At 34.8% G+C, this 72,089-nt stretch overlaps 3 protein-coding genes and 1 long non-coding RNA gene across 8 annotated transcripts; 3 read left to right on the forward strand and 1 right to left on the reverse strand.

The window, feature by feature from the left end:
* Positions 1-1,873: 1,873 nt before the first annotated feature.
* On the reverse strand, positions 1,874-13,364 carry LOC127840032 (phosphatidylinositol N-acetylglucosaminyltransferase subunit A-like). Its single transcript, XM_052368420.1, has 7 exons — positions 13,186-13,364; positions 9,767-9,873; positions 8,351-8,507; positions 7,665-7,787; positions 7,077-7,252; positions 5,655-5,770; positions 1,874-2,022 (listed from the first exon to the last, which is right to left on the reverse strand). The coding sequence occupies exons 2-7, from the start codon at positions 9,781-9,783 to the stop codon at positions 1,874-1,876; spliced, it is 738 nt and encodes a 245-aa protein (XP_052224380.1). The 5' UTR covers positions 9,784-9,873; positions 13,186-13,364.
* Positions 13,365-17,874: 4,510 nt separating this feature from the next.
* LOC127838798 (interferon alpha-inducible protein 6-like) lies at positions 17,875-27,392 on the forward strand. Of its 2 annotated transcripts, none has more exons than XM_052366796.1 (3): positions 17,875-17,995; positions 25,004-25,081; positions 26,909-27,392. In XM_052366796.1, the coding sequence occupies exons 1-3, from the start codon at positions 17,992-17,994 to the stop codon at positions 27,178-27,180; spliced, it is 354 nt and encodes a 117-aa protein (XP_052222756.1). In that variant the 5' UTR covers positions 17,875-17,991; the 3' UTR covers positions 27,181-27,392. The 2 variants fall into 2 exon arrangements, with proteins under 2 accessions (XP_052222756.1, XP_052222757.1); XM_052366797.1 differs by lacking the exon at positions 17,875-17,995 and adding an exon at positions 24,017-24,172.
* A 4,293-nt stretch (positions 27,393-31,685) lies between these two features.
* On the forward strand, positions 31,686-44,017 carry LOC127839435 (uncharacterized). Of its 3 annotated transcripts, none has more exons than XM_052367803.1 (7): positions 31,686-31,824; positions 37,347-37,506; positions 38,673-38,911; positions 40,505-40,530; positions 41,000-41,149; positions 42,624-42,728; positions 43,072-44,017. In XM_052367803.1, exons 1-7 carry the CDS (start codon positions 31,791-31,793, stop codon positions 43,213-43,215), a joined length of 858 nt encoding a protein of 285 aa, XP_052223763.1. In that variant the 5' UTR covers positions 31,686-31,790; the 3' UTR covers positions 43,216-44,017. The 3 variants fall into 3 exon arrangements, with proteins under 3 accessions (XP_052223763.1, XP_052223765.1, XP_052223764.1); XM_052367805.1 differs by having other exon boundaries at positions 31,737-31,824; positions 37,393-37,506; XM_052367804.1 differs by lacking the exon at positions 31,686-31,824 and adding an exon at positions 31,850-32,153.
* An 11,892-nt stretch (positions 44,018-55,909) lies between these two features.
* Positions 55,910-58,645, forward strand: LOC127838939 (uncharacterized). 2 transcript variants are annotated; one of them, XR_008030049.1, is made up of 5 exons: positions 55,910-56,283; positions 57,350-57,548; positions 57,827-57,909; positions 58,123-58,143; positions 58,333-58,645. It is a non-coding gene; the product is annotated as an uncharacterized LOC127838939 (long non-coding RNA). The 2 variants fall into 2 exon arrangements; XR_008030048.1 differs by lacking the exon at positions 55,910-56,283 and adding an exon at positions 56,522-56,678.
* The last annotated feature ends 13,444 nt before the right edge of the window (positions 58,646-72,089 follow it).

Genomic DNA, 72,089 nt, shown 5'->3' on the forward strand with positions numbered 1-72,089 from the left:
TATCTTCAATATTAAAAAGTTATGGCCAATGTTAAAGTTTTCGGACGGACACACGTCATATATTTGACATTTGACCTTGAAGGATGACCTTGACCTTCACCTTTCACCACCAGATTTATTCAACTTGTCCTTTACTGTCCCCTTATGATAGTTTGCGAGTGTTCCAAGTATGAAAGCAATATCTATGATACTTAGGGGTAAAGCGGACCCAAACACCAAATCTTAGCCAAATTTTCAAGTATAAAGGGCCCATAATTCCGTCAAAATGCCAGTCAGAGTTATATAACTTTTCCTGCACAGTCCCCTTATGATAGTAAGTAAGTATTGCAAGTATGAAAGCAATAGCTTTGATACTAAAGGAAAAAAGTGGACCTAAACACAAAACTTAACCAACATTTTCATTTTCTAAGTATAAAAAAGGGCACATCATTCTGTTAAAATGCAAGCCAGAGTTATCTAACTTTGCCTGCCCAGTCCCCTCATGATAGTAAGTAAGTGTACCAAGTTTGAATGCAATAGCATTGATACTTTATGAGAAAAGTGGACCTAAACGCAAAACTTAACTGGACGCCGACGCCAACACCAAGGTGATGACAATAGCTTATAATTTATTTTATTTTTTTAAATGAGCTAAAAAATGGACAACACTTTACACATGCATAAAACCCATCTTCCCAGAGTGACACTCATATCAATCAATCCATCCATCCATCTATATGATCTAACTTCCTGCCAACAGAAATATAGCTCACTTAAAGCGGAGTTATAGAGACAGTTATTTATATTTTGAAAGCTCCACATTAACCACACTAATGTAAAAAAAAAATACAATTTTTTTAAAATTAATTTTAACAATAAAGTGCTTCTATTATGAGATTTGTCATCAATGTTTAAACTTGAATTCGATCAAATAACATGGTTCTTGCATGGTGCACAAGCCATCTCCGATAAGTGAATATTTGGACCATACAAAATTGAATCATGCATCTTCTAGTATCAAAGAGCATCTGCAACAATACCTGACAATTAGGACTGAATGTTTATCTCTTTATTGACCTTGACCTTGAAGGTAACCACATGCACCATCACATTGTACATTTGTTCTAAATTACGGGTGCCACGCTCGGCTGCGAAAGCTTGTCAGATTTTTTTTAGAGGTCACAGTGACCTTGACCTTTGACCTAGTGACCCGAAAATGGGTGTGGCGTGTAGAACTCATCAAGGTGCATCTACATATGAAGTTTCAAAGTTGTAGGTGGAAGAAACTTTGATTTAGAGCCAATGTTAAAAACCTTTACAAACCTTTAACACGGACGGCGGACACGACGAGCTGGCTATGACAAGACCTCGTGTTTTCTCCGAAAACAGCCGAGCTAAAAATGCATTCATGTCATGTGGAAGAAACAGTCAGAACAAGTATCAGGAAAGATGGACAGACTAATAGACTGAGGGAAAACACTAATGCCAATAATGCAGCTTCAAGGTGGTGGGGGTGTTCTTATCTGTTTTTAATGTCATATTTACATATCTATAAATGGTAATACCATCAATTACTATATAAGAAACAAGAGCACCGCATAACAGGTGCCAACGCTCGGCTGCAGGTGCAGTTTTGAATAAATGAAGCTTGTCAGAATTTTTTTATTGTTTTATTTTTAAAGGTCACAGTGACCTTGACCTTCAACCTAATGACCCAAAAATAGGTGTGGCGTGTAGAACTCGTCAAGGTGCAGCTACATATGAAGTTTCAAAGTTGTAGGTGGAAGCACTTTGATTTTAGAGCCAATTGTTAAGGTTTAGCACAACGCGGTTGGCGGACGAGCTGGCTATGATAACACCAGGGGTTTTCCTCCGAAAACAGCCGAGCTAAAAATCAACTTGGTTCATTGTTGAAACTGAATAATGAATCCTTACCAATAATGAACTGTACATCGGGATGCCTCCTGCAGATCTCAGGTATGATCCCTGCAAGGAGATCCATGCCCTTCCTGTAGACCAGCCGACTCACCACCACCACCGTGACTGAAGTCACAACAGTCACAAGACAGTAAATGTAGATAATACATGTTCAAGCTGTCCTTTGAATAATATTGGAAATAGTGAACTGTAAAATCTGGTTCTACAGATCATTGGAAAAAAATCCATAGGACAAAAGTATTATATTTTCCCTATTATTTTCCCTATTATAGATTAAAGGGACATTTTTACAGATTTTGTCATGTATTGAAGTTTGTCATTGAATGCTTTATATTGATAAATGTAAACAGTGGATGTAAAAAGCTCCAGTAAAACATTTAGACCACTCGGCCAGTGATGCTCATACAATTACCGATGTATTTCATACTTTATACAAGCAATCTTTGTAGTGTCACAAAATTAAATTACAACAACAAAACTCTCACAATTATCGATCATTTCCTGTTGCAACGCTTTATAATTTTCAGGTTTTTAAATCGTCAAAAGATGCATATAATTGATATTTTAGAGCATGTAAAATGTCCAGTATTACTGTTTCCTTTAAATATCATAACTACAAGAAAATTTGCGAATTTGAAACATTTTCATTTTCTTTGTCAATTTACCAAAACATGGAAAGGTCCCTTTAATATATGTAATAAAAGTTAAGTGACCCCTGGGGTCTGGTAGATTTAGACCCTTAAGGTATGATTTGAACAAACATGGCAAAAGACCATCGTTTTCAAAAATTACATAAAGGGGGAAATAATCAAGAAATACAAAACCTCAGTGAGGGCCCTATGGCAGAATAGTGACCAGCCAGGCAGCCCCTTTGGCTTCGGTCAATACTTTTTGGGGCTGCCTGGCTGGTCACTATTCTACCATTGGCCTGAAGTGAGGGTTTTCTATTTCTTATATTATACGGAACATTTTGGTGCAGATAAATGTCAATAAATAACAAGAGCACCGCCTTGGCGGGTGCAGACCGCTCATCTATTTTCTTTTTAAGGTGAAGGGACTCTCAGTTTCAATCACAAAGGAGGGAGGAGTGGAGTGAAGAGGGGTGTATAGTGTGGGGTTGTGGACATTTATTACATTATCTTTCAAAAAAGCGAAAAAAAAAAACAAAAAAAAAAAAAATCGGGGGGGGGGGGGGGGGGGGGGTATAGTGTGAGGGTGTGGGTGATAATTTGGTGAGATGATCTTAAAAAAAAAAAAAAAAAAAAAAAAAAATCAAAAAAAAAAATTTTTGGGGGGGGGGGGGGGTGGGGTGGGGGGGTGGGGTGGGGGTATAGTGTGAGGTGTGTGGTGGTCATTTGTGAGACAATCTTAAAAAAAAAAAAAATTAGGGGGGGGGGGGGAGGGGGGGAGGGGGGGGAGGGCACGGGGGATGGTTTGGGTGAAGTCTATTGTGGTATGTCAGGTAAGAGTAGTTTCATCAAAGTATCAATCAAATCTAATCATAAATAAAGAAGTTATGGCAATTTAGCAAACTTTAATAATTTGACCTTGAGAGTCAAGGTCATTCAAAGGTCAAAGTAAAATTCAAGTTGCCAGGTACAGTAACCTCATGATAGCATGTAAGTATTTGAAGTTTGAAAGCAATAGCCTTGATACTTCGAGTGGATCGAAACACAAAATTTAACCATATATTAAAAGTTACTAAGTCAAAAAAGGGCCATAATTCCGTAACAATGACAACCAGAGTAATGCAACTTGTCCTTTTACTGTACCCTTATGATAGTTTGTGAGTGTTCCAAGTATGAAAGCAATATCTATTATACTTTAGGGGTAAAGTGACCAAAACATAAATCTTAACCAAATTTTCAATTTTCTATGTATAAAGGGCCCATAATTCCGTCCAAATGCCAGTCAGAGTTACATAACTTTGCCTGCACCGTCCCCTTATGATAGTTCATAAATCTTGCAAGTATGAAAGCAATAGCTTTGATACTGTAGGAATAAAGTGGACCTAAACAGAAAACTTAATCAAATTTTCAATTTTCTAAGTATAAAAAGGGCACATAATTCTGTCAAAATGCCAGTCAGAGTTACATTTCTTTGCCTGCACAGTCCCCTTATGATAGTTAGTAAGTGTTGCAAGTATGAAAGCAATAGCTTTGATGCTTAAGGAATAAAATGGACCTTAACACAAAACTTAACCAAAATTGTCAATTTTCTAAGTATAAAAAGGGCACATAATTCTGTCAAAATGCATGCCAGAGTTATCTAACTTTGCCTGCCCAGTCCCCTCATGATAGTAAGTAAGTGTACCAAGTTTGAATGCAATAGCATTGATACTTACTGAGAAAAGTGGAACTAAACGCAAAACTTAACCAAAATTTTCAAATTTTTAAGTATAAAAAGGGCACATAATTCTGTCAAAATGCACGCCAGAGTTATCTAACTTTGCCTGCCTAGTCCCCTTATGATAGTAAGTAAGTGTACCAAGTTTGAATGCAATAGCATTGATACTTTCTGAGAAAAGTGGACCTAAACGCAAAACTTAACCGGACGCCGACGCCAACGCCAACGCCAACGCCGACGCCGACGCCAAGGTGATGACAATAGCTCATAATTTTTTTTCAAAAAATAGATGAGCTAAAAATAAATAACACAATATAATTCTATAAATATTTATCAGTTACTTTTAATAATATGTACCGTATTATTGTTGTGCGCGAGTTGGACACGGAAAAATTTGCTTCTTTATTAATAAGTTCATTTTTATTGTAAAACATTTCACATATTGAGATACATTTTATATAAAGATAACTACTTATATCAAAGACAACATGTTGCAAAACATTGATCCCAAATATAGCATTTAATTTTTGTATTTTTAAGATGTGATTAATAATAAAAATCACACACTCGTGGCCTGCCGAACGAATCGTTACTATTAATTATATGTACGGTATTAGTGTTGTGCGCGAGTTGTCTCTCTGCGATAGTTGGACACGGAAAAAAATCTCTTCTTTATACAAAATTCAATTTGTTTGTAAAATATTTCACATATTGAGATACATTTTATTTAATAATATCTGCTTTAATTACAGACAACATGTTGCAAAACATTGATTCCAAATATAGTATCTTATTTTTGAAAGTTTTAAGATGTGATTAATAAAAAAAACACACTTGTGGCCTGCCAAACAAATCGTGCGTTTACCCTAAGTATATAAAACACAAATCTCATCGTTGTAAAACTTGCACAAATGTTACAAATAACTATTCTAGAGGGCACTATTAGATGCGAGCACATCTTGTCAGCAGGCGCTATTATGAATATCGCCCGCTGACTAGATGTGGGCGCGTCTTTACCGGTCACTATTCAAAATAACGGACCTGTGTAGTTTATGTACGCAAAGAAGAAACACATTAATGTGAGGTATAATATATGACAATTAGAGGGGCCCAGTTTTGAGCCAAGTGACATATGAGGTGCAAACACTTTATAAAGACCATAAAATGATATTACATGCCAAATATCAAACACATTGGCCCTTATGTTTCAGAGCATTTATTGTTTTTACTAAATACATATAAGGGAAACAAGTTAGCCCAACAGTGGGAACACTTTTGACTGAATGAACATGATTGGAACACACATTTTAAAAAAAAACATCATATGACATAACATGTAAAATACAACTGTGTTTTCTACAAACGTAAAATACTACTACATAGATACCTACTTTTATCAGGGTCCCTCTGAGATGGGTCTGGTATAAACATGGAGGCCTCTACTGCATTCGGTATCACAGACACTGTCTCCGGCTTGATGGCCGCACGTAACACAGTGTTCTCCTTGCTGAAGAATCAGTCATATCAGTTTAACTTAATGTTAAATTGAGAGTTGACAGCAAAACTAGTATTTGTTAATCCTTTCCCACTCAAAAGCAAAGTTAAAATGCTATCTGCAATCTGCGAGTCTGTTCAAGTTTCATTCAATCAAAATCGGATCTGGTAATCGGTCCCATTCCCAATGCAAAAAAGATTTTTTTTTATAGATCACAAAAGCTCTAAATCTCAACTTCCATCTATATAAGTAGTTCAAGTAGGTAAATATAAAACTGCAAACACTTGTATTCTCAATTTTGAAGATTTCTTTAGCAAAACAACAACACTTATTTCCCAATTTTAGTCAAAACGCCGCAAATTTTCCAAATCAAAATGGGGAAAAAGCACACCAGGTTTTATGCTGTTTGCTCTTATCAGTATCTAAGGGTTGGAATGAAACCTTAAAAACTTGAATACAGTGATTAAGACCTTTATTAAGTTTAACTTTCTAAGGGAATACAAATGCGTCAAAATACAAAGTGGTAAAGGGTTAAATGTTTGTATATTAGTAGTGTCATGCTCAACCCTCCATGTGTCAGTGATAGGGGAAATACAATAGCCTTGCAACAACCAATATTTTAACTGTTATATTAATTTTCAATGTTTGATATTTAATCCATGGAAGTTTCAGCTTAAATGTTACAAGAATTCCAGATAAAATTATAGTGGAAACTTTTCCTCATGTTAGTACTGCCTTAATATTTGGTGAACACATGGTCTGAATGTGCACTCATATATATGCACTTGTTGCATATAAGAAGCACAAAGAACAATCATGTAACGCTATACAAAAGGCATAAGTTTGGATATTTTTTTAGATGTATTTGTTTCTTATATGTCACCTGAACAATATACATTATTTTCGTTAAGATTACGTGTAGGTTCTTTAAAGCTGATTCATGATAAGTATGAATCAAATGACATATGTGAAAAACAACACTTTTATTACAAATAAAATCACCTAAACACTAACCCACGTGTAAGGAAATAGGCCGGGTTATCACAAACAAACATTTTTTTAAGAATGGTCCAAGTAAGGGTTTTGTTTATTCTGTTTAGTATAAAATCAAACAAGGCTTGTAAAACAATGTGAATTTGAATAGAATCATATGAGGTAAATAAAGTATTATTTTATTCAAAATGTCCTCCTAGACCAAATTTTCACACAGTTCAGCATTTGATTCTTTAAAGTGAATTATTACCGGTAAGTAACAACCCTTACACTAATCATGAGGGAAATGAAATCTCTAATGAACTATAAAGAACTATGAGTATACCTTGTATGGGACACACAGATTGCATGATGGCAGTCGGCAAGGGAGAACTTGAGGAGTTTATTAGTGAGAATGGAGCTTGCATCAGCGAAGCCGAACAGTGAGTGATCTGTGAACACGGTCTTCAGGCCCATGTTACGTGCATGGAACATTGCTTCATGGGCCATAGTGGAAAATGCCTGGAAGAGAATAGATTGATTGTCATACTCAAGACAACAAGCTGGGAAATTATACGGTAAACTCTAGTGTGTATTTTTAACCTGTCTACATGTATTTTGAATATTATTTCAAAAAGTCTTTAAGCCTATGAGGTGAGTTCTGGGAAAACTTGGCTTAATGCATGTGGGGAAATTGTCTTCCCAAATTTACTTGCGCTTTTAGCACCAGCTTATTAGGGTAGACACTTTACGCCAAGAATCGAGTTTTGTTTAGAAGAAATTTCCTTAAATAAAAAATTCCATTAAAGCTGAAAATGCTGTCCCTGATTAGCCTGTTGAGGCTGAACAGTCTAAATTGGGACTATGCTATAGGCACATGCATTAAGTCCTATAAAAAAGGGCACATAAATCTTGAGATCACTGAATGTCCTACCGAATGTCCATGCACAATGTGGATGTCCTCTCGTATGAAGATGTTTCTCAGCAGGGGCAGGGTGGTAAGAATGGTGGGCAGAACACACTGGTTATACATGGTCGGGAAGGGTAGATAGTACACCTGAACAACAGTGAGCCGTGTTCTGAGAAAACTTGGCATAATGCATGTGCGTAAAGTGTTTTCAGATTAGCCTGTGCAGTCCGCACATGCTAAACAGGGACGACACTTTCCGCTATTATGGTATTTTTAGTTTGAAGGAAGTCCCTCCTTACCAAAAATCAAGTTTAGACGGAAAGTGTTGTCCCTGATTAGCCTGTGCAGACTGCACAGGCTAATTTGGGATGACAATTAACACACATGCATTATTGATTAAGCCCAGTTTTCTCAGAACAAGGCTTAGTGTGATATTGCTATGAGAGCTAGCTACATTTATTGCATTTAACCTGCAATTTTGATTTTATATCCCGCATTTTTTTTATTCTGATAAGTATATTAATTTTAATCTCAGCAACCAAGCTATAGTCATTTTCAAGATTTGAAATTTTAAGCACATTAGTTTAGTGATTTAACGTTAAGTATTTTCTTCATTGGCTTCTTCATCTGATGAGAGAACTAAGCGTTTCAATATGCCTTAGGCTTTTGATGTCATCAACCTAAAATAAATATGCTTAAACTAAACAGACCTTGAGCCCATTCTTGAGGTACCTGACCCCCCTCCGGTTGCCATAGAAGTGTGTGACAATTATGACCTTGTGACCCCTGTTGATGAGGCACTGGGACACGTGGTATATGTGACTCTCCACGCCACCTTGGTTCGGGAAGAAGAAGTCTGATACCATACTGAAGAAAATGATGCAGATTGCACAAATAAGTTTCAGGACTGGTAAGTGTATTGTCATTATAACATGGGTTTAGGAGGGGCATATTTCTTGCAAAAATTTACAATTTCTTTAATAAAATGAGGGTGTGGCATGACACAAGATATACCTTGAAGGCTGAGAGATGAACAACATTTGGAAGAGATAAGATGTTATCCAATAACATTTTAAATGCAATGGCTTTTAATAACTTAAACAATAATAAAACAAGGCTATTGTCAAGCAATATGGTCCCCTACCGGCTCCACCATTGTCAGAAATTCCACCATTTTCAGGATTTTTTTTTGTTGTTGCCATAGCAACCACAATTTTTTACGTAGGAACAAAATGAAAATGAAATTACGTGCTTTATGTCCATATTGCCATCTATCCATGTTGCAAGTTTCATGAAAAAATATTAAGAACTTTTACAGTTATCGCAGGATCCAGAAAAGTGTGACTGACTGACTGACAGACTGACAGACAGAGCGCAAACCATTAGTCCCCTCTGGTGAAACCGGTAGGGGACAATAACTCAAGCTAAAACAATACTAAGTAAATGGAAGTACATTCAGCGATTTTTTACCCTTCTTTATAAAGTACCTGTAAAATATACTTTCCCAATTGAAGAAAAACTACAAAATTCCCAATTGCCATCTGAAAAATTCCCAAAGTAAAGAAAAATTTCGACCATTTTTTTCCAAAAGTGCATTATCTGTAAGTTAATAAACAAGAGCATCCCATAACAGGTGCAACGCTCGGCTGCGGGTGCAGTTGTGAATATTGACCCAAAAATGGGTGTGGCATGTAGAACTGATCAAGGTGCAGCTACATACCAAGTTTCAAAAATGTAGGTTGAAGCACTTTGATTTAAGAGCCAATGTTCAAAACCTTGACAAAATATAAAGGTTTTAGCACGATGTGGACGACACGACACAACAAGCTAGCTATGACAATTATACCTCGGGTTTTCTCCGAAAACAGCCGAGCTAATAAAATGAGCACTGACACTGAACATTTCAAGCCAAAATGAATGGAAATCAGTATTTGAGTTAATCTGTTCTATTGATACCAAGCAATTAAAAAAACACATAATTCCCAATTTGAAGATTTCATGACGCGAATTTTCCCAATTTCAGGGGTTATTGCGCTAATTTTTCCCAATTGGTATCATGGTACCGGTACTTTTCCCAATTGGGTAAGAAAAATCGCTGACGTTAATTTACTTTTTGCATTTCTTACCATACATTATATTTCATGGTTGTTTGCTGCAATGTAGCAGTTAACTCTGATGTTTCAGTTTTACTGTCAGGAGGAGTGAGTACATCTGCTTAACTGAAAGTGTTCAACTGGAAAAGTGAACATGTATGTTTGTGTACAACAAAAAGCAATTTCAACATTCAAATAGTATTGAATTTTTAGTACTTTCACAAACATGTTATTGTTGTTTTTTAAATTTAAATCCTGCACTAAAGCTAAAATATCCATTATATGCATCTTTTGACGAAAAAACCCTGAAAATTAGAAAGCACTGCCACGGGAAACAATGAAATAATTTGGATAGTTTTGTTGTTGTTGTTTTTATATTTTGTGACAATACGAGGATCGCTTACATAAAATACATCACTCATTGTATCAGCGCATACATGTAGATAACCAAGTGATAGAAGTGTCAGACTTTTACTCCAGAGGCCAGTGGTTCGAGCTGAGTTGAGGGTTCCTTTTTTTTTCTTTCTTTAATTTTATTCTAGTTTTCCACTAGAGCCTTTTAGATCCAACGTTTACATTTACCAATATCATGCATTTAATGGCAAACTTAAATATCTGCCAAAGTCTGTGAAAAAGGCCCCTTTAATGGTGATGATTCTATATCTGTCTCTAACCAAAAGCAACTATGGCATTTATTATATCATTGTACATGTACAAAGATCAGATGTGCGCATTTTCTCTAACTTAAAAACAAGTCATGAACGCTGTTTTAAGTTTCTATGATATGTACCCAGAACAAAATGAGTGTGTTGGATACCAGACACACAGCAAAATTGATCACTGTATGATGAAGTGATTTCACTGTATTTCCAAGGATAACATATCACTTTGAACACATTTATTTTTTTTGTATTATTTGATAAAAGCATTTTATTTATTGTGTTAATATTCTTGTGCTTGCATATAAATGTTATTTAATATTTGTATTGCCATAAATTACAATGTACTTAATTATGTCTGTACTGAAAACACTAGCATCATTAAATTTAAATGCTTACAAAAGCGGAAAAGAAATATAATATGATGATATAATGTTGTGTTTGTTTGCATGAATTATATATATATATAATACAGTACAGTCCACGCGTTTTCCCTAAAAAACGCTCTCCCTCCGCGGGGGATTTATCTGCTAGAGAGTGATTCCGCGGCGGGGAAGGCGAGGTGTACTCGCTAAAACGCTTGGCATGCCGCCAAGTTAGCTAATACCCGCGACGTTTATTACTTAAGCCTAGTCGGTAAATGCAGACAATTTCCGTTCTTATCAGGACACCGCCGCACGACACCGCGGTAGCAGTGTGCTACTGTGCATGCCAAAAAATAAAAACATTGTAATTAAAAATTGTTTAAATACTGTGGGTTATAAAAATAAAGATAATTGTTTGAAAAATAAATATATGTTTTTATTCACAGGTACGTCTATTATTGAATATGAATGAATATTTGACACGTTAAGCATTTTGACAAATTAATATTTAATTCATAACACGTATAACACAAGAATAAATGTTCCGTAAATATCCAAATGAGAATAATAGTTTGTAATCCGAAACGCGCTTCTGATTTTTAATGCTTACACGACGTTTACAAATGCTTCCATTATACAGTCATCATGTATATTTGAAATTTTCTCGACATAAGCGCGCGAAAATTATGTTGCAATGTACAAGTTCAAGGTGTATGCGTGGAAAGAGTGCATGTATTGATTTTTTTATACAAACTTTGTAGCACAGAGAACACTGAATTCTGTTGATTTTGGTTAAAAGTTTCTTTGGTATTTTTTAACACAATTATATCGCGAATAATTTGATAATTCATCCAAATTAATTTCAATTCAAAAACGCTGTATCTTTATCGTTACGGTATTTTAGTAGAGTAATTATTGAAACAGTAATTGTACTGTATACTGATTAAAGAGAACATCTGGACGGAACTGGATTAAGTGTTTGGCGTTTTGAAAACATGCAAAGCTTGTCTACTGACCTATTGTGTAGACTGCTGTCTGTGGTGTTTTGACAAAAGGGATTATCATGTGTGAATGTCACTCTGCCGATTTGGTTCATAATTGACCACTCGCCAGGTGTCAATCATACTCACAAAATAATCAATAAGATTTCGTTTATTGCGGCCACATGGTCCGACAAACAAAAACACAACTTAGTGGGCGGAGCGATCTGATATTTGGCGACTGGTCAATGATAATTACTGGTAATACATTGTTTGGAATGTAATTATTTTATATACATAAGTACTTGTAATGAATGTAATTTTATTTGAAAATCAGGAAGTCAAACAAAGTTAAATTGATCGTGTTAAACACGGAGTTTCCTCCGCTTGCACAACGCAGAAGGCCGCAGCGTCAGCTTATCAATTTGCTGATCATTAACCTCAGCAGCACCAATCATGCAAACTCCGCGCATCGCAGGACGTTCTTAATCTCCCTCCGTGGGCGTGTCCGCGGAAGTAGCGAGGGAAATAGGGGAAAACGCGTGGACTGTACCGTATATATATAACCTTACAGCAACAAAGCTTAATGTATGCAGTGAAGAGTGATAAGTGATAATTTAAAATGGCTTTAAAATAGCTCAGTTTTTAGTTGCTAAAGATTATTAAACTAGAGACAAATACTGAAATAGGGCAAATGAAAATTTATCACAGCGAGATACCTGACAGACCTACAGTTAAGGTGCGTATTTGCGTAAATACCCAATGTACAATTGCCAATTACGCATAGAAAAATAAAACCATGCGTACCGAAACCCAATTGAAATTGCCGATTACGCATATCATATTTTCCTGTGCGTAACAAGTAAATCTGTCCCGGAAATACCCGGGTCCAAAATATGGGGTTCATTCCGCTTTGTCCAAGCACTTTCAGTATAACCTTCAGCACAATAATATGTACAGAAGAAAGCGTCTATGTAACTATGTGTTATTGTTGTAAAAATGTCAAAACCGCGAGGCTGTAAAAAGGGAAACAACGTATCCCAGGCACAAAAAACACACTCAATTTTAAGTTATTTAACCGCGAGCAACACAAAATCAGAAGCGGAAACAATTGTAAACTAATTCTTGACGATATTGTGTCGGAGGCAAGCGTTGACAGTGTTTACATTGCAAGAAAACTGGTTGAAAAATTTGTCGAACTTTTTTTATGGATACATAATAACACTAGATCTCTGAAACTAATCAATTAAGAGTGGAACTTCAACCAGCTCATTTTGGTAAGCATTTGAGAATTTAAGACAATGAAAATACCAAATTTTAATACAAAAATACCCAATTGCCAATTAAATAACTGGGTTCCGACTTTTTTGTACCCAATTGAAAATACCCAATTGGACTCAAAAGTAGTGGGTATTTATGTACTCAGAAAAGTTATTTGGAGCTCTGACCTGATCTGACACATCATGTTGTTTTATTACGATATTCAGTTTATTATATAATCAACAGCATTAAAGCAAAATTAATTATTCATATTATCATAATAGGACTTGCAATGTTGAAAAAAAACTTATGCAAAATACACAATTGTTTGTTGAGGTTGTTGTTGTTGTTCTGATATTTTTAGGTCCAAACGGTTCATGGCAAAACAAAACGGATTTCAACAAACTGTTTAACTTAAATGTTGTCACTACATTCCCTGGTAAAATCATGCTTGTTATTTGAATTTGTGACGAACATATGTGTTATTTGTTCAATTATATACAGTGAATAAAGTATCAAGTGTTTCATCCTGTGTTTTGTTTTTACATAAGTGAACTTTTTATAGTAGGAAAAACATCGACCATCTTATTTACACTCCGCAATGCCACAACTAATAAAGGTTCTTACGTCTCCCTTTTTTTTAATTTGCTAACTCATAGGGAGACGTAAGAACCTTTATTAGTTGTGGCATTGCGGAGTGTAAATAAGATGATCGATGTTTTTCCTGTTGACGAGCACATTTCAATTAAAATAAGTCGCAGATTACATCAAACGATTGCTTTCAATGTATTGAAAATGCTGAATAAAACAAAAGCATTGGCCCGTTTTATATTGATGTATATAATAAACAATATATTTCTAACAAAACTAGTAATAATATATAAGTTAATGCATGTACAACCATTGCGTTTACATGTACTTATTTTATGGATATTTCTACTTAGACTTAACAATCTAATTAATGCATAAATGCACATGTAAAAAGGTGTCTTACTTGCCAGATATCAAACACTCAAATTTGAAACCAAGCGAGTTGAAATATGAAATATCATAAACGTACACCATCCGTGTTGGCTGAGATGATACATATATGTTCTTTGATATGTTATCGTGGTCTCAATCTCGACTTAGCATAGGTTTATAACGATGGATGGCTTTATTACCTTCACAATTTCGCTTTCCTTTTGCATATGCGTATAAATGTCATTTCATCGCTGTATTGACCTTTTATAAAATGTATAGTTTTATGACCCACTGACTAAGTGAATCAATTGATGTTGAAGATACCACAATCATAATGTGGGGATATGTGTGTAAGGTGATAACGTTAGTTAAATTGCGACTGTATATTACATTTAAGGCTTAAGGTCAGCTTTTGAGACACCCTTTAATGAAAAACAAAACAATTTATTTGCAGCACGCATAACAAATATTGAAAAATATAGAGTAAATGATTTTTTTATAGTAATACATGTATTCTGTGCTAATTGGGACTTAGCCAAAATATTTGAATAAAAAATAATCAATATACAATCGATGTTATATTGTAATGAAAACGTATAAAAATGCTCCTATTAAAGTGTGAACAAGAAGAAGCGGCAATGTTATCAGTTTGCTTGAGGAAGAGTTTGGAGAAAAAAAGTAGTCAAGATAAATTTCTGAAATAGACCAATCGAGATCAAAAACAGTTTCTCGCGAACCAAGTGTTGCTCCCTCCAACAACTAAGGCTTCATACGCTGACCTTTGCAAATAAAGTAAGGTGGGATCTATGTCCTTATCAAGTTGTGCCTGTAGATCTACTTGATGTTACTTCAGGCATCCTTGATGAGCAGTCTTAATAAATGGAGACTCGTTCTTAGTTTGAATCTCTTTATTTTACCAACAAAGATTAGTAGTTCAGTAGATCAGTTTTAACATATTAAATAAACCGTGAATGTATAGTACGATATCAATGTATTATAAATGCTTTGTGATTGCCAGTTCATTTGACTCTACAAGCCTCTCTAAATCTTTCTGAAGCCATCAACCCATGTATAATTCAACGGATTGTCATGAGGTCGCGTTCCAAGGTTTACTTCGTATTAAAATGCTTTGCCAATAGTTTTCTTCACCATGTATTGATACCCTAGATAGGCCGTGAGTGTCAATGGTTAATGAGTTGTTCCTCTTCCTCCAAATCTTACTGAGGCGCTAGTTCTTACTTTAATAACTCTGGATCGATTTTGTGTCGACTCTACCTTTTATCCTATCTCTTAACATATTTTTGGTCTTGCTTTTAAACTATCTGATTGGCATCAGTAGAAGCTGAGGATTGTTTGTTTTCCTGAAATTGCACAAAAAAATCATTTAGAAAATTCTGCGAAAACAATACACCCATCCTCTGCTAAAACTAGTTTGACGGGAATATTAGTTTTAAAATGAACTGTAACAGTGATAAGCAATATCCTGCACATGTCAGTCACTTCTAAACCACAATGGGCCAAAAGGGATTACCATGTAGAAAAATATCGATTATAAAACATACTCGTATAAATGTTTTCCTGTAAACAGCAGATGCAATTGTTTGCATATAGTGTTCGATCATTATCAGTTTCCAATAAAAGGGATGCTTGTTATTAATGGGGTTGGATCAACTTGATTACTTGCTGAATTTATTAGTATTTTTCTGCATCTTCGGTTCATGTTTTGTAAGAGAAAAATAACGCCTATAATTTGGGTATGTGATAAATAAATGTATAATGACATATTGTTCAATCAATCGTGTCTTTTAATTTCCATTTGTTTACCAGCATACGAGCTATGACAGACAAATACAACGTCTTAAATATAACATAAATCGTATTAATGATTACTGTATATGAATGATCAAACATAGTTTACTTGCAGTTCAGTCGAGACGAAGGAAAACGTCCTACATGACGACATCTTTTTTTTAATTATCCAAAATAAAACTAGTTTTGTACAGACGATTTTGCCGCTTCGATAGAAAAACTATCATTATTGTATACTTCTGACATCGGTTTAAGGTGCTCTAACAATTTCCAAACTATGATATATAGTGACAAAAAGAGAACAAACATTTATTGTTCTAATTGTTCTGTTTACCCCTATCAACAAGTTGTCGAAACATTGTGATGTGCTGCAATTTAATACGAAATTCTATAATACCATTAAAAAAACATCGTGTAGTTAAGAACAACCCACGTCAATACTGAATTTTTTTTCAACTCTAAAGTGGGAAACACATATCGTATTACCAGTCACAAATGCAATATGCTCCCAAATATCCTTTGAATGTCTTGAATGGATTTTATTGATAGTTTGTGCAAGTTGAATATTTTGGCCATGACTGATTTATTCTAGAACTGTAAGAGAAGGACAGAATAGCATATTCAAAAGAAAGGATACTCTGTACTTGGTTTAAGATTTTATTTGACACATCGTCAGGATCAATAGGATTTTAGTAAATATCGAGCTACCTTTAAAGGGGCCTTTTCGCTGATTTCTGCGGATGAGCGGACAAAGAGCAATTATGTGTCTGAAATAGCTCTACCTATTTAAGATTAGTCCAGCTAAAATGGATAAGGGATGGGTATGGATGGAGAAAGTTTAGCAAGCTAAACTTTAGAACTATCAGCCTTGTCTTCAACTCATCCGATAAATAACTTTATTTTACATACTTACTTTTTTCAATACACGGAATGTTATCAGTATATATTACATAACAATTACTGTTAATAAGTATGACATCTTAATTTGTATCAGAACATGTGCTTATTCTTTGATATACCGGTGCATGTTTTTTTCATGGGCATGATTGTATAAATTGGCGCAAACCGTTATCGTGTAGAATTTTAAATGAACGTATACATCTATAAACATTTAACATTATTATAGGTCACAGAAAAAATCCATCCTGGAATGTATGAAGGAACTCACATTCAAGTTATAAAATTAAACTTTTCAATAAATTAAATGTATGATAAACCTTTTAACTGCAGTCTTCGGAACTAGTCTTCAAGTCCGTTCGCGAAGGTTGCTTTTCAAATTCTAGTGATATGACTGTTGTGAGCTTAGCTGTTGTTTAGCTATTCCATATAATTGCACACACTTGATGTTGATTTTATGGTGTCTGATTAAAAGTCCTAATTTTAAGTCGTTTTTTTTAACCCTTTTGACAGTATTGACCTTTTCGACATTATTTTAAGGGAGACAACTCTGAGTGGATTTAGTGAGGTCGGGGGGGTACTCGATAATCTACTGCAGTGCGTCTGCACACAGGTGGAAGTAACGTACCCTGGATAGTATTGTTTTTTATTTATTTTTTTAGGAGTCCAATATATTCAAATAAATATATAAAATCATGTTTATTGAGAAAAAAAATTGACAAAGAGCCATGAAAAAAATCCCCACCCTCTGATATTGGAATCATAACAAGGTCATTAACTAGAATTTATCATAGACCTGTCTTCGCGGGCCGCAAAAATGTCAAAAGTAGCTTTAATCAAAAGCATCCATTGATCCTCCTATGGGCTATTGGACAACCTTTCAAAAAAAGTTCACTTTAAAAAAATCTGTCCAGCCGTTAACTCACAGTCGGTCGAAAACCGAGCAATATTTCGAGTCCGTTGTCAACCCGAATAAATCTTCTACAGACTTTCAAACAATATTTTTGAGTTTTTGCCCCTTAATCGATAGCTCGCGTCCTATTCCTTTAAAACAACGAGGCGTGTCAAATAATGCATGCATATGCAACCACTTACCCCTCAAAACTTATTCCAATACAATCAGAATGATAAGTATTTTTCATTTATTTACATTTATTAAAACATCGTTGTTGTTGTTGATTGGATATTTATGTGCCTGGCTCTGTCAGTGTAATTCACTGCTAAGCCGGGTTCAAGAGCGATGGCTACTTTCGTTTTCAAGTAAATCAAAATTAGACTTGAAACAGTTGTTGCAAAGAAAATATAAACTTTTGGAATTAGTTTTTATGGGTAAGTGGTTGCATATGCATGCATTATTTGACACGCTTCGTTGTTTCAAAGGAATAGGACGCTAGCTATCGATTAAGGGGTAAAAAACTCAAAAATATTGTTTGAAAGTCTGTAGAAGATTTATTCGGGTTGACAAACGGACTCGAAATAGTGCTCGGTTTTCGACCGACTGTGAGTTAACGGCTGGACAGATTTTTTTAAAGTGAACTATTTTTGAAAGGTTGTCCAATTGCCCATAGGAGGATCAAGGGATGCTTTGGATTAAAGCTACTTTTGACATTATTGCGGCCCGCGAAGACAGTTCTATAATAAAGTCTAGTTAATGACCTTGTTATGATTCCAATATCAGAGGGTGGGGATTTTTTTTCATGGCTCTTTGTCAATTTTTTTCTCATTAAACATGATTTTATATATTTATTTGAATATATTGGGCTCCTAAAAATATATATATGAAAAATACTATCCTGGATACGTTACTTCCACCTGTGCACATCCAATGTTGTCATGTAATCATTTAATATAACATGTGATGTGTTGTAACTTGACATGACTATTAACACTGCTAAGAAAACATTTACTTTGAATCAAAATTAGTGTCCCTGGTCAAATGTCCATTGGCTTAATATCTATATGGGTGAAACTTTCACCTGCATCACAGTCATCCTTAATTGGTTGTGTGTTAAGCTATCCCAATTAACTACCAGTCATGGCAGATTTGTTCAAAAGAAGACAAGTATCAATGTTTGAAGAATTGTTATTGCTTTTACAGTCTTGACGCTAACCCCTAGCCCGACAGCCCGGGGCTAGTGATATGTATTAAATTTGGGCTATTAAAGTTTCCAGATTCATATAGTCGGGCTAGTGGGTATTTTAATCTGTTCTATTAAAGCATAAAGATTCAGGCTGCAGTTAGTTGTTCAAAAATGCTAAAGTGAAGACTGCTTGTATATGCTGGTTAGTCTGAGACATTCCAACAAGTAATAACTGTGACAGTTCAAATATTTGCTCATTAAAGTGTGTGTATGTGCAGGAGCTTGTGTGTGTGTTTGGTACAAGCTCATCTCAAAAACTGATTCACTATTTAGTTTTTAACCTAATAGAAGTAAAACCGGACTGTAAAATGAATACTATCATTGTAAAGATTTTGTTGTTGGGATGAAATATTATAAATTGTAATCCCTATGATTAACACAGAAAACATTAACCGAACGCCTATCTGTTGGTGTAGCAGAGCCAAAAGACCTGGAAGTATAGATGGTTAATGGATGATGTTCCTTATGATAGTACTAGTAGGTACCAGTTGGTTTGTCTTTTTGAATACATCTGATAGTATATTTAATTTTTTTCATTAATAAAATGAGTTAAACTAAGTAATCCTGCTCAGTGGTTGAATCTTCAGGAAATGTTAACATAAGCACATAGTTACAATGTATTTGATACATGTATGCCGGTGACCCTCAACTGCAATTTTGGTTACAGACAGGGTAGCCTAAAGTGTAATTATTTTTAAGAGATGAACCCGAGTTGAGGCTTAAACTTACCAACCCATGAATGAGTCAGAGATCAGCACTCTACCGGTTTAACTGGCCGGGGTAAGCTTGGAATCGGGGACTTACTTTTGCTTAATTATGATCTTAAATAATATTATAGTTGTCAACAATAGATTTTTATGTATTTTAAAAGCGCAACAAGTTGGGCTTGCAACAGAAGTAATAAAAATATATAGATTATTATACAATTTACAAATTTAACCATAAAGTAGTCTTATGTTTACTGAAATGTGCAAATACCAATTGGTTTTTATTTCTAAAAATTTAGAAAAATGAGCTAATATAATAAAAAAGTTTATTTTTAATTAGTGGGTGGGTTTAAATTAACTTGCACTCAAACATTATAATAGTCTGGGGTTGTTTTAATTTCTGACATTTCAGCACACAGTACAGTAACATGAGTAAGGTATATGATCTTGTTATTTTTGTCAGTACCGGTAGTTAATTACGGAGCCGTTAATTACAAAGATACTGAACTATTAATGAGCAGATGGTCGTTGAACGTTATAATAAAAATAATGATTGTTTTTATTAGTAATAAATCGGCAATTTATCGCTTTTATTCTATTTATAAAGTCCAAATATCGGATAAGTAAGGTGTCTGCTGTAGAGCGAATACTGTCAGAACCCCCCCCCCCCCCCCCGAACCCTTGATTTGCGAAAACAAAACCATATTTTTCAAAACTAAACATATTTTAATCAATAGATGTAAACAAGAGTTTATTTAAATTTATTGACCTTGGATGAAGTGTCCTCAAATGTGTCAATCGCATCTTGTGAGTGATAGGTGACACGCGTGATTCAATCATCACTGGATAATTCTAGGTAGCAATTAGCTGCTGATAATATTAGCTTGATATACAGCAAAAAACATACCTATGATAGTACATTCGTGTATTTCAATACATTTAAATAAACATGTGTTGTAACGTTTAGTTGTGTTTTAATAGACTGAAAGGAGGTATGATTCTTGAATTTTCGTAAAAATACTCTACATCAATATAATATGTTTGTGAAATTGTAATATCTTCAATACCGTTTACGTAGTTGTTAACAAACAAATGGAAATAATAACTACAAATGAAAAAGTATACGTACTGAGGTACCAGTAAGTCTATTGTAAATACTTGTAATTTAAAGAAATTGAAGAGGTGTGATCACAAAGAAGTCACAGGGGGCCAAAGTACGTTGACTCTGGAAAAGTGACATGCATAACTTAGTGACAAATCTTTAAAAACAGACATAATAATACACACACTAAGTATTGCTAGTGGGACTTTTTATTTCTTATATTTCTCATATTAAGGATACATATGTTACAGTATTCATTGGGTTGAATTCCTAGATTTTGTTTTCGATCCCTGTGAGCATTGTTATCAATCTTTTACATATTCTCAATGACTTACTTTCACAATATTATTATACGGGACACTTGCAATAATCAAACTCTCAGCTATATGACAACCAGGGTCGGTAAACGAATGTACTCATAAAAGCTCCAATCATAAAAGAAGAACAAGGCAGAGTTAACAGGTATTTCAGAAAAAAACTCCGCGGAAATCACCGTACAAATCATATGCCAAAATACCGCAAGTTGTTCCACAATTAATGAAACTAAGGCAATCGAAGGCGCATAACTGCATGTAACAATGTATCATATTTGTCAGTTGCAAACATGCACTCATCCTCTTCTGAATGCATATGACAGCAAAACAGGAAACCGTTTCATCTATCACAACCGCATACTTTGCACGCTTATTGTTCATTTTGAATTCGTATCAACACCGACATTCGAAAACTTTTATTAGAATTTCTTAACAAATGAATTCGCGTTGGATATGCTATTGCTTTTATATAATGGGTTCAGCGTTGCAAATTGCGATTCAGTACAATCTGGCATCTGCACTTTATCAATAGTGAAAAAAGCGTTACATTAAAAACTTCTTCAATCGTGATTATCGTACAAAGAAATTCTCTGCATCGCCCTATATTTTTGCAAAACAAGCATCCATTGATAAATATGTTCACACATGCACGCATGCAATTAATAATGTGACCTGCACGCATGCAATTAATAATGCGAAACTCATTTAACTTCACTTCAAAGACGAACGTGTCCTGAGACTGAAACAATGAGTGTGTAATGGGAAAATGCCAATAATCATACCATCAGTGTCTTTATTTACCATCCTAGATACATCTTGTTTGTGTTCTGTATCAGTGTTGATTCCTAAAATTGAATGTCATAAACGAAGTCAAAAAATAAAATATATGATCGTTATATATATATATATATATATATATATATATATATATATATATATATATATATATATATATATATATATATATATATATATAACTCTAAGCTCTAAAAGCCCTTATTGTCACATACACTAATACTCATGTCTAAAATACCCCAATAATACTAGTTTAAGATAAACCCAACTTGGACATCAAAACTGAGACCTGAAACGGCTGCCATCTTGAAAAAAATCGACGCCATCTTCTATCTTCGGGTGGATAAAAGGTTTTATTAAAAACGCACATCAAACTTAGTTTTTATACCAAATTGCATGTTTCCTTACTGTTTTTCTAAATTATTATGCATACTTATGAAAGCTGCCCAACTTGTTCACATGAACTGAGACCAGAAATGGCGGCCATCTTGTTACTGGACGCCATCTTGAATTTTTGACTATCTATCAAAAGTGTGTATCAAACTTAGTGTTTATACCAAATGTCATGCTAAATTGAAGATTTGCACAATTTTACGCACAGTTGCTTAAGATATACCCAACATGGCTGTATAGATTGAATCGGAAATAGCGGCCATCTTGAAAATGGCCGCCATTTTGAATTTTTGTGTGGCTAACGATTTCTATACATAGTGCATATCAAACTGAGAGTTCATGCAAAATTTCATGCTTGCTCACAGATTTGCAAGATTTTTATGCTAATTCTCCTAGCTAGAGAGAGAGGTGAATTTTGTTTCATTTTTGACCACATGCTAACGGATTTCTTTAAAAGTAAGCAGCTAGGAAGGTAGGGATTACGTTCACAACGTCCTTCTTACTAAGGCTCTCAAAGAACACACGCAATACTGCTTAACTAAATAGGTAAAATATAAAGAATAGGGAAATACTTAAACTCCGCTTTTAACCGACATGTATACAGTACCTCAGCCGATGGATGAGCCACAGATGTTGCGTTAGTCGATTGAACGGTGTGGTATCAGGGTCAGTTCGCGGTCAAAAAAGGATCGACGCGCGAGAATCTACCACGAAATATCGCCCCTGAGTAGGAAGCCCAAAAGGCGATGTATCGTGGTTTATATCGAGTTTCGCTTCGTGTATCGCGCAAAACATCTAGTGTCGCTTCGTTTATCGCGCCAAAAATTTTTTAAGCGCGATACATGAAGCGACACGCGATATTTGTACTGTTCAAATATCGCTGTAATAAAATCGCCTGTCAACTCTCGCGTTTTCAAAAATCATGGGAGACAAAAAAAGGGGATAATGCAGCAATATTGTTAACAAATTGTTAAACATAACTGTAACACGGTTTAAAGAACGCGAGAGTCGACAAGCGACAAGCGTGTCGCTTCGTGTATCGCGCTAAATATCGTGTGTCGCTTTGTATGTCGCTCAAAATATCGCGTATCGCTTCGTGTGTCGTGTGTCGCGGTCTTAAATTAGACCATGATACACGAGATTCGAATAATATGGGCGATATTTAAATAATAAAATATCGTGTATCGCTTCGTGTGTCGCGCAAAATATCGTGTGTCGCTTCGTGTTTCGTGTGTCGCCTTTTGAACACGAGACACGATATTTTGCGCGATACTCAAAGCGACACACGATATTATGCGCAATACACGAAGCGAAGCACAATATTTTGTGCGATACACGAAGCGACACCCGATATTTACCACGATATAACGCCTTTTGGGCTACCTACACAAGGGCGATATTTCATGGTACATTCTCGCGCGTCGCTTCGTGTATCGCGCAAATATCGTGTGTCGCTTCGTGTGTCGCACAAAATATCGTGTATCGCTTCGTGTGTTTCGTGTCGCCCTTGATGAAATAAGGGCGAGATTAAAGATGGCACTATCCGGACTCCGTAGTACATACATCAACTTTCGATTGCTTTCAAAGCCGTTCGATGCCTGATGCTTTTTCTTCTTTAATGGTTTGCGAAGATGTGTAAACTTGAAATATTTTTGTGGTAAATACATAATTATCAAGCTCATAATTATCAATAAAATCAAATATTAACACGAATATAATCGTTAAACGAATGTTTTTTTTATATTAATATTCATTAAATTATTTTTCAATGTATTGAATTATTGTGAACATAAACCATGATAATCTCAACGTGTTTCTATACGCGATTAAATGGATTATATCACCTTTTGCCAAACATTGGGCGGGGTCTAAACTGTGTTAGTGTGCTTGACGTAACTCGTCAACGAGTCTATTTGCTGGCGCATGGAGACAACGTCCTGCTCGTGACGTCAATTTGTTATTAACGATGATTAAAACTAACATTGATATTTGATTTCGTAAAAGTATGTTCAGTTTAAAATATTGATGAGGGCGATTTAGCATTTCAAAACCAGGTATAATGCGCAAATATTTACCGCTTGTAACAACAAAGTGGTAAACGGTGTTCAATGCTCAGTTACGTTTTATATAGTAGAATAGCAGAGGGGTAAATACGTGATAGTCAAGATGAAGACATCTATACCGAGACAGTTATTTTTGGCCGTTTTATACAAGTTATTTCTTCTGTTTATTTTTTAAATGACGCTCACTTTCCAGCAATATCAGTTAAAAGGTGATTAGCGTTTATTTCGTATTTAAATCCGCTTTATATCTCGACTTTACTCCCCGCAAATTTTCTTAGTGGAGCCCTAATTAGGTCATCCCGCTAAGAAATTTCGCACCGAGTAAAGTCGAGATATAGAGCGAATATTACTATGGAATAAAAGCCAGTTACTTTTTTCCTAATATGGCTGGAAAGTGAGCGGAATAAAAAAAAAAGTAATAAAGGGTATAAAACGACGACGAAAAATACCTGCCTCGGCATGGACGTCGCCTTCTTGTTTGACACGTGATTACCCACTCTGGAATAGGTAAAACCGGTAAATCGATGTACTTGCACATAGCATGAATCACAAAGTTTTACCGTTATAACTGAAAGTTTTCGACCACGTATAAAAAATATTTAAATAAAAAAGGAAAACAAAACTGTGTGTCCGAGTTAAAGAAATTTATTTTAGCAAAAAGGAATATTTTGAAAATTAAGAGTGTCCGAAAACTTAGAGTAATAAAGGTAGTTCCCTTACGCTTAAAACTGATTTGCGAGTTTCGAAAGAGTCGAGTTTCGACAGTCTTGAAACTATATTCGATTCGTGCAACAAATGTAGAGTCCGCCATGTTTGTTTCAGTCTATTCGAGGATGACGTTTTCTAAGAAGCTGATCGGTGTTTGCCTTCTCCTGTGTGTGTTTCCGAAAGGAGCGGGAGGTAAGCTGCTGCCTTAATGAACTGACAACAGCTTTGATCCTAATGGTTATTGTTTTATTGTAAATCTAAAAGGGACTTTTTCACAGATTTTCGTAATTAAAACAATGCCATTAAAATAATGGAGAGTACGTCGTTTCCCTTTTCCTAGTTCATGATTCCTTATTTAAGCGTTACATATTTGATATAGGTTTTTTTTACAGAAAAACATTGCAAATATTTATCAAGTAAATCAAAACAAAATAACTCTAATACATTTACTATATATACCGGTAGTACGTTACATGTTCAGGTTTTTCTTCGCGCTTGCATATGAATTTTTATTTAAACCGGACCGGCATGTTCTACTTCGAATACTAGCTTCACATAAACAAAACCTGAAGCATATAAAAATATGTTACATTTATATGATGTAAAAGAGTAATCTAGTACATTGAAATATGTTTGTTTTTATTTAGAGTCCAGTTCCTTTTTTCGCGGCTGAATGAGGAAAACAGAACCAGTTCCTTATTCCTTATTAAGGCCGAATAAGGAACGGGCATTTCCTTATTAAAATATCAATGGAATTGATTCAAAGTTAGCCAAATATAAATGAACATATTATATATAAAGGTTGTATATTTAAAATACTAATTGCAATATATTTCTATTAGTTTTATGTAATGATACTCCAGTTCCTTATTCAGTTTGACTAAGGAATATGGAACTGGTGCACTGTTTCTGCTTAAATACATATATTTGCATTGCTTTTTATTTAAATATAATTACTAACTTACGTAATTGATTGTTGTTTTGTGTATTTTCAAGTGTTTTTTACACGTTTTGATGAAAATGCACAAGAAGACATATACAATGTATTAAGTGCATTAAATGCGTATTTAATACGCGTTAAATACAGTACTTAGACCAATTGGTTTAATGTCCATTTAATGCGCATTAGATACACTTTTGTGAGAGGAGCTTATATTGCAATCTTTTAGTAATATGTGCATCACTATTCATGTTCTATTGTATGTATTTTATAACATATATACATGCAATTCTTCAACTTGTGTAAGTTTTTTTCTCAAATAATTTCATCTTTCAAAAGTATTGTAGACGATTACAAATAATACGAATAAGACATTTAAATCAATGGTTAACCTATTATTTCATCACAAATAAGTTTTTTTAACTCACAATATCTTGACAATAACCATTATTAGATCGAATAGATCTCGCGTTCAAAACTGAGTTGCCAGGTCAAATCTTACAAAAGTGTTGTTACCACTTTTAAATCCACATCTACAACTAAATCATGATGAAACATGGTCAGAATATCTATCTTGAATGGTTATGTTTGTAACGGTGTCACATGCGTCCATGTTTTCTTTTCTTCAAAATTTCAAATCATAGAATGCATTACTCCTCGAAGACGCTTGATTGGAATGCGTGTTATGACAATATAAGGTAAATTTAGGCAACACGACCGTTTAATGAGCATGCGAAAACTAGGTCACTAGGTCAACCATTAGAAAAACATCGTTACCACTCAAGATGTCAATGTATGATTGAATCTCCATGAAACTTAGCTATAATGATTATCTTCAAAATATGTTGGCCAAATTTAAATCTTTAAAACGTATAAAAAAACAAGACCACCCAGCCATATAAAAAAGCTCACTAAAGAAGCCACACCTAATCTTGCTAGAACATATATATCGATGCCATGCTTGAGATTAGATCAATCACGGTCAACAACTAGGTCATCGGGTCAAGTCTCTGACAACTGGTGTACCTTGAACTCAGGTGAGCGTTTAGGGTCATCATGAACTTCTTTTTTCTTTTAAGGGGGGCCCATTTGTACCGTCTCTTGTATCGCGGCCGTCGGTGTTGGTGGTCTACTCCTCGGTACAGCTATACTGCCTTTGCTGGGGTTCACTTCAACAGGCATCGCAGCCGGATCTTGGGCCGCCGGCTGGATGGCTTCCTTTGGAGGCGCGGTGCCAGCCGGAAGTCTCTTTGCTGCACTCCAATCAGCCGGCGCTACCGCGTCGTTCTCCCTCAGCACTTACGGTGGCCTGATGGGCTTTTGTACTGCTCTGTGTTTACCTTTACCATAGTAACATTTATATTGTAGTGTATATTCGATAATTCTCATTAAGTGAATAAGAGATTTGTATGGCATATTTATATGCTTAAAATACAGCGGCTATCGCTTTTAAACTAAATCACTGTTCTCTGCTTAAAAGAAAAAAATACGATTACTATTAATTGCTTTTGTTAAATTATGTTGGGTTGTTAATGTGTTTCTCCAAATAAAATAAGGCTCGTGTGTGGGTGTTTTATTTCTACTTGTTTATATTAGTAAAAATGATACATGTAGTTGTAATTAAATTCCACACCTGCAATCCGCTCACATCGATCGAATACTTTATTCTCAATATAGTCTAGTCATTAAGCGCCACACATAGACTGTTAATCTTGACACTTACTTTGAACCACGATTGCATACAGACAGACAGACAGACAGACAGACAGACAGACAGACAGACAGACAGACAGACAGACAGACAGACAGACAGAATAGTTTATTTACGTCTCACTTTTGTACATAAAACACAATAAAACAGTTCAAAATCATTATATATATATGTGTACAAAACCACTCTAAAAGAGTAACGAGAGACGGTAGTTCTAAAAATTCTAAAAATGTTCAACGATTATATACAACATAGAATCTTTCATATCTGTTAGAAATATAAAGAAAGTTTCTTAAGGAAATTCGATTTAAAATGATTAGTGTTTTTAAAATAAATAAAAAAATACAACTGTTAGAAATATAAAAAAGATCCTGATGAAATTCGGTTTAAAATTATTAGTTTTCTTAAAATAAATAAAAATATATATCATCAAACAATACAGTAAGAGAAAATTATGTAGTACAATTTATATTATTATTTGATACGAAATTGACTATGCGCACACATTAAGTGGATTATATATACATGTGGTTGCGTCGCTTCATTAAAATGTCATGACAGGCTCTGGCACTGGGTTTAATGATGCGGTCATCTGACAGCAAGAAGTTCATTTTCTCTCTTGGGTTTAATGTGTTGAAATGTTGGTTTACCAGAAGAGCACTTTCTGTTAAATTGGATCTTATATTTTCATATAGCGGACATATCATTAGGGCATGTTCTTCACTTTCGACATACGTCTTACAGGTAAAACAATATCGTTCATTTTCTGGTACACCTTCATACCGTCCTGTTTCTATACGAAGAGGTGCAACGCCACAGCGGAATTTTGCCAATGCACTACGTTGTGCTCGACTTATCGTTGAACACTTGACGTATGGCTCTACAGTGAATTCTGTTTAAAACTGCCTATAGTTCCGAAGTTTATTAACCCCATTTGCGCGTATTTGACCATGTTCTCCATTAACAGTGACTTCCCATTTAAGCTTAAATTCGTTCAACATGGCTTGTTGATAGCTATTAATTATCGACGTTTGTTGAGCTTTGCTGTATGTGTGTCCATGGCTGAGAGCGGCATTTTGGAGTTTGGTATTGACTGATAAGATTATCGTTTTGCTCCAGTTTTTTCGTCGTGCGCCCTGTCAAGTTAAGTAGTAAAAACACTGTTTATTAAGTATGTTACATGTGTTGCTGTTGTCGGTCTTTATTGCCAAGCGACGTTGTACCGTAATAACACATACATAAATCAACTCAATGATAAGTTCTTTGCTCTTTATTTAGCTGTTAACATGATGTTTCCAGGTACATATACTTCTTTAAATTAGTTGTTTATGCAATATTTCCAAGTCCATGTAATTCTTCAAGTACCTAATAACGTTACCAAGACATGGCAAAATCCGCCCAAATCCATCCGGATAGGACGCCCCCCCCCCCCCCCCCCCCCCCCCCCTGTGATAACCTGAAGATAATCTTCAAGCGTCTCTCATATGGATTAAATTCAATCAATTAATAATCAATAAATCAATTAACAATCTTGTCATGATCTATAATTAAAACGGACTGAGCCCATATGCAAGCGCGCATCTACTGTCAACAAAGTGATAAGTCTCCGGCCACACTGACGGAAATATAGGGCATGCATTATTATGATACCATATGTATACATGGGTTATGTGACAATGTGTAGGAAATCAACGACTAATAAACCAGAGCCTGGGTAGCCCCTACGCTATTTGTTTATATCAATTATATCTATGGGCCGTGCTCTGTGAAAAAGGGGTTTAATGCTTGTGCGTACGTGTCGTCCCAGATTAGCCTGTGCAGCCCACACTTTCAGCTTTTATGATATTTTTCGATTAAAGATAGTCTCTTCTTAGCAAAAATGCAGTTTAGGCGGAAAGTGTCGTCCCTAATTAGCCTGTGCGGACTGCAATCTAATCTGGGACGACGCGTACGCACACGCATTAAATCCCCTTTTCACAGAGCACGGCCCATATTTATTACACGATCATACATGTCATATATCAACGCAGTGCAATTTAATTATGTTTACTGTTTTTAAATCAAGCTTTAATTTTTCTGTCAAATGAAAGATATTACTCGGTTAGGTAAAGGGTAGACATGAAATTAAAAGTCAAGATGTACATATGTGCTGAAAAAGTTAGTCATATCAAGTAATTAAAAAAATGCGTCATACTTATCTTTTTTGTTTTATTTCATTTTATTATGCAATTACAAGGTAAAAACATGAACATGTAATTACAATATCTCTTATTCATGTTTTACATACACCGATGGTACTATATTTAATAAACAAAAACGACTATGAAAGCTAAGTTTTTTTTATTTTTGGCTACAATGTCTTGAATTTGGCTCCAACTTTTTTCAATTTGGCACAAGTGTTGGCGCAAACAAATTTTGATCCAGAGAGAACCCTGAATGAGGATATGGTTTAATTAAGTGTATATGTGCGCATGCGATAATTAAACGGTGCGCGCATGATGGCTATGACGTGTTAAGACACATGTTCGTCAATGAAAAAATAACGCAGGTTTGGTAATAGCGCCATTTCATAGCGTTGTCTCATACGAAAACGACATGAAAAAAAATCTTCACAATGGCAACCTATGTAAAAGACCGAGCCAGTCCAATTGAGATTTTTCTAATCGGCATACCTCGCTGATTATCATCGATACAGGCATAGGAAGCTCAGCTATAAATAGGATAGCATATTCTGGGGAAAAGATTTAATAATAGTTTGAAAACGTTATTTTAAATCAGTTATATTCAATCCATTATATGTTTATAGATCAATGAAACAAATGCATTTTTTTTTTATTGTATTTTACATTGGTCGTGATTCAGTAAATAAATTGGAAATTAAAACGTGTATAATTAACTTTCATCGCGATCATGAGTGTAAAGAAAACGAATTATTTCGAAAAACCTGCCATTTGTAAACGTTGTAGGGACTATGGTATATAAACAGCATAATAGCCGTATGACATCTGTGAAACTCGTTTTTCTGCGTGCTTTCTCATTTTGCATATTTAATAAACTTTTCAAACAGAAATAACAGAGTCACATCAGTGCACATACTATGTTTGATAATTCATTCGTTTGTTGGATATTGTTTGCTGTTTTAAACACATATTAGGTCTTATCGCGGAGATTTAGTTAACCTTACCATGCGTTCATGGGCGAACTCACGTATTCAAGTGCTATTACGACTATGTGCTCATACCTACTTTCGGGAATCATCAAGAAATTATTGCCGTACTTAACGAACAAACATGCCTAAGCTTATTGAATTAGAGAAAAAACAATAATCAAAAGAGGAAATTTACATGTTCATGCACACGGGTATGCGAAATCACGTCCGTACACATATCATTATTAATTCATGAAAGGAAACAATGAAATATAAAGTTTGGTATGATATACATGTGAAATTAAACAGCATGGTGTAATTAAAGAGCATGTCAAGTTTTGATTTTATATGCTGAAACGCAATGTTATAATCCATAATCGTTTTACTGTAGCAGAACGTTTGATTTAAGATAAGTGGTACAGAAAATACACGTCGAGTATCTTTTTAAAGATATGTCTTGTTATATTTGATCGAGAATGTAATCCGCCTCCCAGTTTCGCTGAATGGATCAAGTTCCCCACGGGTACTTCTTCCCAGTATCCCCAATTTTTTTTTCGTACCCTACATTTTTCGTTCCAATTTTTTTCGTACCCATTTTTTTCGTTCCCAAATGTTTGCTGGTACCCAAAAAAAATTTCGTACCCATTTTTTTTTGCCTACCCAAATTCTGTTTCGTAACCAAATCTTTTTTCGTACCCATTTTTTTTGCATAATATTTTTACCCAAAATGTTCGTACTCATTTTTTCCTACCCAAAATTTTCGTACCCACATACACAATTGTGGTGATGTAGATAAACTTAAATATATGCTTTTTTATATCAATCCTCTTCAAAAGCATCGTCACACCAGTACTGTCAGTACTTTGATTATTTACTGTGTTATTCTTTCTTACGCTCTATTAACCATATTAGAACACTGTCGCAATGTTGCCGATTAAAATTTCGCTATCGGTTAAATTGCAGTACACCAATCTTTTGCACATTGTAATTAGTGACGTAGCCTAAGTCGATAATATTTCGAATATTTACACTGTTCCAAATTTCAATATGAAAATGTCAGCAAGAATAGTGTATTGAAACATTGTCGTGTTTTTAAGGGTGCATGCAAAGAATAACGTCCGTAGGTTGCCATTCAGGTAAATTTAAAGTGTGTTTGAAGTTTATTCATCGCTATCCTTGATTGGTCACGAACGACGTGATGCGCACTGATAGCTGCGGAGAACTGCGTTTGTGTTTATGAAGGAGTGCATATGGATTCACAGAGCCGTCATAGCTAAAATCATCAAAGGCTCTGGAAGTCCGTTAACATGGACTATATGATCACGATACCTCAAATGACGCCTTGAAGTACAGAGTTATAGAAGAAAGTTAGCAAGAAATCAAGTTCTACCAAAGTAATTTAACACTACGGCTTCAAATAGGGCAAAATAAAAGATATAAACAGAGAGTGGTTCCATAGAGTTTAGTAAGTCATATTCAAAAGCAGATGATGGTATGTATAGTCTTGCACGCTGAATATTGACAGACATTTCAAACACGTGATCTAAGAAATTGATGAGCGAAGCCTTCTCTAACTCGAATAGTTTATTCATTTGACACGGGTTCAGGAATTTTGTTAGTAAGCGAGCCTTGTGTGTTACAAGACGAATGACAGAAGTGTTGGTGGTATATAGAGAATACTAGGTTAGCGTTGAATACAGAGAAGTTTATGTTGCGAGGCTTAGAACGCCGGAAGCGCGAGCCTTGGCGAGCGCTTTCGGTGTTCGAGCCGAGCAACATAAACTTCTCTGTATTCAACGCTAATCCTAGTATTCTATTTATCCCATTTGATTTTTTCAACGTGACATTTAACATAAATAGATCTAATAACCTTAACAATAATTTTAATTCAGTCATAAAAGCGCTTAAAATCTAACAAATGTAACCATGCGTAGTGATATACATGTATTTGTTCTGGTACGCAAAATAGTCTTTAAAAAATTCACACACAAACTGTAAAACAAGTAAAAAATATCACCATATGCCTACATTCAATTTTACGCAGTATGCGAATTTTAACACATTACGACCGCGAAAAGAAGATTTTACTTTACTATAATTCATTTTATTTTCGAAAGAAAATGATCAAATCCAATATGGCGGCGATTGCTCCTGACAAAATGCTGTCGATGTCAACATACATGTACACCATCGACGACCTAGTTCTGGCTACCATAACTTTATGTCGCTTTTTATGATTTTTGACTGGCGCGACTTTGTACAGGTCTTTCAATACTAAATAAACTGTACGCTGAAGTTTCTTTAGCTATCGAAGACCTTGACAATTTTGACGAGTAAACAGACAATTGCAGCGACTGACACTTTATTTGACAAAATATACAGGGCAATACGTTTTCCGACTTCGGACGAATTTAAGGACGCGCAGAACGTGTTTTTTATAAAATGTTATGGGTATGCCGTGTGTGATCCGATGCATCAATGGCGCCCATGTTAAAATCATTTCCCCGAGAACAGGGAACGACAAAAGTACAAACAAAAATCAAAACACGTAAGAACTAGTATCTTACCTTTAATTATCCTTTAAAATCCATCTAATAATCCATTTAACTCAATAATTGACGATTTTGCATCTAGGGTCTTTAATAATTATTTTAGCATAGTTAAATAAAGACCCTTATGCCATTCTATCACTTTATTCAAATGAGTTTATGAACGCGATAAACTTTCTTCTTCGTCACACGCTACGTCATGTACTCTACATTACTGCTGTTCAAATGAACCGGAGCAGTTTATCTAATAATAGCCGTTGGTAAACTCGGTTGCATTTGCAGATTTCTGCATACAAACATAATTATGTTTAAACTTGCACAATGTTTTATTTATCTATGGTAAATGCCCTTATTGTACGAGAAAATAATTTAATATATAAATACACAAAGAATGGAAAACATTCCAGTACACAATAGATAAATAAGTAGAAAATACCCGTGTACAAAATGGGACGTTCCCAATTCCAGTGTGGTGCTATTTTTACCATCTTATACTTTACACAGCTCTATGCCTAACGTGAATTAAATAAGAAAGCAAACATAGCAGATTATTCATGAACTGTGCGATATGTGTATGGCTTGTTGTACATTCTTAATATTTAAGTTAAATGTCAAAAGTATATGCTTTGGTTATAAGCAATGCACATTACACGAAATAAGGAAAATGTGATCAATTGACAATTCAGATATGTCGACATACAGTACATGTAGAAAAAATGTGAAATAAGTCGCGTTTATAATAAATCGTCAAAAAAATGAGGAAAATGACGCAACAAGTATGCCATTTTATGACGCCATCAATCAGCTGATTCATTATACGGATGGCGAAAAATTATGTCATATGACTAGTTTTAAAGGTTGAAGGTCGTATAATTTTGAAGCTTAAGTTTTGTCGACTTTGTTATAAATAAAAAAATAACAAAACAAAAATCGTGTAATTTCATATTTTATTTCAACATTTCTTTTGGTGAATATGTCAGATATATGTTTTTCTGCAAAATGTGCACATTTTCTTCTAATGGGTGACCTTAAAATTCGATCAATGAACCAAACAATATCGACCTAATTTTAGCGCATATCGCATGACGTCATTTAAAAAGTAGTCCGTGCACGCGACAGGTATATTCCACAGTGTTGAATACAAGCAAGTATATCCCACAACGTGTTATACCGTCAATGTCGCTGTGAAAATGGGATAAATTAGTATTCTAGCCTTTGCTGTGATTTTAAACTGAACAGAAAGATACCATTATTTTGCTCTGATAAGTAGGCATAATATTTTATAATAATGTTTTATCTTAATTGTGATGCATTTCGGTTTATTTCAATAAACGCTTATATGTTTTCTGAAAGAATCTTAAACAAGTGCCATGCCTTGGCGCGCAATTACTAGTTTAAACCCCAATGCTATGCTCTTCATTGCCTGTCCAAGGGACTGCAGTTCTATTTTTTTGTGTTTGCCTGTGTCGTGCGATTTTTGCCCGTTTTTATGTTGGACGATTAGTTGATTTCCATAAATAAAGGACCTCGTAGTGATAATAAGATTGAACCCTGCTGATGAAACTAGAATAACTCTTTGTTTATAATTTAATTGTGTGATTTATACATAGTCATCAATAATATATGCATTTATACAACAACAGCACTATGGCTAATCTTCCAGTTGATTTCGCTACTGAAAAGTTTGTCGCCTGTTGTCATACTTTGGCGTTTCTATGGTGTAGAGTTTTAGTGCATGTTTAAAGTTTTCACGTAAATCTAAATTTTTGATAAGGGTCTGTCGCCCAACACGTCCCGTACAATGGTACATTTATATCATTTAATTACTGTCTAAAGAAATGTATTCGACACGTTGGAACGAGTGCTTCTCGTTGTCTAAGAAAGGTTTACGTATTTCATGTCCCAGACTAGCTATATTAGACACATGCTGCTTTATCAGTAGCACATCTTCCTGTATACAAGCTGATTCAATTATAGTAAACGTACACGTTATAACAAAACACTACAAGAAACATTACATTTCTTTAAATGATTTATTGTTATAAATGGATGTTCTCCCTTTCACAGATTCTGTGCACTGACAGAGTGTCTGTTTGAACTTACTAGTATTGACCTTCAGATCGATGTGTGATTGTCAATCGATTGGTAATGACCGGGTGTCTGTTTGAACTTACTAATATTGACTTTCAGATTGATGTGCGATTGCAAATCGTTTGGTAATGACAGGGTTCTGTTTGAACTTGCTACTCTTGACTTTCAGATCGTTTGGTAATGACAGGGTTCTGTTTGAACTTGCTACTCTTGACTTTCAGATCGTTTGGTAATGACAGGGTTCTGTTTGAACTTGCTACTCTTGACTTTCAGATCGTTTGGTAATGACAGGGTTCTGTTTGAACTTGCTACTCTTGACTTTCAGATCGTTTGGTAATGACAGGGTTCTGTTTGAACTTGCTACTCTTGACTTTCAGATCGTTTGGTAATGACAGGGTTCTTTTTGAACTTGCTACTCTTGACTTTCAGATCGTTTGGTAATGACAGGGTTCTGTTTGAACTTGCTACTCTTGACTTTCAGATTGATGTGTGATTGTCAATCGATTGGTAATGACAGGGTTCTGTTTGAACTTGCTACTCTTGACTTTCAGATCGTTTGGTAATGACAGGGTGTCTGTTTGAACTTGCTACTCTTGACTTTCAGATCGTTTGGTAATGACAGGGTTCTGTTTGAACTTGCTACTCTTGACTTTCAGATCGTTTGGTAATGACAGGGTTCTGTTTGAACTTGCTACTCTTGACTTTCAGATCGATGTGTGATTGTCAATCGATTGTTTGATAGACAGATCTGATTTTAAAGGCTAAATGGAAAAACTAAATACTTTTTATTCATCCTGAGTACTGAACCTTTATTTAGGTTTTACTTAAAACATAAAAGAAGAGATGAACGAATACATTTTGCCAATGTATAGTAGGCAATATTAATTTTTAATGAATTAAAGCTTTGAATCCAATATTATATGTAATCCTTTATATTTTAGAAATTGTCTTTACTTTAAGTATTCCATTCTGGTATAGACCTAATAGCTTACCTGTGGTTTGGCAATTGTAGGTTAACTACCATTTAGTGTATACAAAAACGTCAAATGATTTTGCTAACAGATGAAAAGAACACTGCATTAACGAAATTGATCAGGTCAAGTCCCTTTGCTAAATAATTCAAACAACAAACAAGGTTAGCTGTAGCCACTGGACATTTGTGTTCCGTTTGTTTGACCATGTTATTATTGAGTTTGAATCAATGACCGGGTAATTTTATAATAATTAGGCATATTCATTTTTTGCAACACACTTTTTAATCTCAAACTGAAAAAGAAAAAACCACCAATAAAATACGTGCACGTTGTGTTTGCGGATATTTTAGAAAATACATTTAAACTTAAAGATTTCTCGATGAAGGAATTGATATTATCCTTTCTTGTTTCTACGAAAATAGGTACGGTGTTTATGTATTACATTACTTTTATAAACTCAGTACATGTGTATATTGATGTTTTTCTTATATATTCTGAGTTGTTGTTAAAGGCATGGCATTGATGGACATTACAAATTATAGCGAACTAATCCCCGACAACTTTGAACGGACCCAAGCCAAATGCTGACTAGACTGTCATTGTAGTGCGATTTGGGCCGAAATTCTATTTCCTATTATTTATAATAGGAATTATGGTGTATTTCGATTAATTTTCAAATAGTAGGTTTTCTTTGTAAACACCTTTAGTTTATTGCACATAAGAGCAAAATTAAAACTAAAATGACAATTCCATCCAAAAAAATACGTGTTTTTTAGCAAAATCACACGTCTCATTCTTTTAAAATGTTCTAGCGTTTGTCTTTGGTCCAAAATTTATACATATAAAAATTGGTTCATTTGCACGTCAAACATTAACGAACCTTATTTGTCATAATACAATCATTTGCTTGTATTAATAATATGACATGTTAAACAAAGAGATTTGTCAATAAAAAAACAGGTGATTTTCAAAACTATGTGGCGTCGCCTTATTTAAACTCAATGCACATTAGAAGTTTATCTGCTTTTATCGCGTGTGTTCCAGTTCTTGGTGGTGAGTTTATGCACCTCACATTAGCTGCCGGTTCCAGGCTAAACTACACTCAGGCACAACAGCAGTGCATGGAGGCAGGGTACCACGACTTGGCTGTGGTTGACTCACAAACTGAATACGACAGAATGATCGAATACTTCAAAACTCAATAGTGAGTATTACATCAACGATTCAAAATTAATACTCCGATACTTAACAATGCATCTTACATACAATTTCACAAATAACACTTAGAAACTGAGAAGTGAGAATCATTTCACGTTTTGATAAATTAACAAAATTGAAAAAAGTGTTTCAGATTTGCATTCTTTTTTTTGTTATGATAGTTACGAGGAAACAGTTATACTTAACGTAAACAATTCAGCTGTAATAATTTGAAACTAAGATATGCTTATAATTCAAACGTTTCAGCACTTACACTAAATTTAGTACTGCGCATCTTCTAACCCTCTCCAGTTAGATACGTACTTTGACGCGTTTGTAGTCCCTTCGAAAGTTAAATTTAATTAAAGACCTGTCTTCCTAGATTCAATTTTTAAAGGCTTCATTTCCAACCCTAAGATACTGATGAATAGCAAACAGCATTGAACATGAACAGACTGCGAGTTATTCGCGCATCATTTTAGCGTTTCAGAAACAAATATTATAAAACTTAGTAACTCGCATCACGTAAACGTTTCAGCAATATCCCGAAAATTAGCACACGTAATGCGTATCATTAAAGCGTTTCTGGAATAATAATTCGAAGCTCAGTAATGCGTATCATAGCAATGCTTCAACACATACACTTAAACATCCTGCAGGCCATATAATAGAAGCGTGTTTCACTAATTAAACTTCAAAAAAACAAAAGTGAGTGTCATATAAACATTTCTTCAATAATACTTCAAAACTACATTAAGTACCACATAATCGCTTCAACGATAATACTCTGAAGGTATACAGTGAGTGGCATATACAAACAATTCACAATAAATGCATTACTTCGAAACCAAATAGTAAGATTGATATAAACGTTTCAACAATAAAACTGAGCAATCCAAAAGTGAGTATAAAATAAATTAAAAGTTCAATAATTAAACTTCTACACCCAATGAGGACAACCATACAAACGTTTTAACTAAAATACATCGAAACCCTATTGAGTCTATCATATACACGTTTCAACAATAAAACTTCTAGGCCCAAATAGAGAGTATGACATAAATGCTTCAGCAATAATACTTCGATACTCACCAGTGATTCATTAAATTATCAACAGTACACGTTTGAAACCAAATAGTTTGTGATGCATTAAGTCAGTTGTCTCGATTTCAGTGGTGTCGGGTTTGTGCTGCCTTCTGATTTCTGGATTGGCAGTTTCTGGGAGTACGACGGGACCAATTGGACGAGCGTGTGGCCAATGTGTGACACCGTTATCCCTGTAACATGGGCCGTTTGGGATAATGGCGAACCAGACAGTATTGGTATTCAAACGTGCAACAGGATCCATAGTACTCTGAAGTATAGAACGTACTACTGTTACGGGCTTTATGACGCTCTCTGTGAGAAATCAGGTATTGACCAAGATATAAGCCAAAATGTAATGTGCTTGGGCATTTATTTAAATAAGAGTTGTTTGAGTTGAGTTGTTGTCGTTGAAATGATGAAGCTATCTTTATGTTTCGAACCTTTAAGGTTGTTAAGCTGTCCTTATTTTCCATTTTCATAAATTATTACAGGTGCCTTTTCACGTTTTGGATTATAAACCAAATTTTTTTTTTCAGATTGGCAAATTTTCGTTGTAGTTATGATATTTGTGAGGAAACAGTAATACTGAACATTTACCATGCTCTAAAATATCCATCATATGCATCTTTTGACGATTTAAAAACCTGAAAATCATAAAGCGTTACAACGCAAAACGATTGAATAATTTGGAGAGTTCTGTTGTTGTCGTTATATTTTGTGAAAATACGAGGATTGCCTATGTTAAGTACAAGTTATATCATGAATTGTATGAGCACGGATGGCCAAGTGGTCTAAGCGATAGACTTTTACTCCATGAGTCAGTAGTTCGAGCCTATTTGAGGGGTTACTTTTTGATTTTTTAATGATATTGTTGTTTAATGACAAACTTCAATGCATGCCACAATCTGTGAGAAGGTCCCTTCAAGCAGTGTCTTTAAACAGACAATCGAGGTTAAACTTAATACTTATATGGCATGTTCTAAATAAAAGACCAATGTCACCGGTAACATTACTTCCCGAATTTCGAAACTAAAAATCCTCATTTACTGAAACTCGATTATTGTTTTTCCTGAGAATTAGCACACGATACCGCGCGCTATTTTAAAAATATTTTATTAAATCCACAATAAATTGTGTATTTTAGCGTACTATACTTATTTGGCATATTTATAAAAATGCTTAACACATTCATATTTTGTACTTTTCAAAATCAACAACTAAATCGTACTGACAGGCGATCGTGATCTAAGGTTGAGTAAATAAAGATCGACATCAGCTCTTCCATCGTTGCTATTCGTTTCACTAATATACGCCAAACACACAATATGTTTCTTGTTCTGAGAAAACTGGGCTTAATTCATGTGCGTAAAGTGTCGTCCTAGATTAGCCTGTGCAGTCCGCACAGGCTAATCAGGAACGACACTTTCCACCTAAACTTGATTTTCGGTAAGGAGGGACTTCCTTGAAACTAAAAATACTATTAAAGCGGAAAGTGTCGTCCCTGATTAGCCTGTGCGGACTGCACAGGCTAATCTGGGACGACACTTTACGCACATGAATTAAGCCCAGTTTTCTCAGAACAAGACTCATATATACCCCGATTAAGCAAACATATTAAGAACATCACACACAGGTTTGGAAATGATGTAATATTATGTTCGATTATATATTGGGAGTTATATATATGCTTATTACTTTATTTTAACCGCTTAATTTAAATAAGTAAAACAGACTCAATTAAGTAATCTGCGATAGTTTGCAGTAAGTGTGCATTCTCAAGGAAATATTCCCAATTCTTTTTGCGTTCAATATACCAGCCGCATAAATTATCGCAAAAGTTCAATGTAAAAATTGAGCGAAGACAGCTACACCGAAATAATATTATAGACCCTTACTATTTGCCATGCATTATTTTTCAGATTATCAATCATGCGGATCGAACGAGGTAAGGAAATTATTTCTAAATATTTTAAATGTTCAATAACGGGTCTATAATTTCTATTCACCAGATGAGTTAACTTAGGAAATCGTAATTCCTTTGCTTGTAATTAGTTAGTAAATGAACAGGAAAAAAACACTAGTTCTTTTTGTTGAAAGGCTACTGTGAGGAATATGTTCTGTTCACTGCTCATAACCGCGATACTAGCTTTAGACAATGTCATGTCGCGGCGAAGATCTTAAGAAAAAAAGTTAAGACTGAATTATAAGCTCGTAACAAATAGACACGTGAAGTACTGAAGGCATATAAAAGGCATATGAAAGGAATTACTCAAATTAAAACACGTAGTCACAAAAATAGGTGTTAAGCTTTGCAGTTAATGAAATCTTTAAAAAATGCACCGTATCTTAAATTTGTCGTAAGATGTTTTACAAAGACGGGCTCCTGATAAATATTATTTCTTCTTTGCTCTAAGACTTCCTCCCCGGCCCCGGGATGCAAGTTCTTCGCTCCGTGCTGGTGGACCCCGGCCAAGATCGGCCTCATCACAGGCTTCGCCATTCTCGCGGTGTTCTTCTGCCTGTGCTGCATGGTCTGGAAATGCTGCTGTGGAAAACAGACACAGGTATGTACCATTACGTGGCAATCTAAAGTGCTACCGGTTGTGGTAACGCGAGGGATCTACCGTTACGTGGCAATCCAAAGTACTACCGGTTGTGGTAACGCTAGGTATGTACCGGAACATGGTAACCCAAAGTACTACCGGTTGTGGAAACGCGAGGTATGTACCGTTACGTGGTAACCCAAAGTACTACCGAATGTGGCAACGCGAGGTATGTACCGGAACATGGTAACCCAAAGTACTACCGGTTGTGGAAACGCGAGGTATGTACCGTTACGTGGTAACCCAAAGTACTACCGAATGTGGCAACGCGAGGTATGTACCGTTACGTGTTAACCCAAAGTACTTCCGAATGTGGCAACGCGAGGTATGTACCGTTACGTGGTAACCCAAAGTACTACCGAATGTGGCAACGCGAGGTATGTACCGTTACGTGGTAACCCAAACTACTTACGAATGTGGCAACGCGAGGTATGTACCGTTACGTGGTAATCCAAAGTACTACCGAATATGGCAACGCGAGGAATGTACCGTTACGTGGTAACTTAAAGTACTACCGAATGTGGCAACGCGAGGTATGTACCGTTACGTGGTAACCCAAAGTACTACCGAATGTGGCAAAGCGAGGTATTTACCGGAATGTGATAACGAGAGGTATGGATGTTGTAACAAGAGGCATATCCCGGTACGTGATAACTCAAAGTAAATACCGGTACGTTGTAACACCAGGTATGTACCTGTAAGTGGTAACGCGAGGTGTGTATCTTTGCTTTGTAACGTGAGGCAAGTACCTGTTTTTGGCAACGCGGGGTATAAATGTAGCGAGGTATGTACCGGTACGTGGTAACGCAAGGTATGTACCCGTCCGTGATAACTTGAGGTATGTACCGGTACTTGTTAACGCGAGACATGTACTGTAACCTGGTAACGCGAGGTATGTACCGGCCCATGATAACGCGATGTATGTACCGGTACTTGGTAATACGAAATATGTACTGGCACGAGGTAACGCGATGTATGTGTCGGTACGTTATAACATTTCCATTCAACAAGTGTGAAATTTGTCCTTTCGCTACAAACAACTTAGGAAGCTGAAACTTTCCCAGATGCAGTCTTGGCTTTGGAGTATTATATGAGACGCGTTCTGCGAAAACTGGGCTTAATGCATGTGTGTAAAGTGTCGTCCCAGATTAGCCTTTGCAGTCCGCACAGGCTTATCATGGACGACACGTTCCGCTTTTATGACATTTTTTGTTCAAATAAAGTCTCTTCTTAGCAAAAATCCAATTTAGGCGGAAAGTGTCGTCCCTGATTAGCCTGTGCGGACTGCAAAGGCTAATCTGGGACGACACTTTACGCACATGCATTATGTCCAGTTTTCTCAGAACACGACTCAATTATTGTGGAGCTGTTTGAAATCATTATTTATTTTACTTCAAGCCTGTCACTCCTTACATGTTGACTTGTTTGTGTTCAGGTAGGTGATGAGTTTCAAAATGAAGAGGAGGACGATGGCGACGAAAATCCCAACCATCCGCCCCCTAACGGCAGCGTGCATCAGCTACCGAGAATAAGCGATGTTGTAAGTCCCGTATGGTTAAATTCATCCGCCCATGAACCCCTAAACGAGAATGCTCCTCCGCTTTCATTAGTAAATACCTATATTACACAACTTAATTCCACCATGATAAAGGAATTCCTACCGATGTCAATTATATGCTATTTGATTGACAAAGAGTATGTATGCATATATTTCCTATTAGCCTCTTATACGATGAATTAGTTTATTAATGAGTAATTATCGATGGTTTAAGACTAAATGCTGGTAAAGTATAATACGCGATTAACTCAACTTAATCACTTCAAGTCCATGCTTGGTTGCAAAGTTGGCCGAGCATATGGTCCCAATTTCACCTTGGTTACAGCGAAAGAACCACAACATTGATGAGAGCCCCGTGCCGGCCGCCCCGGCCCCCAAGATCCGCTCCGTCATACTGCGGCCCGAGGACGCGCCGTGGCTTAGCCCGGAAGAGCTGAGTTTTAGCGCCAGGCACGCTTACAGAGAGTGACCTAACGTCACCCATGAAGCCCGTGGTTACCACTTTTATAGACTTGATCATATCAATATGAGCCTCGCTCTGGGAAAAGGGAGTTTAATGCATGTGCGCAAAGATTCGCACCAGATTAGCCTGTTCATTCCGCACAGGCTATTCAGGGACGACACTTTCCACATTTACTTGATATATGAGAACTTCCTTTGAACGAACATTCCATAAAAGGGAAAAGGGTCATCCCAGACTAGCATTAAATCCCGTTTTTCCAAAGAGGGGCTCATAAAGAAGTGCTTAGACAAAACAAAAACAAACGACAAGCAATTTTAAAGTATTGTATTCATCAACTAATATATGCACTCAATAATAGAGATAAAATGTATATACATTTACGTGCTTTTGTTAATATAGACGGTATTTTTGCCGCTTATGTTATCAATGTATCGTTTTGTGTGAAGACTGCATATATTTTTTGATTACGTTGTAAATGTTTTTTCCAGATAAAACTCGTCCTTAAAAATTCTTGTTAATAGCAAAAGGCTTGCCTGAGTAATTTGTGTTGAGTAAAAGACAAACCTCTGCAAATATTTTGTTTATTATATATTTGTACACAAAAACCGTCTCCAGTTTTGATGGCATTTTAAAAGGTTACATGCCAAAAGCTACAACTTTGTGGCTTGTGATTACTAATATGCAGTTTGTTCACATTTTGATATTGGTATGTTCTGTGCATTTGTATTTACTATCTGACACTAGGATCGTGGCCATTCATGAACCATTTTTGTAAATGACCAGTTCTAAAAGTCTGGATCTTGTGGTATGAGAGATTTTAACACTTTTAAGCTATATAGAAAAATAAACATCTTTTGTCCTTAAATAAACGAAAACGCGGTTTCTGGATTATTTACTCGATACATAGTCAAATATGAGTCCGGTAATCATTTGTGACCGTTTATTTCCGAAGCATTTAACGAATGGGAAGTTGTACAACAGCGGAATACACGTTTTCGTCATTGAATGCTGTGTTTGATTTTTGCAGCGAATATGACGTTGAGATTTGTTTTTTACATACCGACTGACATACAGACCGACTAATAAAGTGATTTCTAAAGTGTGGAGATACTTGATTTTTGCGTCGCAAAACGAACTTGAGGCTGCTCAAAAACATTATTATGCCAGGAAGTTCACGGTTCTTACGTATGGACGTTCTTAATCATAGTCCTGACTGTATCTTCATCGTTTATCAGGCAATTTCATACATTTTATTTTAAATTAACTTGGCACAATTGATCACGACATATCACGTCCATTACCACCAGAGTCCCTGACTCAAATGTCAAGGTCATATAGGGTCAAAGAAGCACGGCTCGCAATAAAACAGTTTACTTGACAAACATCATCAGTTCAGCTAATCATGGATACGGTGTGTCGCTGACAACCCCTGTGTCCCAACCCCTGTGTCCCAACCCCTGTGTCCCACAGCTCAAAGAGTAAGGTTACTCTTTAATAAACCGAAAGTCAAATACGGCTTTTGTAAAGCTTGTTTTGGCTGTAATTTCGTTGTTAATCGGTTAATTTTAAAATCATTTGTGACAGATGATCAAAAATTTGAAACGGTGTGTCGTGCACGATACACGAGTCTAGCACGACGGTCGAGTTACACTTGGGGGTCAAAGGTCAAAAAGATGGATTCTTATGATTATTTACATCGGGATATTCCAGATGGATTGTAAGGATAATTAACATCAGGATATTCAAGAAGGCTACTAATGATCATTTACTTCAGGATATTCAAGATTGATATTGATGAGCATTTACGTCAGTATATTTAAGATGGTTTCTGGGGATCATTAACGTCATGATATTCATGCTGGATACTGGGGATGATTAACGTCAGGATATTCAAGATGGTTTCTGGTGATAATTTACGTCAGGATATTCAAGATGGTTTCTGGTGATAATTTACGTCAGGATATTCAAGATGGATACCGGGGATCATTTACGTCAGGATATTCACGATGGATTCTGGGTATCATATACGTCAGAATATTCAAGATGGATACTGGGAAAATATTACGTCCAGATATTCAAAATGTATACTAATGATCATTTACGTCAGGATATTCAAGATGGATACTGGGAAAATATTACGTCCAGATATTCAAAATGTATACTTATGATCATTTACGTCAGGATATTCAAGATGGATACTGAAGATAATTAATGTTTGGATATTCAAGATGGAAACTGGACATCACTTACTTCAGGATATTCAAAGGTACTGAAGGTCATTAATGTAAGAAAATCTAAGATGGATAATTAAAATTAATTATGATAATTTGCGTCAGAATATACCAGATATGATACTGAGGAACAACTACGTCAGGACATTCAAGAAGGATACTGATGATCATTTACGTCATGATATTCAAGATATATATACTGAGGGTCATTTACGCCCGGATATTCAAGGTTGATACTGATGATCATTTACGTCAGGATATTCAAGATGGATATTGGGGATCATTTACGTAATGATATTCAAGATCGATACTGATGATCATTAACATCAGGATACTCAAGATAGATACTGGGGATCATTTACGTCAAGATATTCAATCAAATGTATGTCGGCCGTTAACATGGAGCTTGCATTCATATCTAGATTGTACATATTAGCCGAAAAACAACTCATTTTGTCACTTAACAAACAATCGTAAAACATTATATTACGTCATTAAATACTTGATCAATCAGCTGACTAACGATGCAATATAAGTTGTGTAGTTTTTGTTCCGTTATCATTGTCTGATAACAATGATTAATTTTTATGATGCTTATGTGTTAAAACTTAATAAAAATAATGACACAGCAACATTAAAACCACGCCGAGGCAGAACAAAATAACTGCATTAAATTAAGTTGCAGACCAAAACATAAATTTCTTGACAATGATATATAGAGAATAATAGGTTGGTGACGTGGATGGAGAATGGTTATCTTTCGCCCGATAAGATCCTCCGACGAGCCAGATTACCATTCTCCATCCACGTCACCAACCTATTATTCTATTTATCCTGTCACATTCGTTGAAATGTTTCTAAAATATCTGGTTTTCGAGTCTTTGTGTTTAAATATTTAATATGGGAAAAAACACGCGCGAACAAAAACATTGTTACGTCACGTCATGCAAAACACTTAGGCTAGCTTCCATCTTGTTAAACAACACAGAAACCGAGTCAATCGTTATTAATTCAATACACAAAGACGAAATTATGCTGTTAAAATAATAATGTTTAAACAAACAGTGCTTTACGTGTTTTGTTTTTTTAATTGAAAACAAGTAGATTCTGTATTTTATTAATAGAAAATAGTACAGGCGTGCGCATGCGCGGAGAGCAACTGACGGATATTTGAGGTCACGTTGTCATCTAGCCTAAACTCTTTTTGGGTTATTAGGTTCCTTGGATATCGGGCTGATTCTAAGGCATGTGACAGGATAACTCAGAATGTTGCCAGATTTTACATTTTCACAGACAATTAGGCATTTTTCATTAACACGTATGACCTATGTCGTGATCTAAGTGTGCATATAAGCAAAACTGGAGCGTGCTAATTATGTAAATATTGTACTGCGCAGTGCGAAATGTTGTAAACCGCTAAGTGCCTAATGCTTAATGCTCAACAACAAACCGCATTACGTCTAACGCTTGACTGCAATTCGAATACGAAACTAAACTAAATATTAAAACTTGTTTCTTAATATTATATTCTGTCCATATATTTTGGGACAATGTTGTAAACCGCTTATGCTTAATGTTAAACGATAAACCGCAATACGCTTGGCTGCAATTCGAATACGAAACTAAACTAATACTTGTCATAGCTTGCTATATCTGAAACGTATGGACGTATATTGTCGCCCTTCAAGTTTGTCAGTTGTAGCATAGAGTTACTTGCCTCGTGTTGACGAGCGGTTAAATGGTGACATTAATTAAAGTTTGTAATGATTCACTTCATAGACCGCTCGATATTTAACGAAAACATAAATAAGCATGGTTGTTTGCCGTAAATCTCGTAAGCTAATTATTTTAAGGTAGACGTACCGAAGGATACTTTCACGAACACGTGCTTTCAAAGCGAACAACCATGTGATTATGAATAAATACACGTGCAAATAAATTGACTTAGTAGCATGTGTATACAGGTGAAAGTGCCTTTTCATACCGTTTATATGTCAATTAAAAAGTGTATGAGGTCACTCAGCGCATGAGGCTGCATTATATGAGGATCCAGAGTGTGTCCCAGCTCTATTAATAAGCATAAGAAAAATGAAAGTCGCGATAAAGTTTGAATTATAGATACAGTTCAAGCTATTTATATCCTTTTTATTTGATTGTGTCGTGTGCTGTGGGTTAAGACTGGATTACCCGGGGAAAACAACACCTGTCGGGTGTTCTGACCACCAACCAAACTTGCATGCAGGAATCCGTCTGGAGTAGCCAGTATGGCAACAACAGCGCTAGCCAGACAGCCTGCTGTTGTTTTTTTTTTTCATCTGATTTTGAAGCCATTATTCGGTCATATTCCCAATCGCAAAATATCTTTTTCCAAAATGCAGTAAAACATGTATATAATTCCATTTTATAACAATTTACTACGAAATTCAGTAATTTTACTCATAATATTTTTTATTTGAAATGAGTACGTGATTTGGTGTCTTTAATCATGTTTATGCTCTGCCAGTTGAAGAGGCATTCAAGGGGCCTTTTCACGTTTTGGTAAATTGACAAAATAAAAAAAAATGTTCCATATTCGCAAATTTCGTTTTAGTTATGTTATTTGTGAGGAAAAGTAATACTTAACATTTACCATGCTCTAAAATAGCCATTATATGGATCTTTATTTAAAAACATGAACATTATAAAGCGTTGCAACGCAAAACGTTTGAATAATTTGGAAAGTTCTGTTGTTGTCGTTATATTTTGTGAAACTACGAGGATTTCTTATATAAAGTATTAAATACATCTTTCATTGTAGGAGCACGGATGGCCGAGTGGTCTAAGTGGGAGACTTTTTACTCCAGGAATCCAGGGGTCAGTGATTCGAGCTCTGTTGAGGGTTACTTTTTTCTGTTTTTTAATTTATTCTTGATTTTGTACTGGAGCATTTTAGATCCAATGTTTACATTTATCAATTTAGCATTTAATGACAAACTTCAATACATGCCAAAATCTGTGAAAAGGCCCCTTTAACAGTTACGTACGGAATACCGTAAGGGCCATCGTGGTTACACATTAAAATCCAGAGGGCGACAATGCGATAGTGCGATAGTACGATGGCGACAATGCGATAATACGATGGCGACAATGCGATAGTACGATGGCGACAATGCGTAAACGCGATAGTACGATGACGACAATGCGACAATATATAAGATACTACTTCTTCTTAAAACGATGTTTTATGTCTCTTAATCCAAATGCTTAATTTACTTAAAGGCCATAGTAAACGAATCTTAATTAGCCTCAAATATGTTGTTTTTCCCACGATCAACTCCATAAAATGAAGATTGCTCGGTCTTTCCATAAACTTGTTTGTTTAATACATGTTAAATATTTTTATCTTACAATGACGAACGTTTAAATCCATCAAGACATTTTTGACGAATCTGCTTCATGGTTTTTCGTCTAAGTGATAATACCATGAAAAAATTCTTCACAATGGCGACCTATTTAAAGACCGAGCCAGTCCGATTGAGATTGCTCGATTTTTCTTATCGGCATACTTCGCTGATTATCGTTAATAACATTCTCCTAGCAGAGTTGTCGTTCGTGCCTCAACATACAACAATGGCCGCGCCCATAAGAGAATGTTGACACTCGTGTCAAAACTTTCTTACAGCATAAATCGGCTTGTTTGGATATTTAGAAACTGTCATTTAGGATATATGAGTTATTTATTCACTAAATCTCGGTTAATGACAACAATAGATGGAATTCGAAGGATATATTCGATGTGAATGAAGGACTTTCTGGATCTTGACAGCTTGACACGGCAAAACTGGCATACTGGTATTTTTAGTTATCAATGTAAGTCACATTTTGCTTTATAAATTGTATTCGAGCCTTTTGCGACTTATGGAATGACTATGATACCCGATATCAACATATCATATGGGATTTGCAGATCACCAAGCTGTCCTGAAATTCAACATTGATTACAAACTCTACTCAAATTACTGGTTTGTATTCTTTCTTCTTTCTATTTAAGTACTTGATATCATTTTAAAGTTAAATGAGCTGTGTCACAGTAAAAGATGATTGTGGCCAGTTTGGATCCAGATCAGCCTGCAGTCGCTTGAAGAAAGCTGTTTGCTTAAAAGCGGTTTTCTGACAATAACAAATAGTTTAATTGGATACTGATTACTCTTTCCTGTGACCTGGCTCAAATAATAGAATTGTCATTAGTCAAATGATTTGATTTTATTTCGAACATTAATCAAGTGTTCTGGTCCCTCGGGATCAATGACTCCAGCACTTTCGTGTTGAGAATTGAATACTGCTTAAAGCGATGCTAGGGTGCGTGAGAAATGTTGCACCTTCCATTATCTCTCATGAACCGACTCAATAAAACCGAGGCGGCATTATTTGACTTACTTTTTTGGTTTGGTTACTCTCGAGGGATCGAACAATTTCAGAACCTTCCTAAAAGCCTTGTGGTAGAGTGTCAACTTTGATTGCAGGAGGTTGCGCTGCGGGTTTGATCCCCAGAAGCGACATTGAACACTAGCCAACTTTGTTATCTAAAAGGCTGCTTAACCTGATATTCAAAAATAATATGAATTTTCTCTCACATGATGGTCAACAGTTATATTATATAAAAACTCACAGCAGTAGTAAACAAAGGGACAATAATTAATGAACGCATCTTTCATTTGTCTTTGACACTGAGTTTGACATGGCCTAGATTTAAATATATGACTTGACTTTACCAGCACTCTTGTGACAGAGCTAAAGTGTAAATGTACCATTGAAGATCACCTAAATCCAGATTTGCTATTATAGAAGTGTGGAACGTTTTGAGGTTGTGACAAGTAAGCAAAAATGGGTTATTACCGAGAGGCCACAACTGATCTATGACTGCTTTAAAACAAGAAAAATCATTAGATTTCCTTTCATAGTTAAATAAAAATTCATTTCAGAAGCCTGGTAACAGTTTAACGTGAATGTTTCCAATGTTTCAGACCAGGGCCTTGATTTTAAAATCTAGGACATGCATGGTCAGATGATGTCATTAAAGATTATACATTTTTTTCAAACACATACAAATGTAAATATGTATCTGTAACTAATGCAAATGTTATATTTAGTAAACTGCTAGTGTGCTTGGATGTGTAGTTACATTATATATAGTATATCAAATTGGATTATTTCAAATATGTTTGCATCTAGTATACGTATATTGATAATATTTACAAAATCAATGTATATGAATGATAAACTTGACTGAACTCATTTAAAGGATACTGAAATCATGACGGTAATTTATAATGTAATTATTTAATATATGTTGCTTGATACAATCATGTACATCTACATCAATTGAGATCATACTGTAACTTCAGTGATGAATTTCAGTGAATTAAAATTAATCCAAAATGTAAGTCACTCTCATCTCTCTCCCGCAGCGCGCATACCTAAATGTCCTGCTGTGTACCTAACCGGATCCTGATCAAGATCCATAAAGATTATACATAATTACATATCATGTTGTTTAGAGGGGATGATTTTCCCTCTGTTGTATCAATATTGTTTTACTTCTTTAATCAGTGTGTTTAAAGATAATATAAACATAGCTCCATGGTCAGAGCTTCAGACAATCAATATTTCACCCCCTGATACTTTTTCTTATGAATATTTAGCTAGTTCCTACATTCAGTACAGTCAAATATATGTTAAGTAGTATCTGTACACATTGGTAGATTAAATTTGTACATTTAATATTATTTTTAGTGTTAAAAAGATATATTAAAAATATTTATGCTAAGTGAACTAAGAGCCTTAATCAAGCGGTATTTAAACATTTTTAAATGGTTAAATTTTCTGAAATGTATACCCATTTTCTCTTGAGCACTGGCCAGATATAAAATGTATACCGTTTAAACACTTTTATATGGAGCCCTGACCAGATCTCAAATGTATATCCCTTTTGTCTGGCACCCTGGTCATCTCCTGTTGATCACCTAACAAACACCTATCAAAAAAAGTATATGTAGAACAGTTAATTTTATGCAATGGTTGAATGAAATACTAAAAAACACACATACTTTTCACATGGAAATTTCACTTTCACAGTCATGGAAAAAGAGCCTTCACAACACAGATCAAAAATACTTTTTATTTATGGATCTCCCCATATCTTGATACTATATGTGCATAAATATCTCACGTCTTCATGAAATGTGGACAAAAATTGTATTTTAAGTCTTTAATTGACCTGGCTATATATATCAGATTATTATAAGCTCAATCAGTATATTTATATCAGAATTTATACTTTGTGTGATATTGTAAACATATACACAATCATGCAGTTACATGATAGCAATAAAAAAATAACAAAGCCACCCATACAATAAAAGTCATTGGTCAAGCCTATGGTAAAAATGTGAACACATTGAGTGTAATCGCCCTCTCGCGCCAGCAAAAAAAACAACACGTTGGCAGGTTGTCGTTTTTGACAGTTCTACGTTTACTTTCATTTTGTGATATCAAACTATTAACAATTATGTGGCTGAGAAAAATATCGCCATTGCTTATTTAATATATTTTCTGTACATTTCTTCAATAAACTTACATCAATACACAATTTTCTTCGTAAATTCAAACATTCCTGACAGTCTACCGCCTTGTTTACATACTTCGCCTACATTTTTACGCGCGTATGTAGGACCGCATTACCGCTTCCGAAATGTGTATTTTATACTACTGCCTTCAAGGTACTTATCCGATGTTTGACGGAAAGGGCCGAGAATGTGTGATTGTTAGTCAAGTTCCCCACGGGAACTACTTCCCCTTAACCCCAATTTGTTTGTCCGTACCAAATTTTGTTCTTACCCCAAAAAAAATTCGTACCCAAGTTTTTTCGTACCCATTTTATTTCCTCATTTTTTTTTGCAGATTTTTTTCGTACCCAAAATTTTCGTACCCGTATTTAGTTTCGTACCCACATACACAATTATGGTGATGTATATAAACTTAAATTGATGCTTTTATATCCATCTTCTTCAAAAGCATCGTCACACCAGTACTGTCAGTACTTTGATTAGAAAACTACTTTTTTTTATTAAAAACGCACGCGACTCAAATGTGCTGAAGTAGTCAATTTACAAAAAAATAATGTAACTCCTGTAAACATAATAGAAATCATAACATAAAATATTTCAATGTAAAACAAGTAAGCAATGGCATTGACACCACCTCCTTATCTGAGCGCCACCTCCTTGGCAGTGACTCCTACTCTTTCTGAAAAATTCAAATATGTCTACTAGATCGACTAAAAGCCGATGTGTTTATGAACGCATTTACTTGTACTGGTTCAAAGTAATCGTTTTATCAAATGAGCGATTTAATTGGCTGGTAATTTGCTCGTCACACATGCAAAATACATCAATTTGCTTTTACGAATTCTACCATGCCACAACTAATAAACGTCCTCACGTTTTAAAATGGGTTGTGAATGTATGTTTCTGTACTTTTTTGGATGAATTAATCGTCGTTGAATCGCACAACATTGCCCGATTTTAAAAATAATGCGAACGATGTAAAACAAACAACAACATAAAACATTATCACCCTGTACAATTATCCATCAAATTGCAAAACATCCGGGCCTGAGCGCCACATCGGAAGTTGCATTGGCTTATTTATAAATGCATCGCAACAAGAGGTGGCGCACGTGATTTACGGCCGTGTTGTTTGATGATGTCATAGAGGAATTGTTGAAGAAGAGATGATATATTAGATGTGTCAGACAATGAAATTAGCATTGACCTGATAATGCAAATATGTACTGGGCCCCAAGTCATACACCCATAAGGAGTGGATTTCAGCAGAGAAACTTCAGAAAGTTTAAGAAGGACAAGAAAAGAAGATAAGTTGTTTACAACAGCAGAACACGACCCGCGAAAATAACAACACAAGATGAATACACAGAAGCATATATGAGCGCTCAGCGAAGTATTAGAGCAGACAAGCGAAACTACCTAGAGATGCTTGCAATACCTAAAACAATTTGAACACTGTACCATTCATAACAAGCAGCTTTTATTGCAATTTTCCAAAGCCCAGCTGTATGACGACCCAAATACTTTAAAGAAGTGTGTGCGCGTGTGTGTGTGTGTGTGCGTGCGTGCGTGTGCGCGCGCGCGCGTGTGTGTGTGTGTGTGTGTGTGTGTGTGTGTGTGTGTGTGTGTGTGTGTGTGTGTGTGTGTGTGTGTGTGTGTGTGTGTGTGTGTGTGTGTGTGTGTGTGTGTGTGTGTGTGTGTGTGTGTGTGTGTGTGTGTGTGTGTGTGTGTGTGTGTGTGTGTGAGTTTGTAGAACCTACCAACCGGGGAAAATCGTATGAATACACACCAACAAACCGGGGAACAACTACCAACCGGGGAATTCCCCGGTTGGTTTTAGGCGAAAATCTCTAATCTACGTGTATGGAATACCAATCTGTCAATCTGTCAATTTAAATTAGAAATCCAACGCCTTCCCCGATTAGCGGGTTTGTGGCATGCACAAAATATACACAAATCTTGACTAAATTACAATCGAGTGTGTATCCAGACTTATAACAGTTTCCCGGTTGCGCTGTTTAAAAATCATACACTCGGTATTTATATCATTAAGTGAAAGTAAGTTGGAAAAATGGAGTTTCGAGCGAACAAACGCATTAAACTAAGGTAAGTTTTTTAATTATGTTTACATCTTTCAATTACTATTTAAAAGCGTTTTTATGTAAACGTGAAAGTAATACTGGAAGACGAATTTACGGTACATATTTCACGAATATATTTTATAAATTACGTTAAACAAAATAGAGCTCTAGGCAGTTTTTCGTTAGTTATATATATATATATATTTATTTATATATATATATATATATATATATATATATATATATATATATATATATATATATATATATATATATATATATATATATATATATATATATATATATATATATATATATATATATATATATATATAGTGGAGCTATCCTACTCACTCCGGCGTCGGCGTTAGCGTGAGCTTTGGAATGTTAAAGTTTGCGTACCACCTCAAATATTGTCTATGTCCCTTGACATATTGCTTTTATATTTAGCATACTTCTTAACCAACATGACCCCAATCTATAAACAAGAGCAGACAACTGTAACAAGCATTTTGTAAGAATTATGGCCCCTTTTCCCACTTAAAATATGCCTATTATTGATAAATCTTTGTTAAAGTTTACGTACCACCGCAAATACTTTCTATGTCCCTTGACATATTGCTTTTATATTTTGCATACTTCTTTACCAACATAACCCCAATCGATAAACAAGAGCAGACAACTGTAACAAGCATTTTGTAAGAATTATGGCCCCTTTTCCACTTAGAATATGCATATTATTGATAAATAGTTATTAAAATGTGCGTAACACCTCAAATATTTTCTTTGTCCCTTGACATAAAGTTTCATATTTTGCATACTTCTTAACCAACATGACCCCAATATATAAACATGAGCAGACAACTGTAGAAAGCATTTTGTAAAAATTATGGCCCCTTTTTTCACTTAGAAAAAAGCATATTATTGCTTATTCTATGTTAAAGTTTGCGTACCACCTTAAATATTTTCTTTGTCCCTTGACATATTGCTTTCATATTTTGCATACTTCTTTACCAACAGGACCCCAATCTATAAACAAGAGCAGACTACGGTAAACAACATTTTGTAAGAATTATGGCCATTTTTTCCACTTAGAATATGCATATTATTAATAATTCTTTGTTAAAGTTTGCGTACCACCTCAAATATTTTAATTGTCCCTTGACATGCTGCTTTCATATTTCTTGACCAACATGACCCCAATCTATAAACAAGAGCAGACAACTGTAACAAGCTTTTTGTAAGAATTATGGCCCTTCTTCCACTTAGTTACTTTGAATATTTTGTTATATTTTGTGTTAACATCGACTTTACTTCTAAAGTATCAAGGCTATTGCTTTCAAACTTCAAATACTTTCTTACTATCATGAGGGTACTGCACCTGACAAGTTGATTTTTACCTTGACCTTTGACATTGAATCTGAAGGTCAAATTAATAAATTTTGATTAAATTGCCATAACTTCTTTATTTAGGATCAGATTTGATTCATACATTGACAAAACAACACTTACCTGAAACACCACAATGGACTTCACCCAAACCATCCCACACGCCCCACCCTAGAAATCCCCCCCCCCCCCCAAAAAAAAATGTTTTTGTTTTCCTTATTTTTTGTAACATGTTTAAAAAAGCAATTCGTTTTTCGTCCAACCATCCCACCCAAGCTATTGCTATCAAACTTGAAATACAATCTTATTAGTTTGTTTTATGTCTTTACAAATGTTCAATGCATATGTTTTGTGGAAACCTGAACTCAGAATCGTCTATAATATACAACTTCTTTAAAACATAAGCGATCAATATGTTTGGTTTAAACTTATTTATTACGACATAGTAACATATTCACAAGTTACATGACATTGACATAGGATAAATATGTTTCAGTTATGGTCCTCTTCCAGTTAGAATATGACTATAGTACATTGACCTTATTGAATATGAACAATTTACCCATGGTGGCTTACTTTATACTGTCAAGCACTTGAATAGTCGAGCGCGCTGTTTTCTGACAGCTCTTGTTGTTGTTCTCATTGACATTTCCATTTTAACATTTAGCAGCCAAAAGGGTCCAAGTCCCCTTGATCTCGCAAGAACGTACTGCCAGAATTACGTTGATCCACCAGGTTTTGAAGTAAAAACCGTCAATGATGTCATAGGTACAAATATTTTTGTATATGGTTATGTTTAAAGTCGTTTAGCAATTATAAAAGAACATCGTAGCCCCTTTCCATTAAAAAGAAGAAAACACACATGGACTATTGGGTTACTTAATACTGGGCTGAAGTATGGAAGTAGCATAAAGATTTATTGATTATTTATGAATGAAACACTATTGGCGCCTATATCTAGCCTTCAATTATATGACTAAAATGATTATTGATATAAAATGTCTTCGCCAATAAGCCTTTTAAAAAACGGAGACTTTCTTCTCGAATACATAGGGGATCTGATAACACGAGTAAAACATGCACGGCAATTAGACAAGGAGTATGAATAGGAGGGTCATGACAGCTTCATTTAGTTTTTTTAAAAACAGAGACAAATCTTGCTGGTAACTATAAATTATCTTTACTTAGCACATCAAACGTTTAATTCACGCCATTAGAAGAAGAATTATCTTTAGTTTTTTCACCATTATAATTAAATATGGCATGCGCGTTATTTTAGTTTAAAGGGATCTTTTCAAGCTTTGGTAAATTGACAAAATTGAAAAAAGTTGTTTCAGATTCGCAGATTTTCGTTTTGGTTATGATATTTGTGAGGAAACAGTAATACTGAACATTTACCATGCTCTAATATAGCCATTATATGCATCTTTTGACGATTTTAAAACCTAAAAATTATAAAGCGTTGCAACGCGAAACGATTGAATAATTTGGAGAGTTCTGTTTTTGTCGTTAAATTTTGTGAAACTACGAAGGTTGCTTATATAACGTATAAAATACGTGAATTATGTGTACTCGGCGGAATAGCTCAGTAGGTTAAAGCGTTTTTACTTCAGGACTCTGGCACGACTCCAGGGGTCACTGGTTCGAAACCTGCTCCGGGCAATGTTCTTTTCCTTTTTTTAATTTTATTCTTGATTTTTTACTGGAGCTTTTACGATCCAATGTTTACATTTATCAATATACAGCATTTAATGAATAAGTTAAAAAAAATGCCAAAATCTGTGAAAAGGCCCCTTTAAAGCACCAGAAGTGTTTATTTTAATGTCTTATTCAGCATTGACGCTACCAACGATATATTTCATGAGGGTCGAATAATAAATGATGCCGAAAATGGAGACGCAAAACAAATTTGTGTAATGAAAATAGTTGAAGTCAACCCAACTCCCCATCTATGCACTTTCGCCGACAGAGACATTGCAATTGGCGAGGAACTCCGATATGATTATGGAGTACCAACACTTCCATGGAGAAAGGTACATTCTATTGTAAAGATGCAATCTGTGATGGATTTATCACTGATATTTATCACATTTTAAAGCTCTACTTTAATGCGGTCTGTCTGATAATGTGTATTTGTTATTTGAATTGTCAGAAATGCACGGAGCAAAAAATGGGTATGTTTCACCGTGATTTGTTATTACTACGCATGCATTAGTACAAATGCGTTGTACTTAATGGTTTCATAAATTACGAACTTTCTAACACTGACTAGATTATGTGTAATACCAATTTTTATTGTTGTTTTGAATAGGCAACACAATGACTACTAATTCTACGGACAGCCAGGAACCAGGACAAACAACATCCATACACACGGAAGAAGTCAATGAGACGGTTTGTAATATTTCGCAAGGTCGAAGCTGCTAAGGCGTATTTTCTAGTTGGTTTTGTCTTCAGTGAAATGGGCGTAATTTTGCCTTACTAAGGCGTATATTCTGGTTAAATACCTTTTAGCCGTGAATTAAAATGGTTTATCATTGAACGTCGTCAAGCTCTACTTGAAATGCGTTCTGTCTGATAATGTGTATTTGTTTTTTGCATTTTCAGAAATGTACGGAACAAAAAAGGGTATGTTTCACATTGATTTTGTTATTACTACACATGCCTAAAATCATATTATGAACATCATGAAATTATTGTAATTGTTGTACAAGGAATTAATGCCAATGTGTTGTACTAAATGGTTTCATGAATAACGAACTTTTTAACTCTGACTAAATTATGTGTTATACCATTTTTTATTGTTGTTTTGAATAGGCAACACAATGACTACTATATCTACGGACAGCCAGGAACCAGGACAAACAACATCCGTACACACGAAAGAAGTCGATGAGATGTTTTGTAATATTTCACTATGTCGAAGCTACTAAGGGGTATTTTTTGGTTTGGTTTAGTCTTCATTGAAATGGGCGTAATTTTGCCTTAAATTATATTGTGCCAATATTTATTCCGGGTAATGCTAATTGGTATTTGGGCTTAACATAACACGTACGTCGATGATCATTATATTAACATGTTATAGCACACGTTATGCGAATTTTAATAGAATAAAATATTGTTTACCAGTTGTAGTGACTATGAACTACTTATCTATCAAAATCTTCATAAAGAATTTAGAATTTACAACTGTCAATGAAACTGGTGAGCATGTGTATTAACCACTGTAGTCTATAAACATCGACTTCATCATAATCACAAAAACGTTAATTATCGCTTATCCAAGAAGTGTAATATCATTAATTTTAATTTTCAGTATAAGACTTATACGCTGCCAATTACTGTGTATGAAACTCTGAGACATTAGGAAATTTAACTTGCGTGTTACATATGGACATTGGTTGATATTTTATCTTAACAACAAAAAAACAATAGCGTCTACTCGATTTTTACTATACGATACATTCTGACATGGGTAAGAAAAGATAGTTCATTTTATACCCACCACCGCACAATACATACAGGATCTACCGTGAACCACAGTCCGTTCACCAGTTCTTTTTTCTTCCAACACATTTGTCCAGAGAAGTACAATACCTTTCATTTAACCGTGCATTCATTTTGTCTTATTAGTATCTGTAAAAAATATTCATTGTATACTTTTTCGAACTTTGATAACATGTTTGGAACAACCTGGTATATATTATGACATGCTACGTCAGCCAATCTTTAAAAAAGTAATTGTTTGATTCATTTGGCAAAATAATGTTTCCAAATTTGTCGTGTGACATCGATGTCATTATCAGGTGCTGTAAGTACCTGGACGCTTTTGTCGTAATTTTGCTATGAAAATTGTACTGAAGTATATATATTTAATATGAATATCTTACACATGGCAGTTAGCGACGTCATATGGTGTTTTATTATCCATGTACAGAAAAGGGTACTTCAAATACCAGGAGAACAAAACAAGCAGCCAAAAAGCAATGGAGTGAAAACGAAAAAGGAGCTGTTCACAGACACTTTGATCGTTTTTTGATAATGGGTAAATTACCAGGGAAAAAAGAAATACTTGCACGTATTGAAAGTGAGAATGACCTTCACAACAGAAGTTGGAAAAATGTCAAAGACTCTTGCAGAAATTTAATTGAAACAAAAAAGCGACGGGGACTTTTCACTTAAAAAAATATTACACATATAATGCACGTTTAGGAGAATACATTAAAGGATGAAGTTTCCACATGTGTTTTGTGTGTTTTCTTGTTCTATATACTCTTTTCGAAAACGATATATGTGTGCTTATTGTATTTGAATGTTTTATTAATACGGTTCAGTCAAAAACGATATTTGTTCATAATCATATCGCCGAACAAATTAGGATTGGTATATAGTTCGGCCGAAGAGTGTTTCTTTGTACTTTCTATTACGAGTTTCTACGAGTAACTCACAAGTTATTTTTTACCCTAAACTTGGTGAATATGAATGAATATAGCAAACATGATAACAAATCAATCTAGAAGGCTAAACGTTCAGAGAAGGCACAAAAAAATTCAGTCGGATAAATTGAAACAAACATTTTGTTCAAGCATAACAAACAAACACTTTTAGATGTAATAAGATAAATGTAAATAACATAAAAAAACTACTGCTAAAATACTGCTACAATATGAAGAACACAAATGAATATTTTGTCAATTTTACAAAATTTGTTTTGAATGACAGGTGTCTGACTTGCAGTTGAGTACTTAATAGTTATTTTAAAGTAAACATTTACCATAATGTAAATTATTGCGTAAATATCGCACTAGAATTGATTAAATAGTTGTTAAATATTACAATAATTTCCTACACAGATTTTTGTGCATTTGTTTTGCGTGTAGATATTCACATTAGCTATCAATTCACATATTTGCTTTGTGTATATAATTGGTATGTTTATATGTTCTTCATATCAAAATTGCTTGATCTACAAAAATTCGCGAGGAGTTATGCATTTTTTTCCCATGTTTTTAATTGAAGTTTATAATTCAACGACGATGAAAATTACTAAGATGCCAGATTTAGTTATCTTTTTGTCTCATTTATGGTTAAAGATCAATTAGCATACCCATTTCCCAGACTAAGATATTGTTAAAACAATTTATCGCGTTTGCGACTGACCTCTTTTATGCATTCTAACACAAGCTATTTACTTGTTTTTTGAATACTCTTCATATACTCACACTTGAACAAGCTGTAGATTACCTAGAACAAAACATATTTGAAACATATATGTATATGTGATATGTAAATGCATGCACAAAGCTAATAATTAATCATGTTTATACACTTTGCGATATGATGCTATAATGTCGGTTGTTTTAAGTGATTAATCATTATGTTAACCTTGTTATCTGCCATCTGGAATGTAATTAAGTGTTTTGACATGTATGCGAAATGGATCTTGTTCGATTTGGTGCTGTATATTCAGAATTTAGTCACACTGTTATAATTTTCCTATTGGTACATAATATTTTCAAGTTGGCACCAACGAGGGTCTGACAATTGATCCACATGTGCACTCCCAGTAAGTTTACTATAATGTAAGTGATTTAAAATAATATTAAACTACGTGTTTGATAAGTGTTTGCTTTGGTTCATATTTAATTATTAGTGTTTTTATATAATGATAATGCTGTCAAAGTCAGCGGTGATTATACGTGTATAACAACATTAATTATAACTTTTATATTGTTTTCAACAAATAATATATGGATGACGCATCGGCATAATTTTTCAGTGCTTAAAATACACTCTTTCTATTATATTTTATGCAAAAATTAGGTACATAAGTTGGTTTACATAAAGGTAGTTTGAACGAAATACGTGAATTCAAATTAAAAAAAAAAGTGTTTGGTTTGCAAGGGAAAACAAAGCGATTGCCAGTGACTATTTTCCTTAAAATATAATCTGTTATTTCGACAGGTAGAATTAAATGTAAGTTCATTATTAACGTTAACCCGTTTTTGGCATTCTCTACTCAAACAAGTGCATACATACTGTATTTTTTTAATACAGCACATGTGTAATGGTATCACAGTTGTAGAATTGGAATTCATATATTATAACAATAAATACTGATTATAATTCAGATTGACCTACCGCCATAGACTAAGTCACTGGCGCATCAAAATGCATTGTTATCAAGTCGTTTTGCTAGTTAACTAAACTATTTAGTTTCTCAGGCCTCGCCACATTCGTTGTGAAACGTTCATGATTGTTTAAAGTTACAGATTTTATTATTTTTGAAAATGCAATAAATGTATATAAGACAATTTAAGTGAAGTGGAAGTTGCCATGCGTGTGAATGAATTTTCTGTTGTTTACCTGTTTCAGGGGATTAAATGCATGAGTTATTTTATAATGTCAGAGTAAGGACAAAGTAAATTTACACTACTCAATCTACATGTATATGGGCAGTTCTACTTTAAGGATAAAAAACTTCATAGTACGTGAAAATCGTGAATGCTTTTTTCTGATGGAAAAAAGGAATTAAACAAATAAGCCGCCTCCCCCTCTCCTTCATTCGGTTTGACAAATAGCGTGGCCTGAAAAAAATAACATTATTTTTTAGTTTTAAGAACGAATTGTATTCATTTGTTGATTAATTGCACCATGATTGTTATGGTATAATGCAGCACTTGCATGCTTGTAGTCGGCTTATAGCTAATGAAGTCATAAATGTATTGTTTGATTTGCGTTTTGTCTCTTATGCTTATTTTGATGTGAATACTATTTGAGTCAATCAAATAAGTCATTTTTGTATAACTTATATAAGGTCATATGATAAACATATTTAATTTAAATATTGCTTCATACATATTCTTTTCAATTTTTGTACTAACTTAAATATTATCCATGAACGTGCACGCCATTGTCCGATTAACAACGGTACCATGATTACACACAATTACCCCTGTTGGTAAACGCAAATTACCCGTTGGTCATTACTGAAGTTCCACGGTGATAGCGCGCTTAAGTTCCTCTCTTGGTTAACACAATTCCCCTGTTGGCACACATTAAAGTTCTACGGTTGGTACGCACATAGTACCCCTGTTGGTATACACCGTTCCCCAGTTGGAACACATTGAAGTGCCACAGTTGGAACGCACTTAGTTCCCCTGTTGGTATACACCATTCCCCTGTTGGTACACATTGAAGTTCCACAGTTGGTACGCACTTAATACCCCTGTTGGTATACACCGTTCCCCAGTTGGCACACATTGCAGTTCCTCATTTGGTACGCACATAATTCCCCGGTGTGCATGTAAAATTTTCTTTGATTTATTACCCTATATATCATAATTTTTATGTCAAAATCGTATTTTAGGTTCGAAACTTGTCTGTTCTTTATCACTTTCAGCTTTCTAGAATATGTGGAAATGGTGGTCCCCGGTTGGTAGGTTTAGAACACATTTCCCCGGTTGGAAGGTTTTACAAGTATGCGTGTGTGTGTGTGTGTGTGTGTGTGTGTGTGTGTGTGTGTGTGTGTGTGTGTGTGTGTGTGTGTGTGTGTGTGTGTGTGCGTGCGCGCGTGTTTGTGTGTGCGTCCGTGTTTGTGTGTGCGTGCGTGTTTGTATGTCTGTGTATGTATGTAATATAGGCTTACTGTGCCAGTAAGCACACACAGAATCGGAACGCCGAAGGCACTGTTATTCGCTCCTTCAATGTATTTAATAGCTGTAAGTCACTTGACCTGACGTTCAACTTTTTATCATCGTAATATACCCGTTGTATAACTAAGAATTCACTTAACAACTTACACTTATCTTGTGTAGTTTGTTTGATGCTGACATAATCACGTTGAACATATTACCAATATAATAAGCACTATCGGCTCGTTTGTATTTACAACATTTATATTAACGCTTCAACAGAATGTATGTTTTCTTCATTCTTCTAGAATACCCATCAGCTAGTTACTTTATGGTCGCCTTGGTGTTAAGGATATGGTGGCCGCATAGCGACCGCAAGGTCAGGGTTCAATCCCCCTGTGGGATCGTTTTTAAGATCTCTCCGAAATGCACTTAATACTGGTTTAAGACATCGGGCTCGAGAGCGTTGTAATGGGCCTAAACCTTTCGATACAATCGAACTAAAATGTATATGTTAACACTACTAGAATATATATTAAGTGGATACTAAACTAAGATAATTTGTACGAATGATAGGTTATTGAATAGGTCTTTCTAGCATGCTAAACTAAGAGTATAAGTATGGTTATGAGATATTGAATAATTATAAATAGGATGCTAAACTAAGATTATACGTATACATGATGGGTTAATTAATAACTATTAATAGGATGCTAAAATACTAATATTAGTATGAATAATGGGTAATTTAATAGCCCGTAGTAGGCTGCCAAACTCAGATTATTAGTATGTGGTGGATTATTGAATGAATAGGATGCTTAACTAAAATTATTAGCATGAATGATGGGTTATTTAATAGCTTTTTTGTATAGAATGCTAACCGTAGACTATTAGTTAGAATGATGGGTTATTGATTATCTATTAATAAGATGACAAACTAAATGTATTAGATTGAATGAATGGTAATTGAATAGCGATTAATAGGATGCTAAACTAAGATTTTTAGTATGAATACTGGATTTTTTAAAAGCTAGTAATTCAATGCTTAGCTAAGTTTATAAGTTTAGATATTGAATTGTTGACTTGCTATTAATAGGATGCCGAACTTATCTAATGCGTGTGAATAATGGGCTATTGTTTTGCGCGCTGATCACCTCCTCCGTCTTAGGCCATTATCTACCAACCGATTCGAAGGCTTTAAAATAAAAAAATCGACTTAGAGCAAAGATAAATTCCTCCAGCGTTTGAACATATGGAGGAAACCACTGGTGATAATTTCATCAATAAAATGTTCTACATGAAGAAGGATGTAGATACAATTGATAAATACAAATTATGACTTAAAATTTAAGGTAATCTTGAATATTTCAGTCTTAAGTCTAAGGATTGTTTGGTTGATACGGCCTTTGACAATATTTAACTGCTCTTAAATCCTTGATGGATTCTGTTGGTAGTTCAGATTCAATGTATCCGTATATGTGCTTCATCGTTCGAAGTATTTAATATGCATATGATAATACAAGTGATAAAAAGTTATTGCTGTCATGGCACTTGTCCCAGCCAATATATCAAATATTAGAAGCAGATGTGTTTGTTGATTAGATTTGCACACTAATTAGCTTCCCAAAGCAAAGCGTGCTCACTGACTAAAAATATATGACTGAAACTTAATTAATCATGGCAAGACATGTCGGGAGTTTATGAAGTAGGATTTGTGTTATTTATATGTAGCTATATCATCAGTACGAACAAATCGACATCTTACTGCTTCGAAAAGTTGAAAAAGACAGTTCAAGATTTGCTGTGTAATAACCATGTATCATTTACACTGCGTTTATTAATACATCGCCATTATGTCAAAGTTCTTACATTGCTTCTTAAAAGCTTTGTATTTAAGAAGGTTAGCGATAAATAAAAGAAACGTCTCTTCCCGTTAGTAATACAATTATGACGCTAAAACTTATTAACGTTTGATAAATAAAGCATGTACAACTAAAATCTGATGGATTATTTGAATGTCTAACACATTGCCAATAACATACATCTACGAGTGGCCAACCAATCGGAAACCGTATATAATGTGCTATATAACGGACTGAACATTAACAATCAGATACTGGCATATACCGGTAGTTGTGAACATCTTCTGGCAGAAAAGTGAAGATATATTGGGCGAAGGATTGGTATAGGAATCTGAATCAAATCTGCAAGGGTAAGTAATAACAAATTATCATAACTTGAAAGATTTCGGATACTATATATTATTTTAAGTTTTGCTATTTGTCAGTGTACTGTTTCTGAGTTGACACTGCTATTATGAAACAAATACACTTTAGTCTTATGATCTGTCGAATTATAATAAATTATTTTTAAAAAGCAAACATTTTAGCTGTATTATTATTATAAACACAAAAAAACATAAATATTCAATCAAACCCAACTTAAGTAAACCATACTTAAAAAAACTGTGTGTTTAAAGTATCAAAAGTTATGTGGGTATTGCATTACATGTTTCTTTCATTAATAGATAAGGCTATAACAAAATACTGCAACATTTATATTTAAATGTTTTCATCGATAATTATTGTGTATGGCGTTTCTAAATAAATATGTTATTCACAAAACAGTAACATATATGTTGATATAGAATATAAATGTTACCTTGATCAGGTGCGAACCAACCATTTGAGCATTCACAGCCTGAAAAGTAAACACAGGCAAAAGACTCAACGATTTAGTTTAAGTATAAGTATTTGAAACCTGTTACCTTATATTAATGATAATTATGAATGCACAAATAACTTATAATCAAAGTAAGTAGTAAATTATTAACTTAAGTCTATCAGTGTGTGTATTGTACTGCACTGTGTCAAGTTTATTTACTGCTAACACGGATTATATTTAGTAGTAGGTCATTACAATTTGTTGTGCGGGTGTATGACAAAAAATGTTATGTTATTATATGTAAATTGAATTCTGACCATCGATTTCTTATATTAAAATATATCCCTTTTTTCCTACGCACAAATGGTTACCCCTGTATAATATAATCTTGATCTTCTTTTAACGGGAATATAGCCATGTATAATGTAATTAACCTAAACAAAATGTCTTCTTTTAAGATCTGTTCTTAAAATGCTTGTCCGACACGTATATCTCTTCTGTTGAAACACTTTATACAATATTCATGCTAACTATATTAAAACGTTTTACTAGGGATACTTTTGGTGGGCGCGAACAATATAAAGTGGTAAAAGTGGTAGTACAATAGTTTTTACAGCAGAAATTATTATAAATTATTTATATATATTGAGACAGTGGAACTGTGCTTTTAGTCGAGTTTTTAAAGCGTGTGCTCATATCCCACTGGTTCGTTTTATTCTATTTCATGAAAACATAAATTTTAAAAAAAATTTAGAAGGAGGATATATTTAACAAACATTGGGAGGGAATACTGATTGTTTTTATACATGTATATACCGTCGAAATGCCCCATCTAAATTGCATCTATTTGTATTCTATGGAGTCGGTCTTTTAAAACAATTGAGTGTTGCTCTGTTGCTTTTAGATACGCGTTTGCAGACCTGACAACAATGGCACGTGCTCTAAACGATGAAGAAATTGAAGCTTTGCTGCCTTTAACGAACGAAATGTTAAGGCATCATGCTACTTTTGCGAAAGCCTTTGGAACGGCTTTATTTTATACAGGACAAGCAATACAAGTCGCTGTACCGGTTGGAGTAATTCTAAATGCTCTTGTTATTTTGGCTATTGTGAAACGAATGCGAAGCCAAAACAGTCAAAATCAAAGTAACAAAATGGCATTCCTACGATTCTCGCTGTGCTTATCATTTTCAGATTTTTTAATGTGTATGATTTTTACTTTCTATTCTGGCTTTGATTATCAAAATGTGTGGCGACCAAGGTTGCACCTTATATCTACGTTTACTCAAAGCAATTTGAATCCAAATAACACACCTCCAACGGGTTCATCTGCAATTGTCTTTCCAGATAATGTAAGACAAGGAAATATGTCAGGAGGGAATACAGATGTCGATTTGCCTCTTCCACGGACAACAACCGTTTCCATGTTTGGACAAGACAATCAATCAATAAATGAACGAATTGAGAATACATTTCAAGATATAGACATAATTAACGAATCTGGTTTACCACTTGACCATAAGCGTCATGATTCACACGAAAATGAATCACCTACTAATTACTCGAATACAGACATCTCCAACAATAACACAGATTTCAGTCGTCCATTGGCTGATATATCAAACACAGGTATATCCAACGCCAGCACATATTTCAGTCGTCCTCTTTCATTTGTTACCAACACACCGTTCAATTTTAAGTTTCAATTTGATGACATGATTAGTATTAATGATTTCGTAACCCCGGACAAAACTGAAGTTAGCCTGGACTCAAAGATTTTAAGCTCTGTATTTGTCTTACCAATAACAGCTAGTTCTCTGTCAATGACAGGCTCCGCGATTGTTGTAATGATAAAAATTGTTTGGCCGTTCTATAGTGTTTCCAAAAAAGCAACAATTATAGCAATACTTATGATTTGGCTCGTTTCATTGAGTGTTTCGGTGTTTTCGTTCATGTATATGTTCAACGATAATACAGGAATAATGAGAGAAAAAATGGACAAAGTACAAGTTTACCTGTTTACCTTTACTTGTCTGACCGTTGTGCTCATTGCGTCCATTTACCTAATTGTTGTTGTTGTCGCATTTAACATGTGTAGCAGATCTATTGTAGCACGTAAACGCAAAAAATCTAAAGCAATCATTACAGTAAGTATAATAATAGGCAGTTATTTTATTTGCTACATACCCTTCTTATTTTACTATATAGGAACAAACCGTTACGCTAATTTACCAATAGCACTAACAGTAGCCGGAACCGTTGTCCCACTGTTCTTTGTGATCAACACCTGCATCAATCCAATAGTGTATTCATTCAGAGTCCTCGACATAAAGCAGTTTATCACTAATATAGTAAACAAATTTTCATGTTAGAGATTCAAGAAAAATTCCGTTTGATAATCGGAATCTTAAAAAAAATATGCAGAGATGTAAGAGTATATTTGTAATGTTCACGTAATCATATATTTTCGTTTCATTAAAAGCCGTGTAAACATTTTTTCATGACTAGTAGAACCACGAGAGAAAATAAATATTTCACATTAATGAATTGTAAAAAGCGATTTTTAAACTACATGTATAATTAGATATCAATATTTTATTTGTGTATATGAAATTGACACACAATGCGCATGAGTATATTTACAAAATTGTGTCAACAGGTTAACTAACCAATTTATTTGTTGATACAACTTTGCTCTGACGTTATTGCATTTGATGTCGATATAAATCAACTCCAGATCACTACGTAGTGAGAAAAAAAATCAAAAGTTATATATAATGGATAATACTCTCTTATTTTTTATTTAATTTAGTAAAATTAGTTCGCGTTTTGTAGTGATTAACAGACGCATGTTTACTGCCCCATTTGTACGTAGATATCGTTGCTTAACGTCCGTGCACATGTTCTTGCATTGTCAAACGATAGGCATACAGTGGATTTTATTGCATAGAGTATAATTTCTTGTCATTATTATCTTAATTGTCGTATTGCTGTTGTTGATTTAGATATATTTCTGTGTAGATATGTTATGTCATATATTTTTGTGATAGGTATGCGATAAATATCATTTGTTTTGTGATCATTGGTTATACGTTATTGCCTATTTCTTACCGTTTGCAAGCCGTTATGGTTGTGTGCTCATTTAGACAAATTATGAACATAGCTGCAAAAACATCATAAACTTTTACTTTTACAATTACAAAATTTTGACAAGACTGTTGTAACCATTCCAACAATGAACTCATTTTGGTACCTGTTCGACATATGTGTTTTGTATACAAAATTCAGGTGGCTTAAGTCCATCAAAAAGTATTGACTCGAAACACTCGTGTCAAGTATTCCTGTTTTACTTTTTTAATTACCAACTGAAACTGATGTAGTAAAATCAGGGATACAAACAATTATCGTATAGGTCGGAATTGTATGTGATTGTGAAGTTACGCAAGTTACGATCTTGGTCCTCTTCTGTGTATTTCATTATATCTAATTATTAGCCCCTGATTATATTTTCAATTGACACTCTTTTTTTAAATATCTGTCGCTTTTTTGGATACTGAAACATAAACTTTAAACCTATCATCAACTTGGAAAAGGTTAATTCAGCCTCCTATCTCTGTTAAGAAAATTATACACTGTATGTATACTTTGTATGAATCAGGATATAAAGATAATAACCTTGTTAACGTCATAACAGATTGAACTGATATTATCATGTTCAATATAAAAGGAATATGTACTCTTTGTTGTAACATAATTATAGTGCGTTGTGTTCTTCTTCTTTTATCTTTACATGATATTTTCGCTGTAATGTGGTCGTGTTTAACGTATTGATAATTTTATTTTCTCAAGATAGGAAATGTTACTATATAAGATATATTTTAATGCATGTATTTTATATAGAGAATAATAGGTCAGTGTTGATTATAGATCAGGTTTATCATGCGAGGCTTAGAAAACAAAAAGCACGAGCCTTGGCGAGTGCTTTTTCGTTTTCGTGCTGAGCATGATAAACCTGATCTATAATCAACACTGACCTATTATTATATTTATCCCACTTTTTATTCAGTAAACTTTTTTTATTTAAACAAAATAAGTTTTCACGAGTGTTTGTCGTACTTTTGATAATGACTGTAGTGTAACCAAGGTCAGTGTATTACTCCGCGTTCCAAAAATAACCGCTGATCATTTTTTTAAATCAGAATATCGTTCTGTAACAAAGTGTCGAGCGTTATTAATTACAATTTTAATCATATTGAATTGCAAATCTTTAAGTTTTATGATATCAATATGACATTAAGTTGTTATATACAAGGAAGTACATTTGTTTACAACGTAGCCTAACACCACACACAATTCACTTTCGATATCAAACTATCGAGTCGATCACGAGGTGCACATTATTTGCTTCTTTGTTATAATATGTGGTTATTTCGTGACGAAATAACAAAGATTACTTGGATTTAAGCTAATTATATACATTAACATTTTGAATGTTGAAAGTGGCACCAAAGAATTGTGAGGCAAAGTTGTTCGAACGCTGGTGAACCGTGAAGTGACTTGGTGGGGCGAACATCAAGATCAACTTGTTCGACGGTAGACAGTGGTTGTCTAGGCTGCATTTCGGCCATAGTTTCGGTGCGTGAAGGTGTACAAGAGGAATTGTTGGATTGTTACATTTACTGCACTGAGCAAGAATGAACACTTTTGCAGCTGTTCAACAGATATGTTGGACTAATTGGTTAAGGACTGGACATTTTCGTGCCCTGTTATTGCCATGGTTTCAGTGGGTGGATATTTGTATTTCGAAATTTTTGGACCAGGCATTTGCGAACTGAGTGGTTCGTTATTCTCTTGTGCTTGAGAAAGCCGGAGTCTTTTGCCATGGCCTTCTGACCTAACTTGTTGACACCCAATTGTTGACGCAAGAATCACCGGGATGCAGTGTCATTTGTGCGTATTGCCAGGTAGAAAAGATGCTTTGAAGAAAAATCAGATGGATGCATATCCGAGTACAGCTTGTAAATTAACACAGGATTTCTTGGTCCAGACGATTGTTTTCTACGGTCAAAGGGGAGCAACTCGCACTGACTTCTTCAAAGGGGAGCAAGAACAACAGAACCTATTTGCATAGTGTTAAATTTACCTAATACTTGAGGTTTTAATAAAAATAAATGACAAAAAAACACGTTTTTTTGCTACTTTCCTTTGTTTTAAGGTCATTAAGATTGACAAACATTTGAGATTGTTTTTATTATTGATGCACTTGGCAAACACAGGTGACGAGGTGCGTGGGAAAAAGTAGTCCCGGTTCGGCAGTTGATGACGTCATTTCGTGCCATTGATTATAGCCTTGCCGTTGATTATAGATGAAATTTAATAAACGGTGCTTTAATCAACCGAGTTCGCTGTAAAAGTGGGATAAATTATTTTTTTTACGTGAAGCATATTTCTTTTTGTTGAGTTCAATAATTTAGCAAGCGTATAAATGTTCCGGTCGTGCAATTAGATAATGATCTCGAGATAAAACTTCGCGTTAAGTACTTTTAACACGCCGCAAACAGAGACACAGACCGTTTGAGAGAATACCTCGATAGAACGTAATAACACAATGGATTTACACAATGCTCGGTTCCGGTAGCATGACATGTTCATCAAATCATCAGGTTGCAGAATCACGTGACTGTTCTAGGTTCACAAATAATCGTTAATTGATGTAAATACACCGGCTAGTTTTGATTTTGTTTTTCAAATAACTTTTTGCAAAAATTGTTCTTAAGACTTTCAAATAGTGAATAAAATACAATGTTGTGCTTCTGATGGAAATTTGAAAGTTTGGTATGAATTTCAGAAATATTTAAGGATTTATTCTGAAATCTCAAAATATCGACACAAACTGAGAGAAGAACTGAATTGTACTACCGTTTTTTGCAAATGTATTTCCGATAAATTGAGATATTTGCGAAAAAAAAAACCGTGAATCATTTTTTTTGTGTAACCTGAAACATATAATTGGTTCTTGGCAGTAACATGCGTTCTTATATTCATTAGGATGCGCATTGCAGGGAGGAGTGAGATTGTAATTATGTATTATTAATATAAAACTGAAAAGTGGCGGTGATGTTCTGATGCAATCGTAATACTAGTAGCTAAAATGAACATAATTAAGGAAAATTGTATTAAATGGACGTCACAGACAGAAAATTGTGATCAATCATACACAGAAATAATTTGAACATGGGAGTGCATTCAATTATTGTTTGTTGTAATGTTTCTTGA

The sequence above is a fragment of the Dreissena polymorpha genome, chromosome 7 (assembly GCF_020536995.1).
Source record: "Dreissena polymorpha isolate Duluth1 chromosome 7, UMN_Dpol_1.0, whole genome shotgun sequence".
NCBI classification, from domain to species: Eukaryota; Metazoa; Mollusca; class Bivalvia; order Myida; family Dreissenidae; genus Dreissena; species Dreissena polymorpha.

Coding starts and splice junctions, on each gene's coding strand:
- LOC127840032 (XM_052368420.1), bottom strand. Junction 7,253..7,664: donor ACATTGTGCATGGACATTCG/GTAGGACATTCA, acceptor ATTCTCTTCCAG/GCATTTTCCACTATGGCCCA. Junction 2,023..5,654: donor TCAGAGGGACCCTGATAAAA/GTAGGTATCTAT, acceptor TTGTGACTTCAG/TCACGGTGGTGGTGGTGAGT.
- LOC127838798 (XM_052366796.1), top strand. Junction 25,082..26,908: donor GTTTCCGAAAGGAGCGGGAG/GTAAGCTGCTGC, acceptor TTTTCTTTTAAG/GGGGGCCCATTTGTACCGTC.
- LOC127839435 (XM_052367803.1), top strand. CDS start 31,791: ATGCAAAGAATAACGTCCGTAGGTTGCCATTCAG. Junction 31,825..37,346: donor GTCCGTAGGTTGCCATTCAG/GTAAATTTAAAG, acceptor CGTGTGTTCCAG/TTCTTGGTGGTGAGTTTATG. Junction 40,531..40,999: donor AATCATGCGGATCGAACGAG/GTAAGGAAATTA, acceptor CTTTGCTCTAAG/ACTTCCTCCCCGGCCCCGGG.